Below are 72089 nucleotides of genomic sequence, written 5' to 3' on the forward strand. Positions count from 1 at the left end.
CTAATACCGGACACGGAGTCCGAGGCAGTGGGGACATCCAGGTCCAGCAGCAGAATCCAACCGGCAGGGGATTTCATGTCCTCTGGCCATAGAAACCCGAAGGCACGGTCACAAGCAAGGGACCAGCAACGCCATTGTGAAGCGGAGGCTAACAGAAGGCCTCAAGTCACCGGCCATACGGGTGAGCACCACATGGTATACTCAGGGACGTGGGCTACTTTGATCCGCATACAGCAAGGTAGCCAAGAAAGAGTACAGATAGACGGGGAGGCCTACAACTCCACCTGGCCAGGGGGAGATCCTGCTTGCTCACAGACTGACCAGGCCTCTACTGCTAACCAGTACTCCCGGGAGGGTCTGCGTTATACCATCAGTAAAGACCCTGAACTGCACCACATGTCTCTGTGTTTCATCGCCGCACCAGCACCATCAGTATTGGGACGCTCACACCATCACTCCCATCATCCACACTAGCTGCCCTGAGGCAATACTTCTCCCTTGGGGAGTTATTCCATACTTGGCTGCGCAAACTACATCAGCCTCAGCGGTCTGCAGCGCAGCGGCGGTCCCCACTGACCGCAATCCACGGGTGGCGTAGTCAGACATTGTTATCACACTCAGACTGCCACTGGTTTGACCGCCCTGGGCACGGACCGGGTCACCGCCACGGAGGACTACAACCCCCAGCGATCCAGCTCCGGGTATCCCCCTGCACAGCACAGGCCCAGGGGGCGCGTCATAAGTAGAGAAGATCTTGTGAGGATCGGAGGTTGCGTGCAGGAAAGTACAGGGACTCGAGGTCACAGTTATATGGAGGAGACAGGTTGTGGATGGCTTTGTATGCCATGGTTAGCGTTTTCAACTGGAGTCTCTGGATAATGGGGAGCCAGTGAAGGGATTGACAGAGGGTAGAGGCCAGGGAATAGCAGGGGGACAGGTGGATTAGTCGGGCAGCAGAGTAGAGTTATCTGACAGGAGAAAACCAACTCCTTTGCCAAGCTTGCCGATGGGGCGAGGGGTGTGGGAAAGGTGGAATCCAACATATGAAAGTGCAGCTGGAGAGGCCATGTCAGAGGGGGTGAGTCAGATACCATTGATGCCAAGGAAGGAAAGTTTGTTAGTAATGAAAAGGTCATGGATGTAGGAAAGTTTGTTGCAGACGGAGCCAGCGTTCCATAGAGCTCCTGTTAGTGGGATTGGGGAAGTGGGGGATGGGCAATGGGTATAGGGTTAGAAAGGTTGCGGAAATTTGATAGATTGTGGATGAGAGGTAGAAGTGACTGTGGGTATGTGGTGAGGAGGGCCATGATTTGGAGAGATATCGCCAGCAGTGAGGAGGAGCAGAGAAAGTGATATTAGTGGGAGCAGGAGAGAGTGTGAGATGGCTGTCTGTGTTTGGAGACAGAGGATTGTATGTTGAGGAACAAATCTGAGGAGGTGAGATGGAGGGAGAGATGATCACTTCATTACTAGGTGTATGGATGAGAAGGGTTAGTAGAACGTGTAGGACTATAGTGGGGGGGGTGAAAACCAAGAGAAACATTTTTTACTTTGGCTGTGCAGTTACCCTCGGTTATCTTCTGGTTCAATTCTGGTCTAACTCAGTGCTGCACACTGTAAGATTGCTGCCGGACAGGTCGTGGACGGGAGGTATGTGTCCCCAAAGTACCAAGCTTTGGTGATGTAGGACCCGAAGAAGCAGGCTCCAGCACACATAGTGTAGGGAGTTAATGGGCCCAGATTAAAGGGCCGAGTTTTACGAGCAGCAGAAAGAGCTGTTATGTTCCAAGTTCACTGATGAACATCTGCTTTCTTCATATTTCGTTGCGATCTACCAGTGTCTTCGTAAGATTTGGCCGCTCTCTACTGTTATATGCAAGAGTGTGCCAATTTTCCAAAGGAACAAGGAGATTGAGTACCTCAACAGCCTCTTGTCACTGATCGGCAAACAAATTTGGAGAAAATAATTGGACAAAGCCTGAAGGACGCAGTAATGCAGGGCTGTGTTCTGGGGGATCGGTGAAGACATAAGAAGTATGATCTGTGCTGAACAGTATGGATGGTAATCCAAAGCCTCCATAACTAAGCTTGGCATGGAAGGCACTCGGGAAATAGGAGTGTGAGTTGGGGGTCTCCCAGTGGTAATACAGTTGGAATCACTGCCTTATTAATACAACGGGGAACTGTTTTTATTTCAATTAACAATTTAAAGGGGTTGTCTGAAACCAACACTGATTTAATTCTAAATCTCTATTTAATTTAATAATCTAATTGCTTTTCTAATATACTTTAATTAAAAGTTAATCTGAATTTATCTAACTGGGGTGTGTTTGTATGTGTGTGTATATATTTGTTTTTTTTTTACCAACTTCCTGTTTGATAACATTTAGTTTGAAAATCCCCAGTGCATCCTGGGATATGAAGATGGGGGCGATCAGGGAGCAGAGGCTGCGGTCACTGCTGCTGCCTCTTTCCGCACCCTGAATGAAGAGTCATCAGTGATGCCTGTTTCAGGGGCTGGGCTAGTCCTTGCTACTCAGCGCATGTGTCGCTTGTCCATTCCAACTCTCAGTTGCTCAGCAGGATCTTGTCATTGTGCAATATTCTTTTTAATGCGCAGCTTCAGGGATTCCTCAGACGACACCGGGGAGATCACGCAATATCTCACCCTGCCATCACTGTGTCACGGATTTCGTCCGGAATCGCGAGCACACAATCCAGATTACTTGACAGTTTAGCAGTTTTTGGGGATTATGAATCTCAAGACTGCTACCTACCGGAAGCTAAAATACAATAAATGAGGGGCCAGGTGAAGAAAGCCATAGCAAATTCGATCATGTCCCTTAGAGGTGCAATGTACCTGTTGGGTACCCTGACATCGTGCTTCCCAGGGGTTCTGTGAGCACATTACCATTCCAGGGTTCTACAGTGGGATGTGCTACATAATGAAGTTTCTCTTAAGGGGCACTTGGAAGGGAAGATGTCCTTATCACCCCGGTCAGTAAAATCTTTATAGTGGTGGCAGGATGAGCCTAACCTATCTCGAGGGGTTCCCTGGGTACTTAGGGTCACTAGAACAATTACCGCAGATGCGAGTCCCAGAGGGTGGGGAGCCCATCTGGGAGATATGGTAGCCCAGGGGACCTGATCAGATATCGAAAAGGGTCTCTCCTCCAATGCAAAAGAACTTCTGGCGGTAGACAAGGCGGTGAATAATTTCTTACCTTTCCTTCAGGGCCAGAATGTAAAGATCCTTTTGGATAATCTAGTTGCGGTAGCATATGTGAACTACCAGGGGGGTCCATGGTCAAGATCACTGATGAGAGGGACAGATCATCTCTTCCAGATTACAGAAAGTCACCTCCTTTCCCTGATGGCCCTCCATATAAGGGAAAAAGAAAACACCAGAGCAGATTTCCTAAGCTGCTATCCTCTGATGCAAGGGGAATGGGAACTAAATCAAGGAATTTTTACCCAAATAGCCTCCTGTCAGATAGATCTGTTTGCCACAAAACTAAATCGGAAGACAAAGATCTTGTGTTCCCTAAATCCCCTAGCTGTGGACGCTCTCCTGATACGTTGAGATTTCAGCCTGGCGTATGCCTCCCCCACCCCGGTTGGCTCTTCTTCTCATGGTCATAAGAAAGATCAGGGAGGACAAGGCCAGGGTTCTGCTGATCGCACCCTTTTGGCCCAGGAGGCCCTGGTTCTCATGCCTGAGGAGCATGTCCATCTCCGATCCTTGGGTTCTTCCAGAGATTCCGTATCTCTTTCTCCAGGGTCCAATATTCCATCCTCAAGCAACTGGCCTCCACTTGACGGTGTGGAACTTGAAAGGACACTGCTAAATCGGAAAGGTTTTTCCCACGGTCTAGAAACCATCCTGATGCACAGCAGAAAACCTGTTGCAACCCAAATTTATGCCAGAACTTGGAGAAAGGTTTTGTCTTTCTCTGGTTCTGGGGTTGATGGGGGGCGCCAATAGGAAACATCTTGGAGTTTTGACAAAAAGGTCATGAACTAGGGTTATCCACCAGCACCCTTAAAGTTCAGGTTTCTGCCTTGGGTGCCCTATATAGCTGTGATCTAGCGGGTAACTACTGGGTTTCTCGGTTCATTAAGGCAGCTTTTAGATCTAGACCTATTATTAAAAGCAGCTTGGTTCCCTGGGATTTAAATTTGGTTCTAAAGGCCTTGACTAGCTCGCCGTTTGAGCCAATAGAGTCAGCAACCCTTAAATCCCTCTCCCTTAAGACCACTTTGTTAATAGCTTTAACCTCGGCCAGGAGCATTAGTGACATCCAGGCCCTGTCTATGGCCTCGCCGTTTACTCAAATTCTGGATGATAGGCAGGATCTGGTCTAAAAATCACTCTCTCTCCCTAAGGTAGCCACTCTTTTCCACAGACTTCAGGAAGTCCTCCTACCCTCCTTTTGTCCAAATCCTAGTAACCAGAAAGAGGTGGAGTTACATACGTTAGAAGTGAGGAGATGTGTGGTTAGGTACCTTTCAGTTACCAAAAGCTTTAGAAAAGATAACTCGCTGTTTATATCCTACCAAGGGGCTAGGAAACGGTCTAAGGTCACGAAGTCCACCATAGCTAGATGGAATAGGGAGGCCATTTCTCTAGCATATACATCTAGCGGCGAGGAAGTGCCAGAAGGGCTGAAGGCTCATTCCACCCGGGCTGTGGCGACCTCCTGGGCTGAGAAGGCAGGTGTCTCGACAGAAGACATATGTAGGGCTGCTACCTGGTCCTGTCCCTCTACATTCCATAGACACTATATAGGTTAGATATGGTTATATCGGCTGACCTCACCTTTAGGAGAAGAGTGTTCCAGGCTGTGGTCCTTCAATAGATTACTTCATCTCTGTAATTCTCTCGTGGTGCTGTCATGGTCGACCGATAAAATCTTAAGTTACTTACCGGTAATGGTATTTTTCGGAGACCATGACAGCACCCTCACATTCCCTCCCTTCACGTTTGTGGGAGCACTCCCCTTTTATTAATTATCTCACACTCAATAGGTGTCGAGTGGTATGGCAATTTTGTGATTGTTTGCTGTGTTCATTAACCTGGCGGTACTCTCAATGCTCTGTAATCCAAACTGAGGCGGGAGAGAGGTGGCTCCCTTTTTAGCCTGTAGGTTTCCTCTCCTTGGTGGGCGGATCCCCTCTCTCGTGTTGCCGTCATGGTCTCTGAAAAATCCCGTTACCGGTAAGTAACGACTATTCATTTGATGGAGCAATCAAAAAATTGTTCCCCAAAATGGTAAGTATTAAAAACGGTCTTAGAAAGTTGAAACACAAGCCAATTTGTTTGCAAAGTTTAGAATTTTTTAAAAGCAGTAAAATGTTTTTGTTTTTTTCTTCTGCACCATTTCACTTTATTTAGAATTCATTGCCCTTTTTTTCTATATCTTGCACAGTAAAATGAATGGTGTCTTTTAAAAATGCTGTAATTTTGTCCCACAAAATACCTCTCAACCCTGCTGCATTGAATAGTGTCTGTGTTATTCACTATGTAATATGTTGTTGTTTTTTATGGTATACTAATGTATAGTGACTAGTGATGATCGAGCGTGTTCTATGAACCCCTTCGGCGAGCACGCTGTCTAACAGCCGTGGCACTTGCAGGCACGGCGACCTTAAAAGAAATGCCGAGCATGCCAAAATACTCAGCGAGCACCCGAGCGTGCTCGCTGAAGGGGTTGATGGAACACGCTCGATCATCACTAATAGTTACCAGATGCCTCTAAGGAATCGTTTTTGGCCTCTGTTTTACTGATGCTTGAAGTGCAAATTTTTGTAGCGCTAATGATTAAGTAATATACCCCTCCCTCCTATTCCCATTCATGACCATGCAGGATTTGGAAAGCTAAATCCATAGACACCTCTATATCTTTTATCTGTTGCTGCATTTGAGTGCTCTGGGTGTAACGGAGCACTTACCGAGCCTCAGCCTTCCAAGGTTGCTTCCCTGCCCAGCATCAACCTCTTTATTTTGATTGATAGCTCACTGTCTGATTTTCCTTGCCTGGTGCCTGACGTTCCAAAAAACTGTGAGCTTTCATTGACACCTGAGGCTAAGTTCCCACCATAAGCTTTCGTGAGTTTTTGATGTTACAGATTTAAAGCAAAAAAAAAAACAAGTAACCTATTTTACTTAATAGGTGCAGGAATGCTGTAGAAAATCTGCAACATCGAAAACTCACCAAAAGCAATGGGAACGTAGCCTAAAGAGACCGGATGCTTGATGTGGGAGATAATCTCAGGAGACAGAGACTTAACTCCTTATTTGCATGTGAACCAAAATTCTAATTACTTAGAAGTGCAGCAACAGATAGAAGATATAAAAGTGTCCATTGGTTTAGATTTACATTTCAAAGGCCTGCATGCCCACATCTGAGGTCTAACAGATTTCCTTTTAAAATTAGTGTATTGCTTTGAACTGGAGCTATTGCTCAATCAGTAGCGCCACACATAGTCACAAGGTAGCCCTAGCCTAATGGAGCACCATAGACACTAGCACTGGGAACTTTCCCTCCGTACACGCAGAACATAAACAAAAGCAAAAAGCTATTTGGCACATTACTTAATTATTTATGTATATTTATAGAATGAAATGTTGGATCTCGTACGAGCTCTATCCTTGTTTTTCACAGAACTCCTATCTATTATAGTCTAGGGCTGTTCACATATTTCTGCGGACCGCGTATTTTTCACTGAAACGCGTTGACCTGTCGGATTTTGATCCAAATCAAAGTTTAGAACTTCTCGGATGGAAAACAAAGCTGATGAAAATCGGTCATTTTTTTTTTACCTACAAGAGAAATCACTGTGGTCTGAATGAGGCCTTACTCCATTATTTATTTTTTTAAGCAGCGTTCATTCCAGGCTGCTCTACAATGAAGAGGGTTTACACACCTAAAATACATATATAAAACACAGAAACAAGCTACCATTGACAGACTATTATGGAGGGGGACACTGCCACCACGAGCTAACAGTGTGGATTCTGGGGTCTCGCTCCTTCCCTCAAGGTGTATTCCAAAAGCCGCCTCCAATAAGCAAGTTCTGGCCAAGCTGCAGGTGGAGAGGGAGCCAGGATTACGGTGAAGGCCCAGACTGCGTCTCTGTTTTACACTTACGAGAGGGAAAGAAGTATCTCCTGAACCTGATCGACACTCCGGTGAGTGTGACGTTTCTTCTTGATTTGTTTCTCTGTGGTCTTGTTGCGGATGTTCAGATACTGAATGAGTTATACAAAATGCAGCAGCTGCTCTAATAATAATAATTAATTTACAGGATGGGCCATTTATATGGATACACCTAAATTAAATGGGAATGGTTGGTGATATCATCTTCCTGTTTGTGGCACATTAGTATATGGGAGGGGGAAAACTTTTCCAGATGGGTGGTGACCATGGTGGCCATTTTGAAGTCAGCCATTTTGGATCCAACTTTATTTTTTTCAATGGCAAGAGGGTCATGTGACACATCACACTTATTGAGAATTTCATAGGAAAAACAATAGTGTGCTTGGTTTTAACGTAACTTTATTCTTTCATGAGTTTTTTACAAGTTTATGACCACTTATAAAATGTGTTCAAAGTGCTGCCCATTGTGTTGGATTGTCAATGCAGCCCTCTTCTTCCACTCTTGACACACTGATAGCAACACCGCAGAAGAAATGCTAGCACAGGCTTCCAGTATCCGTTGTTTCAGGTTGATATCACCAACCATTCCCATTTAATTTAGGTGTATCCATATAAATGGCCCACCCTGTAGATATAACACTGTTTTTTTGTTTATTTGTTTGTTTTTTATAGACGCCCATAAGAGCTATCCAATATTTTAACATTGAAAGAGTTTGCTCTCAGATTACAGCTTATCACTTCTCCACAGAACAGATTGCTTGCTAATTGCTGGGGGACCCATCTCTGGGACTCCCAATCACAGGAAATCAGGTGCACGAGCCATATTACGCCCATGGATTGGCAGATGAGCGTGTGCACTGCTGCTCCACTCAAAGGCTAATGGGCTGCCGGAGATGGCCGAATTCAGAGCTCGGCTATCTCCATCAGTCCCGTAGACAATGGCACCACTCCATTAAAAAAGGGAATGTGAGACATCTGTTCTTCTGATCATTGGAGGTCCCGGTTGTCACACCCGTACAGAATAGCCAAAAAGTTGCGATCTTGGCACAGCCTATTTAAGAATGCTATAGAAAAAAAAACACCAGCTCACCCACAGCCCGGAGATCGTGTGGCCACACGTGTGTAAATCACAGGAAAAAGAAAAGGAACTCCAGCTCCATAAAATCGATCTTTATTATTTCATCTTTAAAAGTTCATTAATCCACAAGGTTCAAGTGAAAACTTTATGCAACATAGCAGCATGTTTCAAACGCTCAGCATTCTTTGTCCATCTACATAAGAAATGACTCCCCTCACATTTAAATATGGTTATTTAAGAATGCGCCTTGTATCCATCAGTCCATAATTGTCCAACATGTTTTCCCTTTTAACGTTTTTGTACTTTTGTAGGGTCATGTTGATTTTAGCTACGAAGTTTCAAGGTCCCTTTCTGCATGCCAAGGTGTATTATTGGTGGTCGACGCAAATGAGGTACTTTTTCTTAGTGACGTTGTATATAATTATAATGCTTATGCTACCTGTAAGGTAGATATAATTTATGATATACTGTTACTTCTTTATTCTTCCAGATTTATTGTACACTTGCATCTATACTCTTATTAGATTCTGATTATATAGAGACAGAGACTCTGATTCCAGCCAAGTCTCAATAACTGGCTGCTTGTTTTAGTTTTATCACTCAAGGACTAGTAAACCTGCTACCATGTAGTCCTCCACATTCATGAGCTCTATATATAACCCCACCCGCACCACTGATTGACAGCTTTCTGTGTACCCTGTTCATAGACAGAATATCTGCAGCTAATAAAGGGATTTTATCAACACTGCATCAAGCAGCTCAGTAAGTGACACATCGCTGGAATCCAGGTACCACGGGTTTACCGTAACTAGAGGGGCCAGAAGACTGCGGCGTCTGAGCTCCTCCACTGATTAGAAGCACTTCACTATAATATTAAACCGTGAAGGTTTCTGCTAGCAGTGCAAAGGTTAATCTGTTCAGTTGAGAGCTGCTAGAGCTTTCCAGCATTGATGGTCTCAGCTGTTCAGTGTTGGCCTCTCCCTCTCCTATATATGCTCGCCTCTGGCAATCTGGGATTCCCAGTGTTAGATTTATGCTGCCTAGTTCCTAGTTCTGGAGTCGGAGGTGTTGGTTGTTTGAAGAGGCGTTTGTGTGTTAACTGCCATCTTTGCCAGAGACATAAGGAGACACTCCAATTTGCAGGGGGCCTGGGGTCAAGGGCACCTAGGTTTGAGTTAACTGAAGAACCCATGCTGTTGGGTGTGGCAACTTGTTCTGTTGCTCCAACTGTAGTTCGTCAGAAAGGGTGTCTGTGTGTGTGTGTTTCTATGTGTGTGTGTGTTTGTGTGCGCGCTTTTCCTAAACACCCACCGGAAAACTAAGGTGCCCGAGTTGTGGAGGGAATTGGCAACTCGGGGATGTACTTAATTCCTCTGTGGGTAGGTCACAATTTTTTTTACCGTTCAAGATCCATCTTGGCAAAAGTATGGTGGTAATTTCTGACTTTTTTGACAGTGGGGCGGGGTTTAGTTTGATCGACGCTAGGTTCGATCAGGACCTCAAACCTCATAAATTCTCTAGATCAACACCCATAATCGCCATTGACTCTGCACCCTTGAGCTAGGGCTATTTTACTCTTGTCGTTCGTGTGCTACATCTGCAGGTAGGGGCATTGCACTCAAAATTTATTGACTGTTATGTGCTAGAGGGCTTGCCCGCTCCTGTGGTCCTTGGACTACCTTGGTTTACGCTGCACAATCCTGTGGTAGGCTGTGTGCCCACTATGTGTTTTTTTTAAGCATTTCCGCAGCGGCAATTCCGCTGCAGAAACGCTTAAAAAAACGCTTGGTAGAAGGTCTGCAATGTTCCCCAATGATAATAAGCATGTGCTATGCACATGCCGCAGAGATTTCCGCTGCGGATTCAGTGCGGAAAAATCCGCAGCACTACCTATTATTTTGCGTAATCGCGGCGTTTTCGCCGCCATTGACTTGCATTGAATCACTTCATATCCGCATGACTACATGTGCACATGCGGATATTAAGCGATTCAATGTGCGAATGGTACCCGGGTCTGGAGAAGAGGAGACTCTCCTCCAGCCCCGGGTACCATGGTACCTGTAGAAAAAAAAAAATACATTATACTTACCTTCTGATGGCCCCCGGTCTTTTCTCCGCTGCGTCCAGTCCACAGGGAGCAGCACAGAAGCCGGTGCAGAAGGGAAGACAAGGGCTGAGCCACTTACACAGACAGAAAGCTGAGGAGAGGAGGACATGTTATTACTCCAGGATCCGCTCCATTCATTCCCTATGTGGCGTACAAGCGCTGAGCTCGGCTTTTCCGGAGCCCCATAGAGAATGAATGGAGCTGCAGTTGATCCCTGACTTTCCACTCCTTCCCGATCAGACGATGGTTCGCAGCGTCAGACCCCACGATCAGTAAGTAATCACCGAGCCTGTGGATAAGTGATAACTTGTTTTCTTCAGACATCCCCTTTAAGCAATGGAGCATGCCAGCAGAGAAGGTGGGAGGAGGCGCTGGTTACAGGGGAGACTTTACCTCTGGAGGCCCCATATAGGGCATGTGAGGGGCAGACACTTCCCGTATTCATCATTACTGAACCCCCGCTCTGTACGGCTCTTATCTGAGCTGCAGGAGATGCAGCAGTTACTAATCAGCCGCTCTCCGTTCACTTGCAGCCGCCCGAGCTCTGCTATGCCTGTTAGGGGTGAAGTTCGGGTCCTAGGAGGCAGCGACTATGCAGCCTGCACAGCAGATCACAGCCCGGGCACCGCGTTGCCGGGTAAATTTCCACTTTGTGAGTTGATTCTTGTGCAGCAGCCCCATGCAAGTTGCTCCGCTCTCCTCGGCCAGCTTCTGCTGAAGACTGAGCTCCTCTGCCCAATCTAGGAGCTCAATAGCCCTGATCACGTCAGTGGTAGCCCAGCGCTGCTGGATCAGATTTACAAATGGCAAACTAATCAGCCCTAGGTATTTCTAATATGTGCAGAGCAGGCGACATAAGTCTGACCGGTGTCCTCATAGACATTTCCACAGCCGGGGTCTAATAGGAGCAGTAAGATGGCCGTCATGGGGTCCATTGTTAGATCTCGGCTGCCATAGAAACTCATCGGCACCAAGATCGCGCCTCCCTCTCCTGTCTAAAGTGCCTAAATGCTGTGGAAGCCCCCTACTGTGTCATACAATGGATTAAGCTGCCAGGATCAGGGTTGGCTCTACTGTCGGCGGCTGAGGCAGGAGCAGGACTGTGTTATTCAGCCACACTTCTGCCGCAGATCTTGCTGCTTCTGGTTGAGACCTTGCCCTCATTTATCAATGACACGACGGATGTCCTTACTAGGTTTGACAGCATCTTTGTGGATGATAATACTCTTTTTGTCACTGCTGATGTGGAGACACTATATACTTGCATTGAACATGATGTTGGTTTTGGAGGCTGTCCGCCTCTTCCTGGGTGCCTCCGACCTGGACGGCCCTTTGTGCGGGTTTATCCTTGGGCTGCTGCGCTTTATACTTACCACAATTTTTTTTACTTTTAAAATCTGTTTTACCTGCAGAGGCGCGGTACGGCCATGGGTGCGGCCTGTTCCCCCTCATATGCCAATCTCTTCTTGGGTTTATGGGAGAGACACATCTTTGGTGGCGAGGGGGTGTGGGTCACTGACCATGTGCTGTGCTGGCACCTGTATATTTGTTTTTGTGGAAAGGTACGGCGCAGCAGCTTGGGACTTTCATGAACAGACTAAATCAAAACAATTTAAACATTCATTTAACATATAAATACCACTCAACGAAAATTGATTTCTTGGACGTCAGCCTTGGGGTCGACTCTCTGTCGTCCGTCCAGACTGTCGTCTTTAGAAAAACAACAGCAGTCAATGCTCTTATTCATGCTTCGTCTGCCCATGATCCCGCCACCATAAGGGCCGTCCAGGTCGGACAGTTCTTCCGGGTGAGGCGGATATGTTCCTCCAACCAACTGTTTGAGGCACAGGCAAAGGACCTCCAGACCCGATTTATACAACGTGGCTATAGCCGTGATTCTATTAAGAGAGGATATGCCAGGGCTAAAACAACCCCAAGATCCCAATTATTATACCAACGTAGAAGAAAGGACACAGGGAAAGGCCAAATTCATTTTATTTCCACGTTTAATAGCGAGTGGAATAATATGCGGGCAATTTTAATGAAACACTGGCCTATCCTGAGTGAGGAAGCATGTCTGGCTCACCACTTGGGCGAACGACTATCTGACACCCAGAAGGTCTCGCAATTTAAGCGATCTTATAGTCAGCAGCCATTACGTTCCTCCTAACAGTATGTTTTTGTCATCCTTCAAAAATACACTGGGGTTCTACACCTGTGGCCACTGCCTGGCCTGCACGAATGTACTTCGCTGCAAGACCTTTGACTCTGCTGGAGGTGACCGACAATTTAAGATCCTACATTGGATCTCGTGTAGTGATCTATTATGCTTCATCTATGTGGGACTCGCCTCCAGAGAACTCAGTCAGGGTCCGCGAACACGTTAGGGACATTAATGCGGCGAGGCATGTGACCGATACCTCAGAACTTAAAACGATTCCCCGTCATTTTAAAGAATTCCACAACTGCGACCCTCGATCCCTCATGATTAGGGGTATCGATTTGATACACCTTGGGACGAGAGGTGGCAATATAAAAAAAACTTCTTGCACGATGGATCGTTACGCTTGACACCATGGCCTCCAAGGGCCTCAATGAGTCTTAGTTTTGCCTCTTTCCTCTAGATCAGTGATTTTCAACCAGTGTTCCGCGGCACACTAGTGTGCCGTGACACATGGTCGGGTGTGCCGCGGGGAAAGTTCCCCAAACTATGGTGCCCCCTCTGTTTTGTTTCCCGGCAATGCGCTCGATGCGCAGTCACGCCTTCTTACAATGTAGGAGACGTGTACAATAACACATGCGCAAGCTTTGAACCTCGCGCGACTTAATGACGTCACCGAGGCCGGCGCGTCATCCTGAGAGCGGAGAGACTCTCGCATTTGCCCGCCGCCAAGGTAATGCCCGCCAATAATGCTGACTATATGAGCTTTTGCCTGAGTATATGAACTGTTGGCAGAATACTCAGCATAAGAGCTGGTACTTTTAGTACTCCAGCAGTATACTGCATATAACAATGAGAAATGTAAAATGAGAAATACTATAGTCATGAGGCTGGAGTACTACAAGTACCAGCTCATATGCTGAGTATATGAGCTGGCACTTGTACTCTGGCCTCATGGCCATAGTACTTCTCATTGTACCCCTTTATATTGCAGTATATGAGCCACATAATAATCAGCACCATATACTGTGGCGCTGTACAGTGCACATCACCACAGTATATGATGCTGATAATCATGTGCTCATATACGTGGGACTGTATTTATGAGGTTACATGGGATTGAATATATGAGGGGGTTATCCTTTTTTATTTCACTTTTTTAAAAATAAATAATTTATTGAAAGGACCTCTGCCAGGCATATTTCACTCTTGAGGGCTAAAAAAGTAGCTCTTGTGGTGGTAAGAAGCTGATTTAAAACCCCCAAGAGTGAACTCCGTGAGAGTTGTATGTATGGAATAATAAATGATATTAGTACCGTTCTTCAGCAGTCATGTCCTGCTTGAATTGACTCTAGTGGCGTAGCACTTGGCAGCCGGCTCTATTCTACTTATAGAGAAAGCTGAGTGCTACGTCACTAGTGTCAATTCAAGCAGGAAATGCAGACCGTAGTAATATAAGTTATTATCACACACATACAGCTCTCGCGAAGTTCACTCTTGGGGGGTTTAAATCAGCTTCTTGTCACCACGAGAGCTGCTTTTTAAGCCCTCAGGAATGAAAGATGCCTAGCAGAGGTCCTTTAAGTGTGGCAGATAATGTAATACTCTTCTATTTTAGTGTGTGGCTGCGCACACTATCTCAGCAGTGATGGAGAAGTATTTGAGAATAGAAAAGGCAAATGCCGAACAGGACCCTGGACACAATCCTAACCCAAATGAAGGCCCTAGTATGAGAGTTCGACAAAAGAAAAAAGACAAGACGGTGAGCTCAAGGCAATACAGTGAAAGCTATCTTTCATTTGGATTTACTTCCACTGGGGATGCGACAGCACCAACACCACTGTGCTTGGTGTGTGGTGAGAAGCTTTCCAATAGCGCTATGGTGCCAAGCAAACTTAAACGCCATCTCCAAACGAAACACCCTTCCGTTCAAAATAAACCGATGGAGTATTTTGTTCGCTTACGTACAAACAATGAGAAAGGGGCAACTTTTTTGAGAAAAAGCACAAAGGTAAACGAGAGAGCCCTCAAAGCTAGCTACCTTGTTGCTGAACTCATAGCTAAATCAAAAAAGTCCCACACTGTGGCAGAAACATTAATACTACCAGCTTGTAAAGCTATTGTAAATGAGATGCTTGGCCCTGAAGCAGCTAAAGAGATAGCTAAAGTGCCTCTCTCTGATAACACAATTGCCAGACGGATTGATGACTTGTCTGCGGACATTGAAACAGTTGTTTTGGAAAAGGTGCGCATCAGTAAGAAATTTGCCTTGCAACTTGATGAGTCGACGGATATCAGTGGACATTGTCAGTTGTTGGCCAATGTGCGTTTTGTGGATGGTGAAGCCATTAGAGAAAACTTCCTATTTTGCAAGGCACTGACAGAAAAATCAACAGGAGAGGCAGTATTCCAAGTCACATCGGAATATCTTGATAAAAGTGGACTTACATGGGAAAACTGCACAGGTGTCTGCACTGATGGAGCCGCAGCCATGGTCGGACGCATCAAAGGCTTTGTAAGTAGGGTTAAAGAAAGAAACCCAGATGTTCTTGCTACCCACTGTTTCTTGCACCGTGAGGCCCTCGTTGCAAAGACCTTACCAGCAGATCTAGCTCCTGTGTTGGATGATGTTGTGTGCATAGTGAACTTTGTGAAGACGCGACCTTTGAGATGTCGCTTATTTGCGTCTTTGTGTACAGAAATGGGAGCGGAACATAAAATCTTATTGCTCCACACGGAGGTCAGGTGGCTGTCACGCGGCAAAGTGCTGGCCCGTGTGTATGAGTTGCGAGAGGAACTTAAAATATTTCTTACAAACGAGAGGTCCGATTATTCAAAGCTGCTTGCAAGTGATGAGTGGTGTGCAAAGCTGGCTGATATATTTCAATATCTGAATGAACTAAACACACGGATGCAAGGTCGAAATGAAAACCTGCTTACAAGCACTGATAAAATGAACGGATTCTGTTTAAAGGTGCAGCTCTGGCAACAACATGTGCAGGGTGGCAACCTTCAGCTGTTCCCACTCACCGAGAAACTGCATGATGACAATACTGCTGCAATGTGCGAAGCGATTGGCAGACATTTGAAAACTCTTGAGGAGAAGTTATCGTTCTATTTCTCTTCAGCCTTCACAGAATGCCTTGACTGGGTTAGGGACCCATACAGCTCATTATCCGTTGCTGGAAAGGACATGACTTTAAAGGAGCAAGAGGAACTCGTTGAACTGAAGCAAGATCGCGGTTTAAAGCTAAAGTTTGCTGATCTTCCTTTGGACAGTTTTTGGTTATCTGTTGCCAAGGAGTTCCCCATTCTGGCCAACAAAGCTATTTTGACATTGCTCCCATTTTCAACCACATATCTATGTGAGCTGGGCTTCTCAAGCTTGACTACGATAAAAACTAAAAACAGGGAGAAACTGAGAACTGTTGAGGAAGAGCTTCGTGTGTGTCTTTCCACCATTCCTGCCAGGATATCCCTTTTGTGTTTATCGAAACAGGCCCAGGTTTCACACTGAGTGAGTAAAATAAATTTAGAATCTATATTATTAACTATATGTATAATATGACTGTTTTAGTGTCATTTTGTGCTATTTTGGTTGGTGGTGTGCCCCAGGATTTTCTAAGTATAAAAAGTGTGCCGCGGCTCAAAAAAGGTTGAAAATCACTGATCTAGAGGGCACAAAGGAGGCGTTATTACTATGTAAGTGACACAGTGATGAATTTATTATGTGGGGCATTAAGAGGAGTGCTGTTTCTGTACCACACAGCAGGTGCAGTAATAGGGTCACATTCGACAGCTGTAGCTAGGTATTGGGGAATCAGCAGAATGAGGATTTTGTGCAGGTTGGGAATAGATGACAGAGACAGTGCAAGAAATGTGAGAAGTCAAATGTGTTTTCGTTACAGATGAGTCCTGGCTAGAGAAGTTGTCATGTTGGTCTGGGCTAGATGGAAAAGACGGTAAAATAGACTACTCCACCAGAAAGAGCGTCAGCTGTAAGTTACTATATATAGCTGTACAGTAATCTCTTACATGTTCTGCAGGACTGGTAACTACCACTATATGGTCACCATATGGCGGTTATATCAGTGTTGGTCTCTGTGTAGAGATTTATTTTCAGTAACAACGCAGCCATCGGCTGAGGTTCTTCTATACACATGATCAGGGTTCACCACCGTAGTTGTGTACAAAGTTACTTGGTTAGGGGCTCACTCAGATGTTTCACCCCCTCTGAGCTGAACCCCTAGCAATGCCTCTGGGCAAAGACTTTTTCACTACCGAATATATATATATATATATATATGTATATATATATATATATATAGTACAGACCAAAAGTTTGGACACACCTTCTCATTTAAAGATTTTTCTGTATTTTCATGACTTTGAAAATTGTACATTCACACTGAAGGCATCAAAACTATGAATTAACACATGTGGAATTATATACTTAACAAAAAAGTGTGAAACAACTGAAAATATGTCTTATATTCTAGGTTCTTCAAAGTAGCCACCTTTTGCTTTCATGACTGCTTTGCACACTCTTGGCATTCTCTTGATGAGGTTCAAGAGGTAGTCACCGGAAATGGTTTTCACTTCACAGGTGTGCCCTGTCAGGTTTAATAAGTGGGATTTCTTGCCTTATAAATGGGGTTGGGACCATCAGTTGTGTTGTGCAGAAGTCAGGTGGATACACAGCTGGTAGTCATACTGAATAAACTGTTAGAATTTGTATTATGGCAAGAAAAAAGCAGCTAAGTAAAGAAAAAAGAGTGGCCATCATTACTTTAAGAAATGAAGGTCAGTCAGTCCGAAAAATTGGGCAAACTTTGAAAGTATCCCCAAGTGCAGATGCAAAAACCATCAAGCGCTACAAAGAAACTGGCTCACATGAGGACCGCCCCAGGAAAGGAAGACCAAGAGTCATCTCTGCTTCTGAGGATAAGTTTATCTGAGTCACCAGCCTCAGAAATAGCAGGTTAACAGCAGCTCAGATTAGAGACCAGGTCAATGCCACACAGAGTTCTAGCAGCAGACACATCTCTACAACAACTGTTAAGAGGAGACTTTGTGCAGCAGGCCTTCATGGTAAAATAGCTGCTAGGAAACCACTGCTAAGGACAGGCAACAAGCAGAAGAGACTTGTTTGGGCTAAAGAACACAGGGAATGGACATTAGACCAGTGGAAATCTGTGCTTTGGTCTGATGAGTCTAAATTTGAGATCTTTGGTTCCAACCACCGTGTCTTTGTGCGATGCAGAAAAGGTGAACGGATGGACTCTACATGCCTGGTTCCCACCGTGAAGCATGGAGGAGGAGGTGTGATGGTGTGGGGGTGCTTTGCTGGTGACACTGTTGGGTATTTATTCAAAATTGAAGGCATACTGAATCAGCATGGCTACCACAGCATATTGCAGCGGCATGCTATTCCATCCGGTTTGCGTTTAGTTGGACCATCCATTTATTTATCAACAGGACAATGACCCCAAACACACCTCCAGGCTGTGTAAGGGCTATTTGACCAAGAAGGAGAGTGATGGGGTGCTACGCCAGATGACCTGGCCTCCACAGTCACCAGACCTGTACCCAATCGAGATGGTGTGGGGTGAGCTGGGCTGCAGAGTGAAGGCAAAAGGGCCAACAAGTGCTAAGCATCTCTGGGAACTCCAAGATTGATTGAACACCATTTCCGGTGACTACCTCTTGAAGCTCATCAAGAGAATGCCAAGAGTGTGCAAAGCAGTCATCAAAGCACAAGGTGGCTACTTTGAAGAACCTAGAATATAAGACATATTTTCAGTTGTTTCACACTTTTTTGTTAAGTATATAATTCCACATGTGTTAATTCATAGCTTTGATGCCTTCAGTGTGAATGTACAATTTTCATAGTCATGAAAATACAGAAAAATCTTTAAATGAGAAGGTGTGTCCAAACTTTTGGTCTGTACTGTATACATACACACACTGTATACAGGTGCATCTCACTAAATTAGAATATCCTCAAAAAGTTAATTTATTTCAGTTCTTCAACACAAAAAGTGAAACTCATATATTATATAGAGTCATTACAAACAGAGTGATCTATTTCAAGTGTTTATTTCTGTTAATGTTGATGATTATGGCTACAGCCAATGAAAACACAAAAGTCATTATCTTAGTAAATTAAAATAATTAACACCTGCAAAGGCTTGATAAGCAGTTAAAAAGGTCCCTTAGTCTGTTTCAGTAGGCTGCACAATCATGGGGAAGACTGCTGACTAGATGGATGTCCAGAAAGCAGTCATTGACACAGTCCACAAGGTCGCAGATTTCCAATTTTCATTTGGAAATCAAGGTCCCAGAGTCTGGAGGAAGAGTGGAGGGGCACATAATCCTAGCTGCTTGAGGTCTAGTATGAAGTTTCCACAATCAGTGATGGTTTGGGGAGCCATGTCATCTGCTGGTGTAGGTTCACTGTGTTTCATCAAGACCAAAAAGTCAGCACAGCATTTCTACCAGGAAATTTTAGAGCACTTCATGCTTCCCTCTGCCGAAAAGCTTTTTGGAGATGCAAATTTCATTCTTCAGCAGGACTTGGCACCTGTCCACGCTGCCAAAAGTACCAATACCTGGTTTACAAACAACAGTATCACTGTGCTTGATTGGCCAGCAAACTCGCCTGACCTGTATTGTCAATACGAAGATGAGAGACACCAGACCCAACAATGCAACGAGCTGAAGACTGCTATCAAAGGAACCTGGGCTTCCATAACACCTCAGCAGTGCCACAGGCTGATCGCCTCCATGCCACGCCACATTGATGCAGTAATTGATTCAAAAGGAGCAAGACCAAGTATTGAGTGCATTTACTGAACATACGTTTCAGTAGGCCAACATTTTGGATTTTAAAAACATTTTCAAGCTATTGTTATAAAGTATTCTAATTTACTGAATTAATGACTTTTGTGTTTTCATTGGCTGTAAGCCATAACCATCAACATTAACAGAAATAAACACTTGAAATAGATCACTCTGTTTGTAATGACTCTATATAATATATGAGTTTCACTTTTTGTATTGAAGAACTGAAATAAATTAATTTTTGATGATATTCTAATTTAGAGAGATGCACATGTATATGCCCTCCATCCTGGTATATATTTCCCTCATCCTGGCCCCATCCTGGTATATCTACATGTCCTCCATCCTGATATCTATGTTCCCCTTCATGGTCTTATCCTGGTGTGTGTGTGTATATAATATATATATATATATATATACATATATACACAGTACAGACCAAAAGTTTGAACACACCTCATTTAAAGATTTTTCTGTATTTTCATGACTATGAAAATTGTACATTCACACTGAAGGCATCAAAACTATGAATTAACACGTGTGGAATTATATACTTAACAAAAAAGTGTGAAACAACTGAAAATATGTCTTATATTCTAGGTTCTTCAAAGTAGCCACCTTTTGCTTTGATGACTGCTTTGCACACTCTTGGCATTCTCTTGATGAGCTTCAAGAGATAGTCACCGGAAATGGTCTTCCAACAATCTTGAAGGAGTTCCCAGAGATACTTAGCACTTGTTGGCCCTTTTGCCTTCACTCTGCGGTCCAGCTCACCCCAAACCATCTCGATTGGGTTCAGGTCTGGTGACTGTGGAGGCCAGGTCATCTGGCGTAGCACTCCATCACTCTACTCCTTGGTCAAATAGCTCTTACACAGCCTGGAGGTGTGTTTGGGGTCATTGTCCTGTTGAAAAATAAATGATGGTCCAACTAAACGCAAACCGGATGGAATAGCATGCCGCTGCAAGATGCTGTGGTAGCCATGCTGGTTCAGTATGCCTTCAATTTTGAATAAATCCCCAACAGTGTCACCATCAAAGCACCCCCACACCATCACACCTCCTCCTCCATGCTTCACGGTAGGAACCAGGCATGTAGAGTCCATCCGTTCACCTTTTCTGCATCGCACAAAGAAGAGGTTGGAATCAAAGATCTCAAATTTGGACTCATCAGACCAAAGCACAGATTTCCACTGGTCTAATGTCCATTCCCTGTGTTCTTTAGCCCAAACTGTTCTCTTACGATTGTTGCCTGTTCTTAGCAGTGGTTTCCTAGCAGCTATTTTACCATGAAGGCCTGCTGCACAGTCTCCTCTTAACAGTTGTTGAAGAGATGTGTCTGCTGCTAGAACTCTGTGTGGCATTGACCTGGTCTCTAATCTGAGCTGATGCTAACCAGTGATTTCTGAGGCTGGTGACTCGGATAAATTTATCCTCAGAAGCAGAGGTGACTCTTGGTCTTCCTTTCCTGGGGCGGTCCTCATGTGAGCCTTTTTCTTTGTAGCGCTTGATCGTTTTTGCAACTGCACTTGGGGACACTTTCAAAGTTTGCCCAATTTTTCGGACTGATTGACCTTCATTTCTTAAAGTAATGATGGCCACTCGTTTTTCTTTACTTAGCTGTTTTTTTCTTGCCATAATACAAATTCTAACAGTCTATTCAGTAGGACTATCAGCTGTGTATCCACCTGACTTCTGCACAACACAACTGATGGTCCCAACCCCATTTATAAGGCAAGAAATCCCACTTATTAAACCTGGCAGGGCCCACCTGTGAAGTGAAAACCATTTCCGGTGACTACCTCTTGAAGCTCATGAAGAGAATGCCAAGAGTGTGCAAAGCAGTCATGAAAGCAAAACATGGCTACTTTGAAGAACCTAGAATATAAGACATATTTTCAGTTGTTTCAAACTTTTTTGTTAAGTATATAATTCCACATGTGTGAATTCATAGTTTTGATGCCTTCAGTGTGAATGTACAATTTCCATAGTCAAGAAAATGCAGAAAAATCTTTAAATGAGGTGTGTCCAAACTTTTGGTCTGTACTGTGTATATATATATATATATATATATATATATATATATATATATATATATATATATATATATATATATATATATATATATATATATATATATAAATAAATAAACACCCCATCCTGGTATATATGTCCCTTATCCTGGGCCACATCCTGGTATATATGTCCCTTATCCTAGGCCCCATCCTGGTATATATCCCTTATCCTGAGCCACATCCTGGTGTATATATCCCCCATCCTGGTATATATGTTCCTTATCTTGGGCCCAGAGGCATATCTTAGTTCAGGGGGATGAAACTTCTGAGTGGGCTACTAACAAGGAAACCCTGATTACAACTATGGTGGCGCACCCTAGTAGTGGATGTAGAATTCCTCTACTGTATCCTCCACACGCACAGTATGATGACCCTATAGTACCCCACCCCTCAACTCCCCCCGGAAAAGTATGGTGACGACAACACAGTATGATCCCCCAACTGTGACCCCCCCACAGCCTTCCATGCAGTGTAATGGGCCTACATACAGTATAATGGCCCCACACAATATAATGGTCCCCACACAGCCCTTTACACAGTATGATGGACCCCACACAAACATTCACACTGTATAATTGCTTGCATACAGTATAAAGGCTCCCACATAGACCTCCAAATATTATAATAGCCCCCACATTGCCTTCCATATAGTATAATGCACCACATAATCCTTCATATAGTGTAATGTACTACCATAGCCCTCCATATAGTATACTGCACTCTCCATAGTTCTCCTTATAGTATAAAGCGCTCCACATAGTCCTCCATATAGTATACTGCACTCCCCATAGTCCTCCATATAGTGGAAAGCACTCCCCATAGTCCTCCATATAGTAGAAAGCACTCCCCATAGTCATTCATATTGTATAGCACACTCCCTATAGTCCTCCATAGAGGATAGTGTACTCCCCATATTCCTCCATATTGTATAATATAGTCCTCCATACAATATAATATAATGCACCTCATAATTCTCCATATAGAATAATGCACTTCCATAGTCCTCCATATTGTATAATGCACTCCCCCATAGTCCTCCATGCAGTATACTGCTCTCCCCATAGTCCTCCATATAGTATAATACACTCCTAATAGACATCCATATGGTATAATACACTCCCCATTGTCCTTCATATAGTATAAATAACTCCTCCTACTCTTCCATATAGTATAATGCACCCCCATAGTCCTCTATACAGAATAAAATGTACCCCATAGTCCTCCATACAGTTTTATGGCCACCACAATGTTCTCACTGATTTTAAAAAAAATATATATATATATAATACTCACCTTTCCTCATTCCCCCGCTGCTCCGGTCTCTGCAGCGAGCGTTTTGAGCGCCCACACAGCCCAGTGCAGTGGGCACTATGTAGTGACGTCAGATACCGAGAAGGAATGATGTGGGAGGAAGCGTCAGCTGACGCTCCCTCTCATCATTATTTTCAACTGTATCGGCCTCCAGAATGCCAATATAGTTGAACATGCGATGACAGGCAGGGGGGACTGGTGCTGGCACTGGATCACCCCCCCCCCCGACTCACAGGTCTCATTTCGGCTCCATGGTGGCAGTACAGGGAGATCGTATTTCTCTGCTCTACCGCAGAGTTTAACAGTTAAAAGTAGCATAGCTCCGGGTGGGCCCCTCAGAGTGTGGGGCCAGGGACTACCTGCCTGCTACGCTACTGCCTGGGCTCCATCCTAGTTTGTGTCCCTTATCCTGGGTCCCATCCTGGCATATATATCTCCCATACTGTGCCCCATTCTGGTATACATATCCCCCATCCTGGTATGGATGTTCTCCATTCTGGTATATATATTCTCCAACGAGGTATACATGTCCCCATTCTGCCACTGTTCTTTAAAGTATAGAAAATAAATATTCTACTCACCTTCCCTCCGCTCCCCCGCCGCAGTGGCATATCTTTTTGAGACCATCAGCTAACTTCAGTGTGCAAGTGACTGGAGCGCATGACATCCCTGCCATGCGCCCCAAGTCAAGTACACGCTGGCGTCAGCTGCTGGCATGTGATTGGTCGGCAGCGTGTATTGCAGAGCTGCACCTCAATACACGTCAGCATAATGTGTACCCGAGGATGCACATCCAGTTGAAGCTTGCGCTGGCGTCAGCGGGCCCCTCACCTGCATGGGCCTGGGTCGCGACCTCTGTGACCATGATCATTATGCCCCTGTTTTTTACCCATTCAGGGGACTTTCCTGTTTGATGTTATTGCATGGATTGTGCCACATACTTTTTCCATAGGGATTTAGGGATGGGGAAGAGGTTCATATGACGGCTACTAATGTTGACTAGACAGCTCTGAGAGTATACTTATATTAAATATAGTGAATACAGAGTTGAGAATAATTACCATGTCATTCCTGCAGGTTAAGATGGTACTGGCTGTAGATGCCCGTGTGATGCTGTGTTGAAGTATAATGGGTTTGATAGAAAAGTATACAAGAAAAATAACTTGATGAAATCTGAGGATCAATACTGAGGCTAAAGAGAAGCAAAGATGGGGCTGAATTGTAGGGAACTGAGCACACTTTACATAAAGCAACTTCTGAATTTGTTATGCAAGGGTGGTGTAGGGATGGGAAAAATAACTGGACTACTTCTTTTATTATGAGTTAGTTTTTTATTCCAGATATTGTTTCACTATCTATAACAGGGGGTCTCAAACAAGCGGCCCCTCCGGCTGCTTCATGCGGCCCGCAGACACCATAGACCCCGATCGTGGCCCGATCCAGGAGCCGCAGACATCAGCGCTGTAGTGCAGTGTATTGTCGCGCAGAGACCGGCTCTCTGCACAGCAATACCAATGCCAGCGGCCGACCTATCAGAGGCCAGCAGCTGACATCTGTGTCCCAGCGCAGCGGCGTATGTCGTCACTGACGCAGATGTCAGCTGCTGGCCTCTGATAGGCCGGCAGCTGACACTGGTATTGCTGTGCAGAGAGCCTGTCTCTGCACGGCAATACACTGCACTACAGTGCTTATGTCGGCGGCTACTGGACCGGGCCGCGATTGTCAAGGGGTCTATGGTGCCTGCATGCTGCATATGCAGAAGGACGCCGAGGGAACGGAAGACAGGTTAGAAGAATTTTTTTTTTCTCTGTTATGTGCACTATGGGCATCTGGATAGGGACATAAGGGCACGTGGGTGAGCACATATGGCCACCTGGATGAGAACGTTCCTACAATATGGGTACCTGGATGGGGACATTCCTACAATATTTGGACCTGGATGGGGGGCATTACTACAAGATGAGGATCAGGATGGGCACATTACTACAAGATGAGGACCAGGATGGGTACATTACTACAAGATGAGGACCAGGATGGGCACATTGCTACAAGATGAGGATCAGGATGGGGCATTACTACAAGATGAGGACCAGGATGGGTACATTACTACAAGATGAGGACCAGGATGGGCACATTGCTACAATATGAGGACCAGGATGGGGCATTACTACAAGATGAGGACCAGGATGGGCACATTACTACAAGATGAGGACCAGGATGGGCACATTACTACAAGATGAGGATCAGGATGGGGCATTACTACAAGAAGAGGACCAGTTCAAAAGGTGTATAGAAAAAAAATGGTATCACTAAAAATGTCTATTTGTCATGCAAAGAATGCGGCCCCCCAAATTCAATTTTTTTCTGTGTGCGGCCCATATACCCAGCTGAGTTTGAGACCCCTATTCTATACCATTTTAATATTTTGATTTTGTACTTCTGAAATCATTCTAGAGTGAAGACATCAGTAATCAATACAGAGATGGATTTCACACTGACGGCATTATTGGATGAGGCGTGTTGGCCGATAATGTTGATATGGGAGAGGATTAACCATGGATATGCATCAGATTCTCCCCCAAAGTCATTGGGGTTCCGAAAAGGAGGCTATGGATACCAAATATGGGTTTTTAGCTCCTACAACGAAAAATATTCTGTTTTCTGGGACACTTTTCACTCATACTGGAAAGTGCACACTCCATTCGGCCCTGTTTTATATTTCATTGGACCTCGGTTTATTGATGAGACAAGCCAAGGATTATATGTACCGCCATCATTTACTGTCATTGTATCAGATACAAATGTTTTAATGCCTGCTCGAGCTTCAACGGTAGCTAAGCAAATATTAAAAATTACCCATTTTGTTCTAAACTCTATTTAGTGCAGTGATTTAGATGATAAACACATTTGATGTATGAAAATTTTAAACTTTATATATATTTTATTGCAAATTTACATTTTTCCCTGAATGTCAAGGTGTTCATATCTCTTACGTGGGTATTTCATGTTCTAAAAAAATAGTTAATAGCATTTATATGCAATTACATGCTGTTAAACAATATTGAGTAAAGAATCATTTACTACATCTAAACATATAATATGACACCGTTATATGTTCAAAGTGTTTATCAATGTGCATGTCCACCTAATGAGCCAAGTGCTGCTGGATATGCATGCTTGGTCTCTCTCCTGAAGTAGCATTATATACCTATGAAAAGTCCTAGCATTATATACCTATGAAAAGTCCATGTGCAAGGGAAGTAAAAGGGACCATACTGTCTGCTGCCAGAAGGGTAAGAAAACTGATTATGTGCGGAGTTGGCACCCAGCAGCACAGATTAATAGCAGCTAAGAGATGGGGCAGTACAGCTGAGCTGACAGCACTATGAGAAAAGAGCTCACAAAAGTATAATGAGACAAAGCTAACCTCTGCTGTACTGCCCCTTCCCCAACACTTTCTGACATGATGAAAGCTGAAGAAGTGTTAGTAATCACACATATGTCTACTATTCTCCTAGAACTATGTAATCACATACAGATTTGCAGGAAAATCAGTGAGAGCAGACAGTCTATAATTACAAAATAGAACCTACAAAGTCGCAAGTAACAAAATATAATTTTATTAATTAATAAATATAGCTGGACAACTAGAGATAAAAAAACAAGATATAGGACTAATTAAAAACCAATAAAACACAGCAGGCACAATAATAAGTACTGAACATAGGTCCCGATGCCCAAATACTCCCTGTGCAGCCTCCACCTTACCCTCCAATGCACGTTTCACTAATGCTTCCGAAGGGGTGGTGAAGCGGAGAATGGAAGCCAACTTTTTAATGAGTGAGAAAGGTGGTGGAGGTGATGGCCATTTCTATCAACGCCTTCCACTATGATTATGTGGCGTGGTCACTATCAATACCTGCATTGGAGGGCGCTGATGGAGTCATTGAAGCTGAAATTCCGGGTCCCAGCCGAGCAGCCAGTGCGCATGTGCGAAATGGAGTGGCAGCCATCTTGGATGAGGAAAACTTGCCCAATGCAACTATGAAAGTAGAAATAGATGGGAAAATGTGGGGCGGCGGCTATATTGGATGGGGGAAACGTGCCTATTGCAGTGGGGAAAGTAGACCTTGGTGGGAAAAAGAGGCAAAATGAAAAACAATATGTATGTGAATAACTGATGAAAAATGACAGAATGTGGAAGCATGGAGTGAAAAGTGAGGGTGCTAAAAAATAAACAAAAAAATATCATTGGTTGCGTTGTGACATGTCAATGAAATGAATGATGAAAAAAAATAAATCTAAATAAAGTGATAGGGGAATAGGGAAGATCATAAAATGAAAAGCTAAGAAAAATTAAAAAAAAAAATATATATATATATAATGATAATAAATAGTAAGTAATAAAAAATTATAAAATTAAAATAATAATAGTGTAATGAGTAAGCAAAGAAAGAGAACATATGAAAGTGAAAAAATGTATGCATAGTGGTAGAATAAAATAGTGTGTATAAAACACACAGAACAATGAAAAAAATATATAAAAACACATTTAAATGGAAAAATGTGCAGCAATATCCAGATGAGACGACAAAGTAAAAAATACTGGAAGAAGGAAAAAATGTGGGACTTGTTTTCATATTAGCCACTGAGATGAACTGCATCCTAGATGGAAAGAGAAGAAGTGAGAAAACAAATAAAAATGAATAAAACTAAAAAGCCACAGCCGACTTCGCAAATATAAGGAAAATAAAATGAAATGTTGGGAAACAATAAGGGAACAAAAAGATGGTAAATTGTAGTCCTGAAAGAATACAACAATTAAAGATAGGAAACAAAACTGAGCTGTTCTTATAAACCAAGAGGTGCCAATGTTTATAAAGTAGTTATCCACTTACATTCAATTTGTACCAGTTTTTTCTTGTTTCAGAAAAAACTGTTTCAATATAGGCCAATGGACTTCATCTCTTCGACTATGGAAACTGGTGACTGGCAGGACACGTTCATCTAGATTTTTCATCTTTTTCAGTAAATCATCAAGGTTACATACTCTAGCTAATCTGTAACCTCGATCAATATCTTTTACTCGATATCCGCGTTGTGTAAATCTGTCTTTCAGATCTCTAACATGGCTCTCAAAGTCAGATGTTTGATCACACAAAATTACTTATCCATTCATGTGAATATTGTATGTCTGAACCATATCTCTCACCCATAGCCCTACAAAAAAGATTTTCATAAGACAGCGCAAATGTTACACCCATAGTCTGCAAGAAAAATCTGTTCCTGAATACAAAAAAAATTGTGATCCAAAACAAAATTGAGTCCATTGGATGGATAAGGAGGTCTCTGGATAGACCCTGCGTGTTGAGAAGAAATTTGGTTGCTGGCATCCCCTGTTGATGACTAATGCAGGTATAAAGGGACTCAATATCACATGTCACAAGGAACATGTCAGGTTCCAATACTTCACCATCCAATCGCCTTAAAACCTCTCTCGACTCCTTTAAGTAGGACGGAAGATCGACCATACAAGGTTGAAGACAATGATCAAGGCATCTACAGATCTGTTCATTCATACTTCCACGTCCTGATACAATGGGACAACCTGGGGGGTTGAGTAAATTTTCATGAACCTTAGGTAATAGAATGTAGCAATAACTGGACCGTCAACCATGAGATCTTCCCATGATGGTTTAGGGATAGTGCCTCTCTCAAGTGTCTTATCCAAAATAAGGAACATATTATTTTGAAATGTTCTTATTGGCAATCTGCAAAAAAATACTTGACATCATTCAGTTGACAGGAAGCCTCCCTTTCATACATGTCAGTATGCCAAATGACCACATTCGATCCTTTGTCAGTTTACCTTTTTACCACCTGTTTCATGATTTTTTTTATTTCATTTAATGAAGTCATCTGTTGTTTAGTAAAATTATCATTGATTCGCAGTGATGAGTGAATATTTTAAGTTACTCAGACTGTTCTCATGAAAATTTCAAGAGGGACAAAGAGAGAGTAGAGGAAATATGGCAGATTTCTTGACAATTCAAGAAGGGTTTTCTGGTCATTGAGGATCTTTCCCACCCCCTTTCATTATTAACCTCCCTTTAAAGAAACACATGGCTGCATGCGACATGGGTTAAACAGAAGGCACTATACTCCAATACTGACTTCCCACCAAAACGGACATTTTTAATATCAGCTTCTGAACCAGACCTATCCCCCGCCACAGCTCCGGACACGTGACACCTTACTTGGCCTGGGCCCGCCACACACCTAAAGCTTGCTCAATACCCTCTCTCAAGGCCAAAGACCATAAATCCATCCCAATATCATTTAGATGCACACTGTCCGATCTCAAGTGCTCCCTAGAAGGCACCTCCAAATCCTTATGCCTTACCACCACACCACCATTCCTTGCTACAAAACGAGCCATCGTTTTGTTAACCTTAATCCTGGTCTTGTTAATACGCTCAACCGATTTTGCGTACCTCCAGTTCAGCCGAGCAACAATGTCCGACCAAACAATAACGATTCCTGGATACGCTGACCACAACCGTAACATATCTCTGATGAGTTTCCATGATGATCTAACCCCAAGGTAATTTCCTCCAACATGTAACACAAGTACATTCGGCGGTTGATTCACCCTACAATAGTATGCCACCTCCGGCAAAACTCTCCCCCAGGTCATACCGCGGATACCCAGCCACTTGATCAGTGCCGTGGACCGAGCCTGCCTGAGCTGCCGACCATCCGTGCGAACATCGGCCTGTAACGCACCCCAAAACACGCAAGAATGACCGAGGATCCAAATTAAACATGCACTTTAATAAAACAAAACAATGACCTCATTAATAAACATAAATATCAGTCGCCGCACCAATGCGGAACGAATGAGACCCATACTCTTCTGGCTTTTTACCCATTAACATTAATCAATGTTTAAAAACTGCCACAAATTGGTACCGAGACAGTGAAAATTCGTCCACATGTCAAAAGAACACACCCAGCATTACACCATGAACTGCCATAAAATGCCTTACTACAACAATCGGGCAGGCTAAATAACCAGGAATAGCGTAAACATTCCCACATTGATCAGTCTTAGAATGCCTGAACACACATTCCACCCTATCATCCAACACATGAACGTCACCCAAAAGCAAACCCCCTTCCACCATACGTGGAGGACTGATTAGCTTGCTTATGCGAAATGCACCAAAGAAGGCTAACACAAAAGCCGCCGAAAACAATGCTATCTCATAAAGGGAATAACAAACACATTGCACACAACCCAACAACTTGTTCAACAGTGCAAAAGAAACTGGCCTCCTTTTATCTTGACTAGCTACGCCTTTCCGAAAATCCTTCATGGCCTGATTCAGCAAAAATTCCTTTGTGGCATCCTTCACACCCTGTAACTTAAACAGAAATGCCAGCGTCGCTAATCTCTGCGACACTGCGGACACCGATCTACCCGAAATTAAATCTTTTCCTAAAAAGGATTAAACTAAACACAACCTGTCCTTATCAGAAGAATCCACCTCCATGCACGCACTCAAAGTTTCCCATTCTAGCAATACTTTTTGATACCTTCTTGAGTTCTTGATTAACTCAAAAACTACACATTGACTAGACTCCAAAGCACATTGGGACATTCCGCTCCCACTTTATCTGCCCATGGCACCAGCTGGAGAAACCAGTCAGCGCATCAGCCACTTCATTCAATTTCCCCGGAAAATGCCTTGCCACTATACACACATTCCTTTCCAAACCGCGCAACACCAAGTGACGTAGGTACGCCACTACAGGAGGAGATTTTGCCAACAAAGAATTTATTGCATGAATCTCCAACAGGTTATCACAATAAAAACAAACGTTCTTTCCGCTAAACTCGGCCCCCCACAATTCCAGGGCCAGTACAGTTGGGAATAATTCCAACAAGGACAAGTTTTTTTACCAAACCTGTTTCCTGTCAGGTCACTGGCCAAGGACCTACGCACCAATGTCCCTGAAAAAACGCTCCAAAACCCAATGACCTAGCAGCAACCGTGTAAAGCTGCAAGTTATCATTGGACACCACTTTGTCCATCCACAGCGTGCAACCATTATATTTCGCCAGAAAAGAGTCCCAAACCTCCAGATCCGCCTTGATCTCCTGAGTAACGCGAAAAAATGATGCGACGATTTTCCTGCCAACGCCTCCGATAATCACCTGGAAAACACCCTGACAATCAGAATTATCCTGCAAGCAAAATTAAGCTTACCCAACAATGACTATACTACCTTCAACCTTATTTTCTTGACGCGTCGCACTGCCGCTTCCGCCAGCCGCAAACCCATCAACTTTCCTTTAGGAAGCCTACACTCCATCGCCACACTGTCAATTTCTATACCCAAAAAACACATCAGCAGGGCCCTCCGTCTTGTCTGCGGCTAATGGGATTCCAAACAACACCGTCACCTTCTTTAAAGTTACCCACAAAACTGAACACACTAACAAGCCAGAAGGCCCAACACGAAAGAAATCATCCAGGTAGTGAATTATTGAAGAGACCCCCGACATGTCCAGAACCACCCATTCAACAAATAAACTAAAAGCCTCAAAGTATGAGCATGATATACAGCAGCCCATGGGCAAACAATAAATCTACAAAAATGTTTTCATCCCACATGCAGCCTAACAGATGAAGACTATCCGGATGCACTGGAAGCAAGCGAAACGCCGCCTCAATATCCGATTTTGCCATTGTGGCGCCCCTGCGGGTTCAGCCGCCACAGAGGTACTGCATCTCACCCAGAGGTGTGGTATCTCACTCTCAGGTAAGGATGGAGTACTGCCCGGGACCCACCCACTTGCATCCAACACTACACCCTTCCAGGCCAGCAGGTGGGGCAAGATGCACTGCCTTATGCTGAGCCCTGTCCCTGTTGGAAGTGCGGGGGAACCGAGTGAGGGGGAACCAAGTAGTGGGTGGAGGAAGCAGCTAGGGGAGCACTTCAGTAGGTGAATAAAAAAGGGGAGCCATCTTGAGAGAGAGTCCAGTCAGTGTTCAGTCTGAGGAGAGTGGTGGAAGCAGGAGCTCTGCTCAGAGAAGAGGGCCTAGACATAGAGGCCCAGGAGGACTGGCTGAAGAGGAAGGGAGCAGAAGAAGGCTCCAGGAGTGAGGGGATCCCAGGGGCACGGCAAGTGCGGAAGCCACAAATGCGCCCGAATCTGCAGGAACGTGGAGGTATCAGGCCGCAAAGAGGACCGGCCCCTAACTAGTGGAGAACTACAAGGCACAGCTAGAAACCGGATGCTTCTGTACTTTCAGGGTGCAGCTGCTCACAACCACAACTACATCGCTAAAAAGGTAGCCACATAGGATTCAGGGGACTGCAGGTTACCCGCCAAAATCCGAGGTTACCGGCTTGGGACACTGGTTGCGAGGCGCAGGGCAGGAGGGTGAGAGCCAGCGCAGGAAGACGACCGAGTAAGGCACACAGACTGGGGTCCCGTTATGTACTCCTGAGGCACCTGGGAGATTGCTGAACCCCTGCCTTGGTAAACACAGGACGGTGTGGGAGGTTACCCTGGTCCTGGTAACCTGGAGTTCAACAACTGTGAGTAAACCTTGAAGACTACACCCCACTGTGTCCTAGAATTATTATCTGCGCCATCACCTGCATTACACCGCACCAACCACATCCGCCCTATAGTATCACTACTTACTGCCCTGGAGCTAAGCTCTCCCTGTGGAGAGCTGAACCAACTCTGCTGCGTCATCATCAGTTCCAGAGGATCTGCACCGCAGCGGCGGCCCCATATAGCCGCATATCACAGGTGGCGTCACGAACATTATATAAAAACTATATTCCCTTTTCTTTAATCCCTTTTATTGACCGCCCTGGGTCACGGACCGGGTCACTGCCACTGTGACACCCCCAGCACCGACCGGCCCGGCTACCGAGTACCCCACGGCCCGAGTCACCATCAACGCAGCTTGCCCTCCTGCCCTTACCAACCCCAATGCCTTATCAAACGATAACTCTACCGGGATGCCATCATTCACGGAGTCCTCTTCTGGAGAAGATAAGTGATGAATAAGCCAAAACTTATTTGGTACCAGCTTGGGTACAACATCCAAAGGGGAAATTCTCAATTCTGGTCAAGGAGGATCCAGAAACGGTCCCGCCGTGCTCCCCAAAGCCACTTCATTATACAGCGTTTCCATCACCACCTCAGGGTGTTCCCCTGCCGATTTCAAATTTCCCGGCCTAAATTTTGGCGCTCCAGGATCAAAAGGAATCCTGAAACCCTCAGAAAAACCCAGCTCAATTAACCTAGCCGCCTCCATATCTGGATATCTATTTAAAAATGGAAGCATCGCCTCGACCTTCACGGGAGTCCTCCCTCTTTCCAGAACCCTCACCTGTTTTGCCTTTTGCTCGTTTAAAGCACTTACTGAGCCCCTGACTTCCCCTACATCCAAAACACTCGTGCTTAAACTTGCATGTGCCCCCAAACTTACATTGCCCCTAGTTGAACTGCCAACAAAAACCTTTCTTTTGAGACACCGAAGATCCACTGGCTGATCCTGACCCTCCGGTACCACCCCGAAAGGGCTGAAACACTAGGGCTGTCATTAAACGCATCCATAAGGAAATATCCTTGTGATCCCAACGCATACCTGTCCTCATAGCCTTGTAACGGGAGCAACAACAAAAATTTCCACAAACTCCCCTTTCCAAATTTTTTCTCGCAGACATACATGACGCGCCCCCTGGGCCGTGTGGTACTCTGTGCCGGGCCGGTCGTTGCTAGGGGAAATGTCACAGTGGCAGTGACCCGGTCCGTGACCCAGGGCGGTCAATGAAAAGGTGATATTTACAGGGGAATTAAAGTTCTTATACACAGTTCGTGACGCCACTTGTCGTATGCGGCTAAAGGAAGCCGGCGCTGCGCAGCAGGTCCTCTGGAGCTGTTGTTAATGCAGCAGAGTTGGTTTAGCTCTCAACAGGTAGAGCTTAGCTCCAGGGCAGTGTAGACGTTGCTGTGATGGTGTGGTGTAGAGGATGGCGCAGTTAATAATCAGTCCACAATGCAATGGTGGTTTCCTCTTATCTTTACTTGCGGTGGTTAGGCAGACCGGGGCACAGGTACTAGCTGGTAGTAGAGATCCGGGCTGAATGGAAGCAAGTTGGGGGGATCCACCTACCCAGGTGGAGATGTAGGCCTTCCCTTTGCGTTACCTCTTTGGCCCTGCTGCGTATAGCTGTGGCCCTCGTCCCTGAGTAAAACGTCTTTGTGCTCACCCGTATGGCAGGCAGCTCGGACCTTCCTGGAGTGTCGCTCCCACGTGCGGTGCTGGGTCCTATGGTGCTGCTGAACCTCCGGGCGTCTGTTGGGGCCAGAAGACCTGCAGTCTCCTGCCCTCCGGTTTCTGCTGCTGGGCTTTCGGTGCCCCACAACCTCGGACTCCAGTGTCCAGTTCTTCTGCGCTTCCCCTGGGGTGAACTGCTGTGCAGCTCCACTCCCTAGGTCTTTCCTCATCGATGTCCTGACTTCAACTCCTTTCTGCTTTCCTCAAACTAACCCCGCCTCCAGATCCCAGTTGCTAAGGGGAGGAGCTCCCCTTGCTGGTCTGGAGCCAGGAAAGTGTTGCATGCTAGCAAAACCTGATTAGGGGACCCCTCCTTGCTTCCAGGCATGGCATCACCCCTTGTGAGGGAGGCAATGCCACTGTGGCACCCGGACTCCTGGGCTGCCACATACACTTCAATAATCCAACAGAACCACCTCATCCTCCTTTTCTCAGTATTACTCTTTTTCCTGTGATACCACCGAGCCACCACCCTGCAGGCGCACTCCCGCCTGCCCAGATCCTGCTCCTGAACCTCCGGAAGCCACTCACGCCACTGCCGGCGACCTCACATCACTTGCCCCCTGTGACGCCGAGCCCTGCAATACACCTAATAATTGACCCCATAGATCGTGCACCCACCAATTGCCCCTTGAATATTCCCTATAACACCCTCTGAATTACTAACCCCCAACACACCCCGAGCACCACCCACATCAGTTAAATTATGAACAAGGGTAGTCTCCTCATCAGGCTGCCTCAGAGAGATCCTCTGACCAGCCACGACATCTCCTGATGGAACTTGCTCATGTTCTGACGGTCCCTATGAAATCTCGCCCTCCTCTCAGCTTTTCTCCATGTTTTCAACGTTGTCAGGTCTTGATAAAGGCGCAGAAGGGGCTGCCTGACGCCGCTGCCGCTCCGGATCCAAAGATAGCTCCCTAAGGTCCCGCACATCTGCCGGCCGCTTCCTGCCCGATGATCTTAAAAGGGCCCCGCAGGACAGCCTGCCCCCGCAATCTCCCGTGGCACTCCTGGACCCCAGATCCTCCCATCCACAGACCCACCCTGCCGCCTGCAGGAGGGCCGCTCATCTCTCATCTGTCCCCTTTCTTGACCACCTGCTGCTGCGCCAGTGTTCCTCATGGCTCTGCTGCACCTCGCCCTGCAAGCCGTGCTCCTCCCTGCCGACTGTGGGAAGGCCCTTCACGCTCCCTCCCCCGCCGGGGTCGACCCCAGCATGACATCGGGGCCACCGCTGCAGACAGCAACTCCTCCCCCGCCGTACACTGGACGCTGGCCCCGCCCTCATCCGCAGACCGTGGGAGGACTCCTCGTCCCGCCATCTTGCCAGGTATAACCCACGGCTGGCTTGTCACCGGGGGTCACCGCCGCGCTGCTCGGGGGCCTTTTAGGCCGCAAACCGGAAGTAGGCCGCAGCGCAGGCACGCCCACTTCTGGTAGGCTGCGGCTCCGGCGAGGATTCCTCCTGGGGATCGGAGAAGGAGCCTCAGGCACGCGCTGCTCCCCTGGCTGCAGAGGTCCCCGAGGGGGCTCCTGGAGCTTCTCCTGCTCCGAACCTCACCTGCTGGTGAGTAACGCTCCGGCGGCCGTGACCGCTGCAGGCCTCCCTGAAGCTTCTTCTGCAGCCGACGACTGTGCACAGGTCACCCGCAGCTGCTGCTGCACCAAGTCTGCCCCATGGATCGCTGAGACAGGCCGCGCTAGGTCCAGCAAGGCCACAAGATCTGCCATGGCTCCACTGCAGGGTCTGGTCTGCTTCAGCTGCGATCCAGGAAGCAAGAGGAGGTAACTGACCCCTGCCCTTCCCTATATCATCTCTTGCTCCTCCCCCCACCTCTTCCCCTCCAATCAAAACTCCCCACACTACTCCTAATCCCTTATTCAAAATTTTAACTCCTTCACTCCCACCCTCCTATCTTGTCATGTGGCCTATACGCCCTATGGGGCTCCCTGGCCTTCCTTACTAATGGTAGAGGGAAACTTACCCTTGTATACTTCGCCTGCCCCAGCAAGAGATTTTCTAATGCCTGGATTGCTTGGAGTTCCCTGTCTGTGGTAAAAATAGAATTGGTGGAATTTATCATGAAACATTTCTTAACAGTTTTTGAATAAAAAGATTTATCTTTAATGGCTCAAAAATGGTTAAAATTTGCTGCGGGTCTCACACACACACAGTCTGGAAAACAACAAGGCTATGTGATCTGATCCATAGATTATAATGGGTGGGTGAACACCGCGGATATAACCCGTACGTGAAACACTGTCGTGTGAATGAGGCATTGACGCGCCCCCGGGGCAATGGGGTACTCGGCATCCGGGCCTGTGGATGCTGGTGGGGGATATCACGGTGGCTGGCCCGGTCCGTGGCCCAGAGTGGTCAACCAAAAAGGGGGATTTGTAACTTGGATAGGAAAAATATAATAAATAGTTTGTGACGCCACCTGTGGTACCTGGTAAGGATTACCAGCGCTGCTGCAGACCTCCGGGGGGTGATGGGATGGCAGCTGAGGTGGAGCGGCCCCCGGGGCCGTGTGGAGTTTGATGGTGGTGATGCTGGGACTTGTAGTGCAGGCGGATGGCGCAGCAGAAGTAACTGACAGAGTCAGGGGATTCGCTTCAATACCTTTACTGGTGCGGATGTCAGGTACGGTCCAGGGTACTCAGTAGGATGGGTGCACTTCAGAACTTCTCCCCAGTGAGTGGGTATAAGGCCTCCTGGTCCGTGTCTGCCTCTCTGTATGCTCCTGGCCAGCCTGGGCCTAGCTTATGTGTCGTGTTGTTCCTTCACCTGTCGCTCGGTAGTAGGACCTTCTGCTGGCAACCACTATCCCTGGTAAAGCTGGGGCCTTCGTGGTACCTGATCCTGTAATGGGCCTAGCTTCAGGTCATCGAGGGACTTGTAGTCCTGGAATGCCGGTGAACCCTACTGGGTATAAAGGGACCCTGTAGGCGCGGACCCGGTGTCCGGTTTGTGTATCGGGGTGAGCCTATGAAGCTCCTCTGCCCCCTCAACTCCTCTCTCCTTTCTCCTCTCTGCCGTCGGCCACACTCGGGGCCCTCAGAACTTAGCAGCAGACGCGCTGCGTCTTCGCTGCTCTCAGCGTCAGCACGCTCTCTGACTCTGACTGAACTTCTCACTGACTGAGCTGCCTGGCTCCACCCTCCATATATATATCCCTAACAGGCTCCCTCTGGTGGTGTGAGGTGGAAGGGTGGAGGTGTTTGTATGTAATGAGGGCCTCTTGTGGAGAAGTCCATCCATGCACCCTGGGTCCTGTGGTACCTGTGAACAGCAGGGTGCCACAGCATGAGGGGAGTCTGATTAGGCATTATTTCAAAAGGAAGTCTGGGGTTTGTATTACAGAGGATTGTGGTCAGGAGTCTGCATTAAAGGGGTTGTTGGACAACCCCTTCTTGATCTAAATGTTTGGCCATAATAAAATTAAAACGCCTGAGTATAGGTGAGTATAAGCTTTTTTATTTTATTGGGGCCAAGCGTGGGGGTGAAGGAGTTGTCCAAGTAGTGGACAACTTCTTTAAGAGAGAGTCTGGTTTGGGTATGGATTTATGAACTCTGGTAACTGTATCTTTTAGGGCTCTGTTCCAATCCGAGTTCACAGAGCTGCAGTACTGAAAGGAGGGACGGAGCCACTGATTACACAGGAGGTCACTGACCATAAGTTTTTCCTAAGAAATCAAAGGTCAAAAGCAGCAGACACTGAAGAAATGATATAGCAGGTAGGCATCAAACATGTAGAAGAGACTTAAATGTTTATTTTTTGCCCAATTTATATAAACCCTCGTCATGATTCATATCGTCTAAATAATACTAACTGCATCACTAGGATAGGTTCATAATTAGTATTACGCTTCCTACTTCCATTATATCTACAAACTATTGCTCTTCTTATTTTCTGCACACATTGTTATACTTGGGGCTCACTGTATATTACATACTAGGGATTTTTTAGGCTGCAGGGGCCGTTGTTCTTTTCCCCATGGGAGATATTGCATGTGTTATGTTGCACTTATTGTGTGATAATGATTATTTGCTGGATATGTTATTGCAGATTTACATGGCTTTGAATGTGTTGTGAACATGGGTCAGAATGATTCTCGCTGTGGCATAACTTGAAGCTCATGGGCCCTGATGCAAAAGCTCCAACGGGGCCCCTAGTTATTGCAAATCTTCAATAGTAATGGTCTTTTCACATGGGCCAAAGGGACCTTTGAGGCCCCTCGGCTCCAGGGCCCGCGTGCTATTGCAACCCCTGCACCTATAGTTACTCCCCTGGATTGTAGATGTGACATCTATTTTGTCATCATATTGGGGAGAAATCAAGTATCATGGTCAAATTGGCATATTGCTATCACTTAGCCAGCGTAGGAATTCAGGAGAGGCAAAGACGGCTAGTCACCCATGTGGGAGTAGAGAAATAGGTAGAATAAATAGGTCATATTCCCTATTTAACCCCTTTATGGTGCGACCCTTTTCTGTTTTTGCACTTTTGTTTTTTACTCCTCTTCTTACCAGAGCCATAAATTTTTACATTTTCTGTCGATATGGCCGTGTAAGGGCTTGTTTTTGCGGGACAAGTTGTACTTTTGAACGACACCATTGGTTGTACTGGAAAACAGGAAAAAATTCCAAGTGTCGTGAAATTGCAAAAAAAATTAAATTCCACAGTTGTTTTCTGGGTTTTTCTTTTACCATGCTCACTAAATGCTGAAACTGTCCTGCCTTTATGATTCTCCAGGTCATTATGAGTTTGTAGATACTAAACATGTATAGTTTTTTTTTTTTATTTAAATGGTAAAAAAATCTAAAGTTTGTTAAAAAAAAAAAAAAAAAGTCACCATTTTCTGAGACCCGTAGCGTCTCCATTTTTCGGCTTCTGGGGCTGGGTGAGGGCTTATTTTTTGCTCACCGAGCTGATGTTTTTATTGATACCATTTTGGGGTAAACCTTGGGGAGACTAGAAGCTGCAATCATCCGATCGCCTGTGCTACACATAGCGCTGTATGTAGCAAAAATGTTCACTTGCATCCCTGCAATGACAACTGTAGGGGTCTCCTGCAGACACCGGGTTGTCATGCCAACCCATCGACGATGCGCAGTCATGTGACATGGGCGCCGATGGGCGGGTCTTGTGACGCTCTTCCAGCGGAGCCGTCTTAAATGCCGCTGTCAGAGATTGACAGCGGCATTTAACATGTTAATAATCACGAGAGAATCGCGATTCCACCCGCGGCTGTTAGGAGCACATGACAGCTGATCAGATCCGCTGTCAAGTCCCCGGAAAGGTGCGGGCTCATCGTCGGAGCCTGCATCTAAGGCGAAGACACGTCATGCGCCGTATATGTACGGCGCATGTCATGAAAGGGTTAACAGGACAGGCTTAGCCTTTGGTGTGACCTACTGATAATATTATTTAGAATCTGATAACTGTGACCGAATTGTTGGCCAAATGATGCTTCAGTTGATCATTTGGCCGACAACCATCTTGGCCGTCTCTCCCATACACGGAAGCGCTCACTTGGCCGAGTGCTCCTGTGTTCTCTATGAGAGAAACTGACAAACATCTCTGTCAGCAGCTTATCTCAGAGAGAATGAAGTGATCGGCAGTCCAAAATTGTATATGCCCAAATAATATCTTCCCTGACCAGTTGATTGGCGCGCCAATATGACGCGCCACATGGGCCCTGGGGTACTTGGTGCCGGGCTGGTCGTTGCTAGGGGAGATGTCATAGTGGCGGTGACCTGGTCCGTGACCCAGGGTGGTCAATAAAAGGGGATATTTACAGGGGATTTATAGTTTTTATATAATGTTCGTGACGCCACCTGTGGTATGTGGCTAAAGGGAGCCGCCGCTGCGGAGCAGGTCCTCTGGAGCTGATGTTAGTGCAGCAGAGTTGGTTCAGCTCTCCACAGGCAGAGCTTAGCTCCAGGGTAGGAAATGGTGATGTTGTACACTGTGTTCCAAATTATTATGCAAATAATATTTTCTCAGATTTTCCCAAATTACCTATATGAATTGCAGTCATTGTAATTTTCCAGTCAAATAACTATTAGAGTACAATTGAAAGGTTTTTGTACAAACTGCCTATGATAACAGTATATTTAAAAAAAAATAAAACACTCAAACTGCACTCAAAATGCACGTTCCAAATTATTATGCACAGCAGCGTTTTCAACCTTTTCATTTTAATAAAGAACAAAAAAATGGTCATTTTTGAAATTATAAGCATTAGCAGGTTATTACAAACTGAAATCAAACAGTTTTCAACTCAAAACTTTATTCTAGGTGATGTTACATTTGCACATAGGACCCCCTGTTCGAAAGGAGCTTTTGAACTCTCTCGTCCATTGAATTTGTCAGGTTTTGGCTGGTTTCTGCTTCAATTGTTTTGCATGAGGACAGAATACCCTCCCAGAGCTGTTGCTTAGATGTGAACTGCCTCCCGCCATCATAGACACTCCTTTTGATGATGCTCCAGAGGTTCTCAATGGGGTTGAGGTCAGGGGAGCATGGGGGCCACACCATAAGTTTGTCCCCTTTTATGCCCATAGCAGCCAGAGATGCAGATGTGTTATGTGCAGCATGAGACGGGGCATTATCATGCATGAAAATGATCTTGCTGCGGAATGCACGGTTCTTCTTCTTGAACCATGGCAGGAAATGCTGTTTGAGAAACTCAACATACATTATGGAGTTCATCTTTACCCCTTCAGGGATCCTAAAGGGGCCGACAATCTCTCTTCCCATGATTCCCGCGCAAAACATTACTCCACCTCCTCCTTGTTGGCGCCATAGCCGTATTTGCATGGGGTGTCCATCAACCAGCCATCCTCCTCCTCCACTCCATCCATCTGGACCATTGAGCGTTGCACAGCACTCATCGGTGAACAAAACAGTTTTGAAGTCAGTCTTCATATATTGTTTGGCCCACTGGAGCCGTTTCTGCTTGTGTGCAGTGGATAGAGGAGGTCGACAGGTTGGCTTACGCACAGCTGCAAACCTCTGAAGGACCCTGCATCTTGTTGTTCGGGGGACGTTGGAGGCACCAGCTGCTTCAAAAACTTGTCTGCTGCTATGACAAGGCTTTTTTGCCACTGCTCTTTTAACCTGACGTAATTGCCTGTAGGAAAGTCCTCAATTTTCCCTTATCAGCACGCACACGTGTGTACTGTGAATCAGCTACATACTTCTTGATTGTGAGATGATCACGATGAAGTGTCTTGGCAATGTTGATTGTAGTCATGCCTTGACCTAAACGCTCCACAATTTGTTGCTTCTCAGCAGCCGACACATCCCTTTTCTTTCCCATTTTGGCAGAAAATGTAGGCTGCTTAATAATGTGGGACAGCCTTCTTAAGTAGTCTTGCCTTTCATTGGACACACCTGCCAAACTAATTAGCACAAGTGTCTGCTATTGCTTACAGTGATTTAAAGAGCCCCGACACACATCACCATCAATGAGTTTAACTGTGAAACAAAAAAATTCTTACTTTATCACCCCTAAACACTTTTGCTGTGAAGTGTAGTGCAGGGAATGATGGCGCAGTAATAAGTCGCAGAGACAGTGGGGTGCCGTCTTCCGGATTTACTCACAGTTCTCACTTTGCTCCTGGTTACAACTGCAGATCATAACTTCCCACGTTGTCCTGTGCTTACTCAGGGAGGGGTACAGCAAACCCCCAGGTACCTCCTGAGTACATAACAGGACCCCCTTCTGTGTGTTCCTTCTGGCTGTCTTCCTACACCTCACACCCAGTGTCGCAATCCAGTGACCGCGGACCTTGTCGGGTGACGTTTTCTCTGTCCCCTGGGTCCTCTATGGCCACCTTTTCGGTGAAATAGATGTGGCTTTTGGCTGCAGCACTTGAAATGCTGCACCCTCCGGTTACCTAGTTGAATATTGCAATTCTCACTAGTTAGGGGCCGGTCCCCTCTGCGACCCGATCTCTCCACCGCCTGGTAGATTTGGGTGTACGGGTGGCCTCCAGCACTGCTCATACCCCTGGGATCCTTTCTTCACTCCTGGAGCCTTCCCTCTGCTCCCGTTCCTTCCTCTTCTCCTTCTCCTGGGCCTCCTCACTAGGCCCTCCTCCTGAGCAGAGCTCCTGCTCTGACTCTCTCTCTGACTCAACCCCCTCAGAACTTCACTCACTCTAGAATGTTCCACCCTCTCTTTCATATTGCTCCTTACTGTGCTCCCCTGAACTGCTTCCTCTACCCACACCCACTACATGGTTCCCCCTACTTTGGTTCCCCCAACTCCAGCCAGGGACAGGGCTCAGCAGAGGAGCAGCGCATTTTGCCCCTCCTGCTGGTCTGTAGTAGTGTAGTGTTGAATGCAGGTGTTAGGATTCCGGGCTGTACTCCTTCCTTACCTGAGAGTGAGATACCACACCTCTGGGTGAGATGCAGTACCTCTGTGGCGACTGAACCCGCAGGGGCGCCACACATACATATGACGCTCCCACTGGGCCGTGGGGTACCCGGTGCCGGGCTGGTAGATGCTGGGGGATGTCACAGTGGCAGTGACCCGGTCCGTGACCCAGGGCGGTCAATAAAAAGGGTTATTGATTGGGGATTTATAGTGATTGTATAAAGTACGTGACGCCACCTGTGGTATGCGGCTAAGGGAGCCGCTGCTGCGGAGCAGGTCCTCTGGAGCTGATGTGAGTGCAGCAGGGATGGTGTAGCTCTCCACAGGTAGAACTCAGCTCCAGGGCAGTGTAGATGTTATAGGTTATGCTGGGCGTTGTAGTGCAGGGGTTGATGGCGCAGCAATAATCACAGAGACAGTGGGGTGCAGTCTTCCGAGTTTACTTACAGTTGATAAGTTCCTCCGGTTACAGGGTCCGGACTACAACCTCCCACATCGTGCTGCGTTCACCAGGCAGGGGTTCAGCAATCCCTCAGGTGATTCAAGAGTGTCTGACAGGACCCCTTTCTATGTGCCTTCCTCAGTCGTCTTCCTGCGCTGGCTCTCGCCCTCCTGCCCTGTGCCTCGCAACCAGTGTCCCAATCCGGTAGCCTCGGGTCTTGTCGGGCGACCTGCTGTCCCCTGGACCCTCTGTGGCCACCTTTTCGGCGACATAGTTGCGGATGTGGCCACTGCACCTTGCAAGTACAGCAGCCTCCGGTCCCTAGCTGAGCCTTGTAGTTCTCCACTAGTTTAGGGGTCGGTCCCCTCTGCGGCTCGATCCCTCCACCGCCTGGCAGATTCGGGCGTACGGGTGGCCTCCAGCACTGCCCGTACCCCTGGGATCCCTTCTGTTCCTGGAGCCTTTCTCCTGCTCCCTCTCCTCTCTCAGTCCTGGGCCTCTCACTAGGCCCGCCTCCGAAGCAGAGCTCCTGCAGAGCCTCTGCTCCACACACTCTCCTCCTCTGACTGGCTTGTCTTTCTAAGATGGTTCCCTCTTTTATATCACTCCCTCACCAGTGCTCCCCTGATCTACGTCCTCCACTCACACCCACTACATGGTTCCCCCTCGCTAGGTTCCCCACCACTCCAGCCAGGGACTGTGCACTCCCATAGGAGCAATCTCGCCCTGCCCTACTGAAGTGGATGTGTTGGATGCAGGTGTTAGGGTCCCGGGCTGTACTCCTTCCTTACCTGAGAGTGAGATACCACACCTCTGGGTGAGATGCAGTACCTCTGTGGCGACTGAACCCTCAGGGGCACCACACATATTAGAGTGTAAGGCATACTTATTGATATGAATGCGTCGACCGACTTTAGACTTATGTATGGGGGACTGAAAGCTGCATTTACACCTAAAATACAGCTTTCAGTCCCTTCTAAAGAGGCAGCCAATCACACACAATAAACAAGCAAAATGCTCATTTATCGGGTGAAATGATCTAGATGTAATGATGCAGATAGTGAGGATGCAGGGATAGTTAACCAAAGCTATTTATTTTCCTACCACAGAAAGAACGTTTAACTATAGGAACACATGGTGATGCAGGTATATGGAGACAACTAACACAATCTTAGCAGTAATGACAATAAAAGCAGTGTAATAAATGCAATATCTTACTCTATGTTCTATCTGCGTGCAGTCTCATTTCACAGTTAAACGACTATTAATGTCTTTAGCTCAAAGAGCGTCACTGCCAGCGCCAGGCTTGTAGCTGTAATATGCGCTTCAAGCGCCTTTGATTGTTATACTGGCACTAACGGGGGACACCGGTACTTTCCGCTAAGCCACAAGTGCCTCATATGTGAGTCACTTAGTGGGTTCTTCACACTGGCCACCCTCGTTCGTTTCTGAAGCGCAGCCACGGCCCACACCCTGTACCGTTCGTCTACGCTTGAATTAAAGGCCTGGTTCACTTGGGTCTTCTCGTCAGCACGGCAGACGTCCTGCTTCATCCAATGACCACCGTCTGATCTTCGGTGCTTGACCTGCGGCATCTTGACTGGTGAAGACTAGGGTTTGGGTCTTGACCAACCGAATCTGGGCTTAAATCAGCCATTATCTGCTGTGAAAAATCCGAGCTCGGCATATGAGCCTGCATTAAAGTCAGGGACATGACCTTTGAAGTACATTAACGTCATAGGTCGTGAAGGGGTTAATGTCATTACCTAATCTCTTTTCTAATATACATTACTTAAAAAATCCCTATTGTTCACTAGACTATCTGACTCCTTTTTTTTAGTTTTTTTTTTATCTTCTTCCTGTTTCACGTTGCTTCGTTTGAGAACCCCAAGTGCATACTGGGATTTACAAACAAACCATCATCAGGGAGCAGAGGCTGCCGTCATTGCAGTAGCGCCTGTCCTTTCCCTGAATTAAGAGCCGTCAGTGATGTCCTTTTCAGGGTCTGGGCTAGTTCCTCCTCTACTGAGCATGCGTCTGTTGTCAACATCATCCCACACTGATAACATCACCTCCACCTTCCTGATATAGGGCCACATGGCTCATGTGTTTCGCTGTGACCACTGCACCCTAGTTGCACTCTTGTGAAACAGTGTAAGGCTATGTGCCCATGATGCAGAAATGCTGTGGATTTTTCCTGAGCGTTTCTGCATCTCTCTGGCAGAAAAAACGCATGCGGATTTTACATGCGTTTTTTCTGCCAGGTAGAAGCGTAAGTGAAGCTTTTTTAACATGCGATTTCGCATGCGGGTTGTGAAGCACTTTTCTAAGCGATTTTAGCATCACTTGGAAAAGTGCTTGACAACTTGGTCACACTATAAATCCATGCAAACGGCATGGATTTATATAGTGTGACCAAGTTACGATACTGCAAATGCAGCATCAATAGTAAAAAAAAGAATACAAATGGTGAAAAATAAAAAAAAAACATATACTCACCTGGCCCCTGATCTCCTTCTCCGTTGCGTCCGGTGTCTTCAGCGGCTCGCGGTGGTGTAAAAGGACCTTCCATGACGTCATTTAGTCATGTGACAGGTCACATGACTAAATGACATCATGGAAGGTCCTTTTACCACCGCGAGCAGCCGAAGACACCGGAGAAGGAGACCGGGGGCCATCAGAAGGTGAGTATATGTTTATTTTTTATTTTAATTCTTTTTTAACTACAGGTAGTATGGTACCCGGGACTGAAGGAGAGTCTCCTCTTCTCCAGACACAGGTACCATCTGCGCATTGAACCGCATAATATCCGCATGTGCACATGTAGTCATGCGGATGTTATGCGGTCCAATACAAGTCAATGGTGGCTAAAACGCCGCGATTCCGCAAAATTAATGGTAGTGCTGCGGATTTTTCCGCAATGATAATCTGCAGCGGAAATTTCCCAGCATGTGCTCAGCAAATGCGGATTATCATTGGGGAACATTGCAGACCTTCTACCAAGCGTTTTTTAAGCGTTTCCACGGCGGAATTGCTGCTACGGAAGTGCTTAAAAAACATTGTGGGCATCGTGGGCACGCAGCCTAAGGGGGCTCTCTCTAGCTACCACCTCTCTAACATGCTGTAGCCTTGCTGACCATGCATTCGTTCACAGATAATCTCCAGGTCTGGCTGACACAACTGACACCTTTACAAAATCATCACTATCCCGGAGTCAGTATGAAAAAGGTCCTGAGCTCAATGCTCCCACACATTATTCACATCTTTAAATTTGCTATGACTGAGATAGCTGCTGCTAGTGCCCTTACTACAGTGCCTGACAGAGCCAACCAACAAAACTAGGCTTTTGTTACACGCACGACACTAGGTTCAAATAGGGCGAGACGGGTTTCATAAATTCATTGGAATCTTGGGGGAACCGTTACTCAGGGCAACCATAGGCTGCAGCTTCTCTCAGGCACATGATAGATTCAGTTGCTGACCAGACACATCTGACAAGAGTCTTGTTCAACAGTTTAACAGTGGAATTTAATCTGAAGCATGGCCAGTGCAGTTCAGGGATATTACAGCAACAATCTTCATTACAGCACAGTCTCATAAAGCAGGCACAGGAACCTCAGTCTCTTCAGTAGCATAATTCAGCACAAATTAGATCTCTTGGCAGCACACTTCTATACGTAAACAGCAGGCTTTTCCTTCACAAGGACTCACTAGTACACAACATTCTTTATTCTGCATGGAGATGGAGGGGGGAGGGTTTGATGAGGAAGATGATCTCTGTGACACAATTCCTTCCATTCCTTATCTTCCTGCCCGATGGTAGATTTCCTGAACTAACAGTGCAAGGTATCTGACCTGTGTTGAGTTTCACCCTAGACTTGAATCCTGTTCTCTTTCCTGCACTTCTGTGAGATACAGATCACATACCACTTCTCCCTTTGGCTGCAGCCAGAATAGTAAACAAGTTCCCCACAATCCCCCTGGGGCTCTGCTAACCACTCCCTGTCTCTTGTGACTGTGTTAACTCTTATAGTTGCTGGATCCTTTTGAAGCAACAGCACTATTTCTGCATGTCACACTTTCCCTTCTTTTTTAATGTCGTTCTCGATATTCGTTTTAATTGGTCAAGCTGACCAATTCTGAGACAGTGCTAAAAGTTGAATAACTTTATATACAAATTGGCATTGTCATATTGGCATAAAATTTACAAACATCAATAACAACCTGTTCTTACGACCTTTTGCTTGTAGAACTCCTGAAAGAAATACACAATTAAAACAATCAGCATCTCTTCCGCTGGAGGTTTTCATACGTCTTCAACCAGCTCTCTCTCTCACTAGGCCAAAACAAGTCTTTCCACCAGGTAACATTGTCCATAATATCTCTCGGTGGTGAATACCACTCAAGTGAGCTTACCTGGTCCGTAGGCAGAAATACCTGTTTCCAATGGACAGTCCTTGGCACTTGACTCGGTTCACCGAGTGTCTCATATGTCAGCATCACAGGCCTCCTCACTTCTCGAGTCGACATCCTCCTGGTAGGTTGTTCCTCAGATACCACGGGTTCCTCGGTTGCAGGAGTTTCTTCTGCCACACTCATTTCTCGAACTTCCTCAAATGATCTTGGAACTGCCTCTGTAAGTTACTGTACTTCTCTTGAATCGTTCGTTTCCACCTGGTCTGGTAATTCTGCTACTCCTAAGTGTCGATCGGTCTCTTCAGTGAACGGTGTTAGATCATCAAATCTGAATTGGACTATATCTGTACTCCTTGGTACAAACTCTGGAGCCTGGGGACTTACTTCACTCTCCTGAGGATGGTACATCCCTCTCCTTGCCGGTCCGAGAAATACAACGGTGTGTTCTTCTTCATGTGAACTTTCAAGATCACTATCCATCTTCGGAGCTTCAGTCTGTGGTGGTCCCTTAGTCGATCTCGGACGATGTTGTTCTACTTCTGGAAAGTCTTGTTGTGGTGGGAGATAATCACAGGGTAGTAGTAAATTCCGATGGACTATTCTGGTTTCCAATCGGATTTCATACACTGGACTGTCATCGGCTTTCCTCCTTACGACCACATACACCTTGTCTTCCCAGTACAAACAAAGTTTTCCCGGACCGCCTTTTGTTCTTGACTAGCACACGGCTTCCCAGTGCCAATTCTGCTCCATAACATTTTCAGTCATAGTACTCCTTGCTCTTGCTCTGTCCTTGCGTAACCACTTCGGACGCTATGTTGTATCCCTCTGCCATCCGTTCCTTCCATTTCCGAACAAACTCTGGATATGTTCTGTAAGTCTCTGACACTGGAGTATCGAACATGATGTCGATTGACAGTCTTGGCGATTGACCGTACAATAGAAAGAAGGGTGAGTAACCCATTGCATTGCTCTTTGTACAGTTATAGGCATGTACCACTTTTGACAGAGAACTCTTCCAGTCTTTCTTCTCGTCAGCTGTTAAAGTGCACAACATCGACAATAATGTCCTACTAAAACGTTTCACTTGTCCATTACCCTCTGGGTGATAGGGCATTATGTGGGATCTCTGAATCCTACAGTACTTTCCTATCTTGGCAAAGATCTGGTTCTCAAATTCTCTTCCTTGGTCATGGTGTAACCTCGTAGGGAACCCAAACCTCAAAGCAAAATCATTGAAGATCTTCTCTGCTGCTGTTCGACCCGCTTTATTGGTGGTGGCATATGCTTGAGCAAATCAAGTAAAATGGTCCATCACCACCAAGATGTATTCGTCACCACCCTTGCACGTCTCGAGATGTAGAAAGTCTATTGAGACCATCTCAAACGGATACGTAGTTTGGATGTTGCCCATAGGTGCCCGGGTTGATGTGTTGGGACGTTTATCTTTCAGACCCCCACACTCCCTGGTCACGTATCTCTCAATATCTCACTGCATGTACGGCCAGAAGAAACGTTCACGGATCAAGTTTGTTGTCCTTTCCACTCCCAGGTGTCCCATGTTTTCATGGAGTTCTTTTAAGACCAATCTACGAAATACTCTGGGTAGTACCAACTGCCGGTTTTGACCTCCTTTACGATACAGGATACCGTCTTCACTGAGGTAGAGCTTCATCCATTCTTTAACTAAAACAGATACTGCTGGTGACTCATTATCTCTCTCCCATTTACTTGGAAACCAATTTTGGTCCACATAAAGTAGTATTCTACCATTTATCTGATCTTCCCGTTGTGCTCTATGGATTTTTCCTTTTGGTAGTCGTTGAATAGACAGGGGGTAATCTTGTTCTCTCGCTTTTATGGTGGTTTCCACCGTCAACGGACACCACAATGGTGTGTTGTCCTTTTGATAAGCTTGTACTGCTTGGGCAGTGCTCTCAATTGCTTCCAAACTGACTTCCTCTGAGCTTTCTTGCATGAACTGATCAGGCTCTAGTGGGATTTTCCACAATCTGTCAGCATCCGCCTTGCATTTTCCTGGCCTGTACTTGATGCTGAAATTGAAGTCAGCTAGTTCAGCGACTCATCTCTGACCTGTTGCATTCAGTTTGGCTGTAGTGAGGACATAGGTCAAAGGGTTGTTGTCAGTGTATACCTCAAACTCTTTGCTGTAGTAGAGATAATCTCTAAATGGTTCACAGATAGTCCATTTCAACTCCAGGAACTTCAATTTTCCGGAATGTAGATGGTAATTCTTCTCGGCGTCTGTCAACGTTCTAGAACCTTAACCGATGACTCTCAATTTTCTATCTTGATGCTGATACAGGGCAGCTCCCAGTCCAACTTGAGAAACGTCACAATGAAGAACAAACGGTAAGTTGAAATCAGGATATCCCAAGATGGGTGGTTTTACCAGGTAGTCTACTAGTTCTTCCAATACCTCCTGGTGGTCTGCTGTCCAGAGAATGGGCTTTTGGGATGAAACGGCGTTGCTTCTTTTAAGCCCAGTTCTACCCGCATTCTTCTTTTTCTCCGTGGGTGTTGTTGACTCTGTCGCCCCCCCCCCCCCCCCACCAAGAGGAGGTATAGTGGGGCGGCAATCCTGGAGAAGTTCCGAACGTAAGTACGACAGTAGGAGGGGAATAATAATATCTACCTCAACTCCCCGACAGTTGAGGGCCGCTTGTCTTTTAAGGCCGGTACCAGAGCGATTTCTGCTGGGTCTATGGTATATTCTTCTCCGGACACAATTTTCCCTAGAAATCGGACTTGCCTTTTGAACAGTTCACACTTCTTTGGGGGTCAACTTAACTCCATATTGTTGACTTGATATCGTTGTAATACGGTCCTCACATGTTCAACATGCTCCCGGAAAGTTTTTCTGTGTACCACATTGTCATCCAAGTACAGCTGGAAGATATTATCCCTCAATCCTTCTAAATATGTCTCCATGCTCCTCTGGAATTTTTCTGGAGCTGAACTGAGCCCAAACGGTATGCAGATCCACTCGTATATCCCGCATGGTGTGATGAATGCTGTCAAAGGTCTACTGGACTCTTCAACAAACCCTTGATGGTATGCTTTACCCTGATCGAGGACAGAGAACCAGGTACTTCCTGATAGGTTATCCAGCATATCTTGAATCTGTGGTATCGGGTGCTGATCAGGTACTGACTTTCGGTTTAGTTCCCGGTAATCACAGCAGAGTCTCAACGTACCGTCCTTCTTCCTAACACAAAGAATAGGAGAGGAATAAGACGGCTTTTACTTTTGGACCCAAACTCTGTTGATTAGATCTTGTAAATACTCTTTCACTTCACGGTGTAATGGTTTTGGCACAGACATGTAACTTCTGGTTACTGGGGTCATGTCTTTCAAATTGATTTCCAACTGCACCAACGGGATACCGCCTATATCAGAGTCATCTTTGGAGAATGCATGACACTCTTCTCTCAGCATCTGTTTTGCTACCGCTCTATCTTCAGCACACAAGTGTTCTAGGGGTACTGGGGGATCCCAGGACCCCGAGGTGGGTCGTGCAATTTCCTCCCCTGGTCAACTCCTGTTCCTTGGTGGGGAGACTGAATTCATGGTAGACCCGTGGGCGGGTCTCACACTGGCTGAATATACAGTTTTAACGGTTTCAATGTGACCTAACACAGTCTTTGGATCCCTTGTTTCGTAGTATTCATCACCGGTACTGTCACTCGAGTAAACCCACCAGTAGGAATCGTAAGCACAGTCTCACCTTGAACTAGGCCTTCCGGAAGTTCTGATGAGTCTTTTGGCATGAACAGTCTTTTCTGAACTTTTCTTACCAGTTCTACCTGGACTCCACACCTCACCCCCACCATTTGGTTTGCAGGAATGATGTTTGGGCGCCAGCCTACCTTGACTTCTTTTAGGTTCATTGTATTCTGTGCTTTCTTTACTCTATGAATCACATTTTCCACCACGACATTGGGTATGGCAAGCAATGTGGCAGTTGCATCCACCACCAGCGTCACTGACTTGTGTTTCATGATGACCTCACTGATTACATTATAACCCAGGATAGGATCCTCTTCCACGTTCTGATCACTGGTCACGAGAAAAGGTACCAAAAGCTCAATGGTGTTGCTGTTGTTCGTGGCCCTCAGTTGGAAAGTCACTTCCACCCAGCCTATGAAAGGGACTTCGGTCAGGTTGACTGCTTTGCCGTGGAGTTCCACTGGTCCTAAGAGTTTGAAGGCACGTATGTGGCAGGTAGCGCCTTCTCCATTCTTCATTTAAAAGGCTCGCTTGGGCTCCTGTGTCCCACAGTGCTGTTATCAGGAGTCCATCTAGCGGGCACTATATAAAGCATCTTTCGCTGATTAGGCCGATGATGCTATCTTTACTGACCGAGGAATCCTCCTCCCAGGAGTTCATCATTTGACCTCCACACTGGGCATTAAGTAACTGATGCCCCTGTCTCTCTTGCAGCTGTTGTAGACGGAAACACACTTGGGGATAGTAATGACGCAGCTGTTTTAGCTCATATGCCGTTCTGGGGTTTGGTGAGATTTGGATTTGCTTCTGGGACCTCCTCTGTGTCGTGGTTACCAGTCGCCCCTCTCTGGCAACCTCCTGTCTTTTAACCCAAAAGACCATGACCATTGGCATTCCTTGGCATAATGTCCTTCCTCACCACATCTTAGTCAGTGTACACATACCGTACTCTGATTTGATGAACGGCACGCTTCACAAGCCGGGTATCTTCTGTTTTGGAACCCACTCCTGGGTCTGAGGGATGCAGGTTCTGTTCTGGAATGAATCAACTTTTTCATCTCAATCAACTCAGCTCGCAGTTCTCCTATTACTTCTTCCCAGTCAGCGCTGGCGGTCCTCTCTTTTGTTGGTGCTTTAAGGTTCCCTCTCGGAGGTGGCACTGGAGGGTCTCCATGATTATCTTCAGACTGGCCACTGGGGGTCTCCAACCTCAGCTGACTCATTTTGGTGATTTAGAAGCTAATTTAAAAAAACATCACAGTATAAGATAATGCCTTATCAACACCAGGTCTGATTACCAAGGCATTGCAGGATGCAGCAAGCCTCCATGATAAAGGCCGGGGCAGCACATGTGCAAAATACTGAGGCAGACAGCCACTCACTAACCTACCAATTCATGGAGGGGGTGACTGTGTAGTATTATACATGCACACCGATGGAGTTTGCATAGGGCACCAATCACTCAGATATGTGTGATGCACAGTGTCTGGCTTGCAGCCTATTGATGACGCCCATACTATTAGATCAGGGGGGCTGCCCAGCACTATATACGTGCACCCCCACAGGACAGACGCCCCAATTTACCCAGCCAACACTAAAGAGGCCTGGCTGCATCCTGCACAAAAATGTGTAAAAAAGATGAAAAATAGTGTATAAGATAAATACACCACATGAGGTAAGGGTCGATATTTTGACCAAAATACGCAAGCTCGCAACCCAGCATCAAGGGTCCCCATACTTGCGAGTCCTAACATTAAACATTAAAAATATGCAAACTCCATCGGTGTGCGTGTGCATGTATAATACTACACAGCCACCCCCTCCATGTAATCTGACCTGGTGTTGGTAAGGAATTTATCTTTTACTGTGATATTTTTTGATTTAGGAGCAGAGCCTTTCTTTATCTTTTGTTCGCTCTCTGACTCCAAACTAGCTGCCTCATTCATTTGTTCAATTAGGATTTTGTCCAGAATGCCAGGATCTTCTAGGTACTGTTTCAGCTGCGACTTGATGTATGTGCTGATTAACCCTGTTCCCAATGATCTCAAGAACTTCTTCTGGACTAGTCCAGCATCAAACCTCTCGTCCGCTTCTACATCTCTGGATGCAAACAACAGTCTATCCTTCAGTTCAATTTCTCTGCACAAGAAACTTTGGGGTGATTCATTATTTTTCTGTGAGAGGTTAATGAGTCGGTGGAACAATTCTGAAGTACTCTCTTCTTTATAGTGCCCTTTTAAAATCATCTTCAGTTGTTGCAAGGTCAATTGACTCTTCATTTCTAGCATACTACAGAGGTTCATTCCTGGGCTGATCACTTCACCACCCCCTCAACGATTTCATCTGGCTGGTAGCCTTTCTGTAAGCCTGCATCAATCTGGTGAAACAAGTTCATATAAGACAGTTTCTCTTTCTGTTCACACTCTCCAATCTTTCCCAGGATCTTGAATTCTTTACTTATGGTGATTTGTGGTGTTAGAGAGGACTGTCTTCCTGATTTATCTAACCCGAGCAGGTTAAAGGTTCTGTCTGAGTCTGTCACCCGTTAAGAGATTTTGGTCGATTCCTGCAGGGCTGTTGTTAGGGTTTTGAGTTGTTCTTTCAATTCCCGTAGTTCAGTCTGCGGACAGAGATTCCCGCTTTTGGTAATTGGTGCCGTCCCTCCATCCTCCAACTTCAACCTGGTTAGAAACTGTGTTAGCTCCTGGAGGCATGTCCCCATGACGTCTTCAGCTTCTTTCTCCCCCAGCTCATCCATTTTTGCATTAATGGCAGCTAACAGTTGCCTGCGGTTGTGTGCTTTAGAAATCTGTTCTTCTGACATCTTTATATGCTACTGTTCTTAATTCTTCGCAGGTTAACTGAAGAAACCGCTCACTAATTCTGTCTATTTGTATTTCAACATCCATTGCTGCTAGTGAGTTTTCTTTAGGGATGGTCCCCTTTAAGTGGTGTAGCAGAGTTAAGTTGAGGTGCTGTGCTGCTGTATTTTTCCAGACACTTTTCCTCTTCTCCCTCTAGACATTAATCCCCGCTCAGTCCTCCCCATATGGGCCACCAATGTTACACGCACACCGCTAGGTTCAGATAGGGCGAGACGGGTTTCATAAATTCATTGGAATCCTGGAGGAACTGTTACTCAGGATGACCATAGGCTGCAGCTTCTCTCAGGCACATGATAGATTCAGTTGCTGACCAGACACATCTGACAAGAGTCTTTTTCAACAGTTTAACAGTGGGATTTAATCTTAAGCACGGCCAGTGCAGTTCAGGGATATTACAGCAACAATCTTCATTACAGCACAGTCTCATAAAGCAGGCACATGAGTTCATATCACAGCTACTGATGATGACTAAACAGCTCTGACTGTTTACTTATGTTAACCTATCTAGGGAATGCAGAGTGGAGGATAATTACCATGTCTTTCCTAGAGGCTCAGATGATCCTGGCTGTGGATGCTCATGTGATGCTGTGCTGATGCATCATGGTACTGATAGCAAAGTATACAAGAAAAACTTCTTTGTGAAATCCGAGGCTAAAGAGAAGCAAAGATGGGGCTTAACTGCAGGAAACTGAGTAAATTTTATATAAAAGAATTGCAGAGTGTGATAAACTTGGTGAGGGGTATAGTAGCTGGATTGCGTCTTTCATCATGAATTTTTTTTTTTTTAATTCCAGACATGCTTTATTATCAATACCAATTTAACACTTCTGAAGACATTACAGAAAGAAGACATCAGAAATCAATACAGAGATGGATTTCGTACAGATGGCGGCATTTGATGAGGCATGTTGGCCAATGAAGTTGATATGGGAAAGAATTAACCATGCATTTACATCAGATTCTCCCCGAAGTCATTTGGGTTCCAAAAAGGAGAATATATATGGGTTTTTAGCTCGAACAATGAAAAATATTCTGTGGTCTGGGACACTTTTTGCTCATACTGGAAAGTGAAAACTCCATTCGGCCCTGTTTTACATTTCATTGGACCTCTGTTTATTGATGGAACAAGTAAAGGATTATATGTACCACCATCACTTACTGTCATTGTATCAGATACACATATTTTAATGCCTGCTCGAGCTTCAATGGTGGATGAAAACATTTTAAAAATTTCCCGTTTTGTTATAAACTCTATATAATACAGTGATGTATATGATAAACACATTTGATTTATAAAGGTGTTTTACTTTATATATACTTTGTTGCAAATTTACATTTTCCCCTACAGGTGTTCATATCTCTTATGTAGGTATCTCATGTTAGAAAAAAAATAGTTAATAGGAGTTATATGCATTTACATGTTGTTATAAACATCAATTATGCAGTCATTTTCTTCATTTAAATATATAGTATGGCACCCTCTTGTGTTCAAAGTGTATATCAATGTGCAGGTGCAGTTAATGTGCTTAGTGCTGCTGGACATGCATGCTCGGTCTCTCTCCTCTGTTTACTGTAGACAAGCCAATAGCTGTCTGCAATGGTTCTCAGGTAAAAAGCCGAGCTTTAGCAATAGCCAGGGGCGTACATAGAAATCATGGGGCCCCATAGCAGAAATTCTAATTGGGTCCACCCTCCCAAAAAAAAAATAATTGTCAGCGTCACAGAAGACCATATCTCACAACTTTTCAGCCTTTGTATAGTCATTTTCCTCCTGCTGAAGTCTTAGATTCCTCTTTCAGTGCCCCCATAAAGTATAATGCCAACAAAAGTGCCCACCAAACACAATATGATACCCCCACAGTGAATTCCTCCACATTAGCCTCCACATGCACAGTATAATGACTCAACTGTACCCCACCTCAATTCCTAAGGTAAAGTATGGTGACCCTAACACAGTATAATCCCCCAACTGTGGCCCTCACACAGCCCTCCATGCAGGATAATGGGTCTACATACAGTTTAATTGCCCCATACTATATAATGGCCCTCCAAACAGTATAATGGCCCCCACACAGCCCTCCACACAGTATGATGGACCCCATACAAACCTTCATGCTGTATACTTTCTTGCATACAGTATAATGGCCCCCCACATAGCCCTCCAAATATTAAAATGGTCCCCCACATAGTCTTCCATATAATGTAATGCGACCCCTCATAATCCTCCATATAGTGGGATGTATTAACAGAAGCATACAGTCTAGATCACGTGAAGTCATTATTGGTCTTTACTCCTCTTTGGTCAGACCTCATCTGGAATACTGTGTACAGTTTTGGGCACCACATTTTAAAAAAGACATAGACAAACTGGAGCAAGTTCAGAGAAGAGCGACCAGAATGGTGACTGGTCTGCAAACCATGTCCTATGAGGAACGGTTGCAGGATTTGGGAATGTTTAGCTTGCAAAAAAGAAGACTGAGAGGAGACTTAATAGCTGTCTACAAATATCTCAAGGGCTGTCACATTGTAGAAGGATCATCTTTATTCTCATTTGCACAAGGAAAGACTAGAAGCAATGGGATGAAACTAAATGGGAGGAGACACAGATTAGATATTAGAAAAAACTTTTTGACAGTTAGGGTGATTAATGAGTGGAACAGGCTGATACAAGAGGTGGTGAGTTCCCCTTCAATGGACGTCTTCAAACAGAGGCTGGACAGACATCTGTCTGAGATGATTTAGTGAATCCTGCTTTGAGCAGGGGGTTGGACCAGATGACCCAGGAGGTCCCTTCCAACTCTACCATTCTATGATAATGCACCCCCTTAATCCTCTATATAGTATAATGCGCCCCATGATCCTCCATATAGCATAATGCACCCCCCATAATCCTCCATATAGTATAATGCATTCCCCATAGTCCTCCATACATTATAATGCACCCCCATGGTCCTTCATAGAATATAATGCACTCCCCATGGTCTTCCATACAATATAATGCACCCCCCCATGGTCTACCATAAAATATAATGCACCCCCATGGTCCTCCATACAATATAATGCACCCCCCATGGTTCTCCATACAATATAATGAACCCCCATTTTCCTCTATACAATATAATGCACTTGCCCTGGTCCTCCATATAATATAATGCACCTGTCATGGTCCTCCATACAGCATCATTTTTGAAACACCATTTTTTTATTGTTAGGAATTTAGAAGGGTTAAAAGTTGACCAGCAATTTCTCAATTTTCAAACAAAATTTACAAAACTATTTTTTTGTAGGGAGCGCATCAGATCTGAAGTGACTATGAGGGGTCTATATGACAAAGTACCCAAACGTGACACCATTTTAAAAACTGCACCCCTCAAAGTGCTCAAAGCCACGTTCAATAAGTTTATTAACCCTGCAGGTGCTTCACAGGAATTAAAGCAATGTGCAAGGAAAAAAATTAAAATTGAACTTTTTCCCACAAAAATTTCGATTTAGCCCCAAATTTTGCATTTTCACAAGGGTAACAGGAGAAAATGGGCTATATAATTTGTTGTGCAATTTCTCTAACAGCAATCAGAGAGCGGGATCAATGAAATGGGTCCCTGCATTTCTGTCAGTGGAAGCTGTCTGCATGGAGCAGTCACTGTTTGATTTCACACAGTGACCGCTTAAATTCATGATGGACATAGCTCGTCATGATGCGGGAACTGACACTTGCTCATGAAGTGCTATGTTCATCATTCATCGTTAAGGGGTTAAAGGGAAACTGTAAGATCAAAAAACTGGATGAGTTGTAGTTTTTAATGACAACTTTTTACCATATAATGTTCTGTTAAATGGGAAAACAAATCCAAGTGGGGTGAAATGGTGACAAAAATGCAATTTCTTCACTGTTTTTTGGGGATTGTTTTTACAGAAGTCATTCTGCAGCAAAATTTACTTGGTAATATGATTCTCCCAGTCAGTATGATTACAATACCAAACTTTTTATATTTTAAGGGGAAACAGTCATGTAAAAAAAGCTATTAACCTGCAGATATGAGGTTAATCTGCAGGTTAATAGCGTTCTAAAGCTGCCTGGTTCACGCACTGAGAGCCCCGCTGCCAGAAGGGAATTACCTTTATTCTTTGCAGCAGCCTCAGGCTTTCAACCATAGGGGTATGGCTAGTGCAGCTTCAGTCGCTGCTCAATGCATAATGAGCGATGGCTGTAGCTGCGCCCCGGCACTGTTTGACAGCCAGCTCTAAACCTGAGCTCTAATGTTGAGCCGGCTGTCAGTCAGTGCCAGGGCGTGGTTTCAGCCACCACTCACTATGACGGAAGCTACACCGGCCGCACCAGTATGACTGAAAGCCCGAGGCTGAAGAGAGGAATAAAGTTAATTTCCTCCCGGCTGCAGGGCTCTCAGTGTGGGCACCGGACAGCTTTAGAACGCTATTAACATGCAGAGTTACCCCATATCTGCAGGTTAATAGCATTTTTTTTTAACATGAGAGGTTTATTTTAATAGTTAAGAAAATTCAGAACCTTCTTTAACAAAAAAGGTTATTGTCACTATTTTCTGAGACTGGTAACCTTTTCTATTTATTTTTTTGTCCAAGGAACTGGGTGAAGGCTTATTTAATTGGTTTAATTGTTTTTTATTGTATGTTTGGGGAGAAGCGCAGAAACCAAGAGATGTTTCATTTTCTTGCCTTCCACCATTTAACGTACACTTTAAGTACTTTTATACGTTGAGCCTTTTAGCACAGAAATAATAAGTTTACTCTTGTACTGCAGTGCGTAAGACATGCCAGTGACTCACTGACACAGCCTGTTAGGCCCTGCTTATAGCAGAATCAACAAACCACCGTACTGTGGGGTCATCAGATGACCTTGGGGTACCATGGCAATTATCACCATCAGCGATTAGGATCACGGGGGGGGCGATGGTATCAAACGGAATCTTTAAAACCCCTTTTAACAACTTAGGTGCTGTTGTCGCAATTGACAGTGGAAAGGGGTTAATTGGGCCCGATCGTTTCCAAAACCGGTAGGGGCCGAAGCTGCAGGGTGTCAGTTTTCGTATACAGCTGTCACTCATGAGAATTTTGCTCACTTGCAGGTGCTATACACTTATTCCTAATCGCCGATCAGGAATGAGGCCTCTTTATGACTGATGTTTTAATGTGTATTGGTGGTTTTTAAAGGGAATCTGTCACCACTTTGGAGTTACCAGACCTCTACTATGGGCATACAGAGTATAGAAAAGTAAATCTATACATACCTGTATGGCCCATGGTTTTTCACAGGCTTGGTGTCCCCCGGATGCCAAGCTATCTTCGCCCATCTGCTTGTTCTTCTACCAATTCCCCGCCTATGTACATGTTTACCATATTTCCCCCCCTCCCTGCACGTCACAGGGCCCTGTGACATGCGCTTTTTTCCCCCTCACCTCCCGGCGCATGCGCAAAGCGCAGCTCACAGGGAGCGAGCTTTGTTTCCTCCCAGGCCCGTTTGGCTGAGTACAGTGCAGCAGTGTTCTATTGCGCAGGTGCCGGGGAGTCACTGTGAAAGTCTCATTTATACTAACATAAGCCCATCTTTTTATAGGGGGGGCTTGGTTACATAAGAGATTGCATAATGGTTGCATAACTATTTGCATGAGTATTGGTAAGACAATGATTTGGCAGAAATACTGATTTTGTGAGATGATGGATTGTCTTTATGGCACCTGAACTACTGTACGTCTCAAATACCAGCGTAAATAGTTTGTCCTTGGCCGAATAGAAGCCTGGAGTTTCTCATTGTTCCATCTCAAAAGGGAAATTTTATCTTCACTTCAGAAGCCAAACTCCCATCCAGTCAAAGCCAAATATTGCACAATATAGTACAAACAAGGATGAAGTGCAGACATAAGATAACGCCACTAAAGAATATTCAGGAAACAAAAATCAAAATGAAAAGGAAATGTAGCAATTTCTTTCACAATTCCCCTTTTTTATCATCTTGCATACCTTTCTAAAATACCTTCCCTGCCTCACCATCACAGGTCTGCAAGACAACCCTACTACATAAGGTCCAAGGCTAAACCTATGTAAATTATGGGATGATAGTCCTGCACAGCATCTATTCAGATGAATCTTGTTAGTCAGACTTTCTATGCCTATCTACCATTACTCTAACAGTTTAAAACAATGTATCAATATTATAATAAAAGATATATAATTGATTTATAACTGCAAACATTATAGATGATATAGTCCATATGAATTAAAGATTAACCACTGAGTGACCACCAATATGACTTAAAACTGACCTGAGCTATAAGTGAATTTAGAATCCTCCTACGGGTGAAAATGCAGCAGCTGTCGGCTGTACACTATAGCTCACTTTAATTACAAATTCCCTAACGTATCCTCCCCAGTCTGACTTCTTGCCTCTTTTTTTTAAACTTCCAATGGAATTTTGTTTGAGAACTCCCAATGCATGCTGAGATACTCAAATGAGCCCTCATCAGGGGGCAGAGGCTGCAGTCACCTCCGTAGCCTCTGCTGCCTCCCAAAAACAAAGCGGCATCAGCGACGTCTGTTTCAGGGCTGGGCTAGTCCTTACTCTAATGATAATGTGTCGGTTGTAAATTCTGACGTATTCTCACTATGAGCTTCCTGTGCTATATTCTTTTGAATTCACAGTGCGCTCCCTTGCCAGCTTTAGAGAGAAATGACAAGCCAGAAGGAGAGAACAATATAGCAAAGAGAAGCCCAAAAAGGTTATATATAAAAATGCAAAAAGTTTATTTAGAACAATTTAAAAACTGTAGTAGCAGGTCACCAAGAAAATTCCAGGAGACAGTGCAGATAGACCAACGCATTTCAGCTTAGCGCCTTATTCTAGAGAGAAATGACAAGCCAGAAGGAGAGAGCACTCTCAGTAGAAATTGTAAGGAGACCACGAAGCAAGCAATGACTAGCCCATCCCCTGAAACACAGGTCACAGATGACGCTTTGTTAAAAGGTCCGCAGCCTCTGACTCCTGATGTTGTCCCGTGTGAGTATCCCAAAATTCACTGGAATTCTCAAATGAAACATCGTTGGTGTTGCACAGCTTCTGGATACCCACAGTTGCGGTAGAAACTTCACAGAGCAGATTACATGGGATAACAAGCTTTTACTTCTCAGAACATGAGGTAAAGGAAAAAATGCGCAGTCACTCAGTACTGCACCAGGAAGTAAGAACAAAACTGAAAGTACAAGAGAGACTTTTTTTTCTTTTACAATACAGTAAACAAGGAAACTTTACACAACATCGCCATCTACTGTCAGATCAGCATAAAGTCCCCCTTCACACAAACAAAGAAGTCCACAACTGTTGCATATACCAACACCCTTTCTCAACAGTAAGGACTTATTCAGTCAAACCTAATTTCTTCATTATTCTCTGATGTTTTTCAGCATTCAATGCCTTTGTGAAAATGTCTGCTGTCATATCTTCAGTTGGACAATATTCTAATTTCAGGATTCCTTGTTCCTGATGGTCCCTCAAGAAATGATACTTCACATCAATGTGCTTGGTTCTTGGGTTAACTCTTTCCATCTGAGCAAGAACAAGACATCCCTGATTGTCCTCATTTATTTTTGTTGGTTCCAACTGTGCTTGTCCTAGGTCTGTTAGCAATTGTCTAAAACCATAGAACTTCTTGACGCGCATGTGCTGCTGCAACATATTCTGCTTCTGTTGATGACAGCATTACTATTGATTGTTTTTTACTAGTCCAACTAATTGGTCCACCTGAGAGAAAGAAAAGATAGCCACTGGTAGATTTTATGTCAGTTGGATCTCCAGCCCAATCCGCATCAACGTATACAGATAAAATGCATTCATCACTTGTAGGCAGTTTCAGTTTAACATTGCTGGTTCATTTCAAATAACTTATTACTCTCTTCACAGCATTCCAATCCGCTTTATTTCTCTTGGACACTTTTCTACTCAGAATTCCTACTTCTGCTGCAATGTCTAGCCTTGTAACAGTCGCTAGATACAGTAATTTTCCTATCGCCATTCTGTACTCTTCATTATTTGGTAACACATTTTTCTCACTACTCATCTCTTTAAGATAATTAGTTTCCATTAGAGACTTTGCTGGTTTTGCATCCTTCAATCCAAATGTTTCGGATATGTCTTGAATCATGTGATTTTGATTAAGTAGGAAACTTCCATCTTCTTCTCTTTCTATTTTCATTCCTAAGTACGGTTTCACATTTCCCAAGTCTTTGATCTCGAAATGTTGATTCAGGATTTTTAGTATGTCCTCTTTATCTCTTTTTCAAAACGAACTAAAATGTCATCAACATATATGAGTACATAGATCCATCTGACCATTAGTCTTTTTGTGTACAGGCAAGGATCAGCTTTGCTTCTTTTAAATTTTTCATTTGTGAGCACCTCTGTGATTTTATCATTCCACACTTTAACAGCTTGTTTTAAACCGTATATACTTTTCTGTAATTTGCACACCATGTTTGGGTTACTTTCATGTTTGAATCCTGGAGGTTGTTCCATGTAAATATCTTCTGTTAAGCTTCCATTCAAAAATGCTGTCTTTACATCCAGATGTTTCAGTTCCATTTGTTTCATTTCTGCAACTGCAAACAAAGTTCTTATTGTAGTATGTTTGACAACTGGAGCAAATGTTTCATCATAGTCTTCTCCATATTTTTGAGAATAACCTTTAGCTACGAGTCTTGCTCGGCATCGTTCAGCTGTGTCATCTGTTCGTTACTTTACTTTAAAAACCCATTTACATCCTATAGCTTTTCTTCCTTCTGGTAATTCTGTTAGTGTCCATGTTTTTGAGTCATGCATGGATTTTATTTCTATTTCTGTTGCCTCTATCCATTTATTGGCTTCTTCTTCAGGAAGTCGAGATATGTCTTCCCAAAGTGATGTGTGCACACCATGTATACGATGCGTGTATACGATATACGATGTGTGTACACCGTGTAAATGATGTGTGTGCATCGTGTATCCGATGTATGTGCACCGTGTATATCATATGTTTACACTGTGTAAATGATGTGTTTGAACTGTGTATACGATGTGTGTGCACCGAGTATCCAATGTGTGCTCACTGTGTATCCGATGTGTGTGCACCGTGTAAATGTTGTGTGTGCACTGTGTATCTGATGTGTGTGCACCATGTAAATGATGTGTGCGCACAGTGTAAATGGTGTGTGCACACCCTGTATCCAATGTGTGTGCTCTGTGTATCTGATGTGTGCACACCGTGTATGTGATGTGTGTGCACTGTGTAAATGATGTGTTCACACAGTGTAAATGATGTGTGCACACCCTGTATCCAATGTGTGTGCTCTGTGTATCTGATGTGTGTGCACCGTGTAAATGATGTGTGCGCACCGTGTATGTGATGTGTTCACACAGTGTAAATGATGTGTGCGCACCGTGTATCCAATGTGTGTGCTCTGTGTATCTGATGTGTGCACACCGTGTATGTGATGTGTGTGCACTGTGTAAATGATGTGTGCGCACCGTGTATGTGATGTGTTCACACAATGTAAATGATGTGTGCGCACAGTGTAAATGATGTGTGCACACTCTGTATCCAATGTGTGTGCTCTGTGTATCTGATGTGTGTGCACAGTGTAAATGATGTGTGCACACCCTGTATCCAATGTATGTGCTCTGTGTATCTGATGTGTGCGCACCGTGTAAATGATGTGTGCGCACCGTGTATCTGATGTGTGCGCACCGTGTAAATGATGTGTGCGCACCGTGTAAATTATGTGTGCGCACCGTGTATCCAATGTGTGTGCTCTGTGTATCTGATGTGTGCGCACCGTGTAAATGATGTGTGCGCACCATGTATCCGATGTGTGTGTACAGTATATCTGATGTGTGTACCATGTATCTGATGTGTGTACCATGTATCTGATGTGTGTACCATGTATCTGATGTGTGTACCGTGTATCTGATGTGTGTACCGTGTATCTGATGTGTGTACCATGTATCTGATGTGTGTACCGTGTATCTGATGTGTGTACCATGTATCTGATGTGTGTACCGTGTATCTGATGTGTGTACCATGTATCTGATGTGTGTACCGTGTATCTGATGTGTGTACCATGTATCTGATGTGTGTACCATGTATCTGATGTGTGTACCGTGTATCTGATGTGTGTACCATGTATCTGATGTGTGTACCGTGTATCTGATGTGTGTACCATGTATCTGATGTGTGTACCGTGTATCTGATGTGTGTACCATGTATCTGATGTGTGTACCATGTATCTGATGTGTGTACCATGTATCTGATGTGTGTACCGTGTATCTGATGTGTGTACCATGTATCTGATGTGTGTACCGTGTATCTGATGTGTGTACCGTGTATCTGATGTGTGTACCATGTATCTGATGTGTGTACCGTGTATCTGATGTGTGTACCATGTATCTGATGTGTGTACCATGTATCTGATGTGTGTACCGTGTATCTGATGTGTGTACCATGTATCTGATGTGTGTACCGTGTATCTGATGTGTGTACCATGTATCTGATGTGTGTACCGTGTATCTGATGTGTGTACCATGTATCTGATGTGTGTACCGTGTATCTGATGTGTGTACCATGTATCTGATGTGTGTACCGTGTATCTGATGTGTGTACCGTGTATCTGATGTGTGTACCGTGTATCTGATGTGTGTACCATGTATCTGATGTGTGTACCGTGTATCTGATGTGTGTACCATGTATCTGATGTGTGTACAGTGTATCTTATGTGTATCTGATATTTCTGCTGTACTGTCTGTCTAAAGATGAGAGCTCATCTAGAAAACTCAGGATGAACAATGTCATAGATCCCAACCAGATAAGCTAATGAAACACTACACAATGAAATTCATAATTGTACCCATAGACCGTGAATGGAATATAGATTTACCCTGATACAGAGCAATACACATGTTTTAGCCTATTTTATGTCTGGCATTCTGTACAAGAACCAGGAAGCTCAGGATGCACAATGCTTCTGTATACATGCATAAGTGAAATGTATTTTTCTGTCAGTATATTTCATTAATATGTCATTAGGTTATATGTATAGCATTGTTTATCCTGAGTTTTTTGATTCAGAAGTAATAAAACTGACACACGTATATTGTTATGTATTAGAGAAAATTTAAACTCCACTTAGGGTCTATGAGAATAACAATGAATTTCATTGTATACAGCAGGGGTTACAAACTCAGCTGGGCATATGGGCCGCACACGGAAAAACATTTAATTTGGGGGGCCGCATTATTTGCATGACAAAGTGACATTTTTAGTGATACCATTTTATCTTCTATACACCTTTTGAACTGGTCCTCATCTTGCAGACATGGTCTCCCCTCCAGGTCCCCCATATTGCAGACATAGTCTCCCCTCCAGGTCCCCCATATTGCAGACATAGTCTCCCCTCCAGGTCCCCCATATTGCAGACATGGTCTCCCCTCCAGGTCCCCCATATTGCAGACATGGTCTCCCATCCAGGTCCCCCATATTGCAGACATGGTCCCCCATCCAGCAGACATGGTCTCCCATCATGGTCCCCCATATTGCAGACATGGTCCCCCATCCAGGTCCCCCATATTGCAGACATGGTCTCCCATCCAGGTCCCCCATATTGCAGACATGGTCCCCCATTAAGCAGACATGGTCTCCCATTATGGTCCCCCATATTGCAGACTTGGTCCCCCATCCAGGTCCCCCATATTGCAGACATGGCCCCCATCCAGGTCCCCCATCCAGCAGACATGGTCCCCCATATTGCAGACATGGTCCCGCATCCAGGTCCCCCATATTGCAGACATGATCTTCATATTGCAGACATGGCCTCCCATCCAGGTCTCCCATATTGCAGACATGGTCCCCCCTCCAGGTCCCCCATATTGCAGACATGGTCCCCCATATTGCAGACATGGTCCCCCATCCAGGTCCCCCATATTGCAGACATGGTCCCCCCTCCAGGTCCCCCATATTGCAGACATGGTCCCCCATATTGCAGACATGGTCCCCCATCCAGGTCCCCCATATTGCAGACATGGTCCCCCATCCTGGTCCTTATGTTGCAGACATGTCCCCCATCCAGGTCCCCCCCCATACTGCGCACAGGGCCACCCTCCGCCCCATACTGCGCTCAGGGTCCCCGTCCCCCCATACAGCGCTCAGGGTTCTCGTCCCCCATACTGCCCACAGTGCTCCCCCTATACTGAGGACAGAGGAAAAAAAAAGTGCTCACCTGTCCTCCGTTCCCTCAGAGTCCTTCCTGCACCTGTGGCCCCCAGACACAGACCCCGTAACGATAGCGGCTCTCTCCAGCAGCCGCCGACATCAGCGCTGTAATGCAGTGTATTGCCGCGCAGAGACCGGCTCTCTGCACAGCAATACCAGTGTCAGCCGCCGGCCTATCAGAGGCCAGCAACTGACATCTGCGCATGGCAGTGACGTCATACGCTGCTGCGCTGGGACGCAGATGTCAGCTGCTGGCCTCTGATAGGCCGGCGGCTGACACTGGTATTGCTGTGCAGAGAGCCGGTCTCTGCGCGGCAATACCCTGCATTACAGCGCTGATGTCGACGGCTGCTGGAGAGAGCCGTGATCGTTACGGGGTCTGTGCCTGTGGGCCGCAAGAAGCAGCCAGAGGGGCCGCGTGTTTGAGACCCCTGGTATAGAGTATCATCAGCTTATCTGTTCGACATCTATAGCATTGCTCAGGCTGGACATGCTGGTTCATGAACTGTATGACAGAAGTATAATAAAGATTGACAAGCATGTTTTACTATGTATCAGTGCAAATTTATATTTCATTCCATATATTTTATTAATATTTCATTGAGTGGGATGTGTAGAGTAGCATTGCGCATCCTGAGACTCCTGATTCATGTACAGAATGCCAGACATAAAATACACTAACACACGTATATTCCTATGTAATAATAAGTATATATTTCATTGATGGTTTCTTGGGTACAAATTGGGTATGAATGGTATGAATGTGATTCATGTCAGTGTCCCATTCCCTGATGAAGCCGCACCTGAGGTGAAACATGTTGGGGAGACTTGTGATTTAATGTCTGCTTGTCCTATTCTGTTATTAAGTTGGTGACTTCCCGTGTTTCGTCCATATCAAATATAGGTGTATACCTTATAATATGAGATTGAACAGATTAGGGACAATATTTTAGTAATACCCTACAGCAAGTTTTCTACAATTAAAAATTAAAGTTATATTTTATGACTTATTAGTGAGGGATTCCAATATGGGGTCCGTTCCTTTGCACTTATGCTTAGGATTTCTATATGCAGATATATCCAATCTTACTATTTGGATCTGTAATATACTGTCTGTCTCCATCCTTTTTGGAGGCCTATTGCCCTTTCTTTTTAATTGGTTTCTTGTTTTTATGTATTAATAATAATAAAATTATATTTTAATTATCAAGCTGGAATCTCTTTATATCTGACAGCACTTCTACTTGTAACAGATACGGATTATGAATGATTTAAATATCATATCATGTGACATATTTCTCCATACACAGTTTTACATGTGAAGCTCTGAATGATCAGATGCTTCTTCCTTGATTCTGTCATTTATATAAGTGACAGGTGGAATGAACCAATCAGCTGCTTGCTCTGTTTTCCATCATTTCAGAGTGACAGTAGAACCAACCAATCAGATGCTTTCTTTTTCTGCCCCTTGTGAGATGACAGTTGGAATGTGTCGGTTGGTTCCGGTGAGGAGCTTCTGGTTATATCTGACCCCAGCCCTGGTACTGTGCAGATATGGGACGTCACGTGCCGCCTCTTCTGGGATGTAAATGACAGTATATCATGTCTTCTGTAGGGACAGTGTCATGTACAAGCTGATATATCAAAGTCATAGAAGTCCACGTTCCAGCAGAGATCTCAGCACAAAGACTCAGCGTCTTCCGCACAAGTCACCGTCCAATGATCTGCAAGTTACTTCCAGGTAACAGAATATATATGGAAAATTACTGGCAAGACGGTAAATTCAGAGGGTTAAACCTATGTACAATGTAACTTATTATTTTGACCCACTAAGAGCAGAATTGAAACCGAACAGAATAACTACCTGCCCTAAATGCCAGACACCTAAGGCTGTATCTCATGGGTTTTGGTTATGTACTCATTCAGGTAATCAGTGGAGGATTGTCGGGGAGGGGGTGAAAGAAATTTGAGGTCTCAACTCATACTGTTTAATTCATGGTCTGAAGGCAATGATATAGAAAGGACCAGCCCCGGCACTCACGTGTTGATTAAATGCTTCTTTAATGGCAATCCACATAAAGCAAGACATTTCAGCCTCTCCCAGGCTTTTGTCAATTGTGGCACAACACATTCAACATGATTATATGTCACATATAGCCACGGAAATGACTTCATATAAATTAACATAAAAAGGAGGAAACAAAAAGAAAATATATGCAAAACATTCTAGGTATATTGGTTCCTCCTTTTTATGTTAATTTATATGAAGTCATTTCCGTGGCTATATGTGATATACAATCATGTCGAATGTGTTGTTCCACTATTGACAAAAACCTAGGAGAGGCTGAAATGTCTTGCTTTATATGGATTGCCATTAAAGAAGCATTTAATCAACACGTGAGTGCCGGGCTGGTTCTTTCTATTTGTTCAAGTTGATTCCCCATGTTCACCAGCTTGTATACATAGTGTCGACTATTCATTGACTTTACTTGAAGGCAATGATGGCTCCAAACATTATATGTATCCATCTTGTTTATTACATGTGCTCCAACTTGAAACATTGGTTGTAAGATCAGTTACCACCTTGTCCGAACTAATCACAAAAATAAAACAAAAATATTACACACCGATAGGGTAGATGCCGAAAAAAGGAGGAACAAGCAAGTAAATTCCTAACAAAATGGAAGCTACTGTATCTATTTCTAGATATTGCTCAAAGAAAGAAATAACGTAGAAGTGACCTTCTAGAGTCTGAAAGCAAAATTGGCAATTTATTGAGATTTCAATGTCCCAGTTGAATGTAGATGAATATTGTTATGTGTATTTGTGTATTTATGGTAATGATTATAGATTTTGATTTTAGGTTTTGTTACATAGGGATCGCTTTTCTCTGCATTTGATAATGTAATATGTATTGTGATATTCTGAGGCCTGCGCGCCCAACACTCTGTAGATGAACCCCCTATGTGCGAGCGAGCTTTATATTTTGTGTTGTATTCATTGCATTGTAAAATCAAATAAAAATTACTTACAAAAATGAGTCATACCTAATGATCCTGATTGTAAAGCAACTATTGATTGTATAATTGATTGCGTCTTTGTCATAAAAAGCTACAAATGTTTTAATCTGAGAAAACGAAATAAAAATTCACTGAAAATAAAATAAAAATGAGTCAGTGGGTCCTACTCTATGGGGAAAGAGCGGACATATTGCCTGTGCTGCGGGGAATAAATATGGATGATACTCTAACATAAATAATGGAAGCCTATGAACATCACTGGGAAAAAAGAAAACTAGAAAAATGTTCAAAAACAAAATACACTTTGGTACATTGGTGAGCATTCATAGGAGCACAGGTCGCACCGCTTATTTTACAGCAGGTTACGAATACTCTTTTTTGCAATTTTGAGGAGTATTTTTATACAAGAAGTAATAATTTGCAGTAACTCACATTTATAGTAAACAGGTTTCCATAATGCTAAGACCTCGCTATATATGCAGGTACACATGCAGGACCGGTTTTAGACATATTGGGGCCCCCAATCCTGAAATATTCCACCAACAACACTGTTTGGCCTCGTGCCCATGTTGAGTATTTGGTCAGTATTTTATATCAGTATTTGTAAGCCAAAATCAGGAGAGGAACAATCAGAGGAAAAGTATAATAGAAACACGTCACCACTTCTGTATTTATCACCCACTCCTGTTTTTGGATTACAAATACTGATGTGAAATACTGACCAAATACTGAATGTGTGAACGTAGCCTTACACTGGTACCAGTGTAATCAATGTGCCATCAGTGTGTCATTCGTGTGCCGTGTGTGTGTCATCGTGTTTTTCCTGTATGGATACTGGAAATGAAATTACAATGCTTCCACTATGCTTTCAATGTTAAACACATACACACGGCACATGGACTGTACCCAGGTGCCATCCGTGTGCTGGATGTGTTTACACCCATAGACTTGTATTGGCCCCTGTCATCCGGCTGCAGGGAAAAAAATGGACATGTGAGCAGCACCATAGGTTGAAATGAGTACATTTGGAATCCCTAAAAAAAATGTCACACGTACTGTATGGATGCCACACGTGCCGGAAACAGTGACGTAGGAAGGGGGCCTCAGCGTAGGGTCACACGACCGTATAAAACATCTTTCAGAGTTTCATTCTGAAAAGTGGAGCAATTTTTTTCTCACTTGTCTTCCGTGTACAATCCGTGTTTTACAGCAGCAGTTATTAACCCTTTACCGGACCATTTACAGTTTCTTATGTTACAGAACTGCAATGTAAAATCGGATTCTACATTGTGGCATCTGATTTTTTATGACGCACCCATAGGCTTGAATGGGTGTCTCATCTGGTTTATGGTAGTAACTAGTGCATGCTGCAATTCGGTCAGTGAAAAAAAAATCCCTCATCTGCACTGCCCCATTGGATCACATTGGTCCGAGTGCTGTCTGGTTTTATCACGGTTAACACTCGGACTGAAAGTACAGTCATGTGAATGAAATCTAACAGTCAAATAGAAAACATTAGCAGAATTTCCATCTTTTTGTACATTCTACCTCACAAATGGCAGAATAAAAAGTGATAAAATAGAGTCCTATATGTCCCCCAAACTACCCTGCTAAATCCCCTCTGGCTTTAGTGCCGATGCTCCCGTGTCCCTGATAGTCATTATTCAATTTGCAGCTAGAGGTAGAGCCACAAGATCACTGCAGCCAAGTACCACGACTGCCATAGACTTCTAGAGCATCAGTGCTGGAGCCGCGGGGGAGTCATCATTTCATGAGAATTATTTTTACACTCGCAGAAAACCCCTGTAAGGTCTGTTCACTTGCACAGTTTTTCTGCGGATTGTTCTGCATCAAAAACCAGAGTGTTGGCAGGAAAAATTCTGCGTTTTTTCAGCCTTTTCGTTTCCCATTCATTTGAATAGGGAAAAAAAACACTGCAAAAATGCTGGAAGAATTGACATGCAACGGATTTATAAAAAAAAAGTGTCTTGTGGTCTGTGTCTGTCTGTCTGCTGTACTGGGAGAGTTTGGAGTTGTATAGTAGACTGCACTATTCCATACTATAGTATGTTCAACCCTTTTCACACTTTTTCTGCAGTGCGTCCGGGGGCTCTGCTTGAATCCCCCCAAAATAGGATTCACACAAATTCCCGATGGGGCCACAGACTACAATGACACAAGCGGACTTCAAATGAATTCCATTTGCTTTTTTTTCTGATATTGATCCTCTGATTTAGTTTCTTAAAGTCCCTGTTTGTGTTTTTTCTTCTAAGCGTCCATTTTTCTGTGGCTGTTGGAACAGACAGACATATACAGAAAAAAATCACACATGGAATTCATTTGAAGTTCATTCCTGTCATTGCAGTCTATGGCTCCATAGGAAATTCAGGCAGAAACCACCAGGCTCAGTAAAGAAAAACAGTGTGAACAGGCCCTAATGTAAAACGCTTACATAAGACATAAACTGTGCTTAGAGATGATCCCTATTATGGTGACACTACAATTACAGAACTATATATGCAGCACATAACAGATATACCCTATACATGTACACACCTATTTTATATACACTGCTCAAAAAAATTAAGGGAACACTCAAATAACACATCCTAGATCTGAATGAATGAAATACTCTCATTGAATACTTTGTTCTTTACAAAGTTGAATGTGCTGAAAATAAAATCACACAAAAATCATCAATGGAAATCAAATTTATGAACCAATGGAGGCCTGGATTTGGAGTCACCCCCAAAATTAAAGTGGAAAAACACACTACAGGCTGATCCAACTTTGATGTAATGTCCTTAAAA

The 72089-nt window shown here is 44.7% G+C and overlaps 1 long non-coding RNA gene across 2 annotated transcripts; it reads left to right on the forward strand.

Annotated features, from left to right (window-relative positions):
* Positions 1 to 6530: 6530 nt before the first annotated feature.
* On the forward strand, positions 6531 to 55946 carry LOC141242299 (uncharacterized). 2 transcript variants are annotated; one of them, XR_012306903.1, is made up of 4 exons: positions 6531 to 7192; positions 8550 to 8630; positions 16415 to 16504; positions 54791 to 55946. It is a non-coding gene; the product is annotated as an uncharacterized lncRNA (long non-coding RNA). The 2 variants fall into 2 exon arrangements; XR_012306902.1 differs by lacking the exon at positions 54791 to 55946 and adding an exon at positions 25189 to 25900 and having other exon boundaries at positions 6545 to 7192.
* Positions 55947 to 72089: the final 16143 nt, after the last annotated feature.

Source organism: Phyllobates terribilis, unplaced genomic scaffold, assembly GCF_046119375.1.
Source record: "Phyllobates terribilis strain yellow unplaced genomic scaffold, ASM4611937v1 Scaffold_1040__1_contigs__length_458401, whole genome shotgun sequence".
In the NCBI taxonomy this organism is placed as follows: domain Eukaryota; kingdom Metazoa; phylum Chordata; class Amphibia; order Anura; family Dendrobatidae; genus Phyllobates; species Phyllobates terribilis.